Source organism: Urocampus carinirostris, chromosome 2 (genome assembly GCF_059441175.1).
Source record: "Urocampus carinirostris isolate Australia breed hairy pipefish chromosome 2, RoL_Ucar_1.0, whole genome shotgun sequence".
Taxonomy (NCBI): Eukaryota; Metazoa; Chordata; class Actinopteri; order Syngnathiformes; family Syngnathidae; genus Urocampus; species Urocampus carinirostris.
In genome coordinates this window covers 4,916,648-4,968,525 of record NC_142350.1, presented here as the reverse complement: position 1 = coordinate 4,968,525, position 51,878 = coordinate 4,916,648, and the positions used below count along the sequence as shown (strand labels likewise).

The window sequence follows — 51,878 nt, the reverse complement described above, 5'->3', positions numbered from 1 at the left end:
GAAAGGACTTGCACCCACAATCCAGTGATCGTCAGTCACGGGTAGCAAATCGCTGGGAATGTGGAAGTGGCACTTCCGTGTCGATCGGAGGCAATGTCTAAAACGAGAAAAACAGGTCGATGTCCAGGGCGGAGGACCAAAAACGTAAACGGGTTCAGAAAAGAGGTCGGCAATGGGAATCAGGCGGAAAACAGGGCAGGATAGAGTCAGGAGTCAAAAGAGCTTGCCTTAAGGTTCTCTGACGATTGTTGACAGGAAGGGGGGATTTAAAAAGAGTACAACAGCCAATCAGGGTCCGCGGCTGTTGGCGCCACGGAGCAGACTCAGGTGCCCCGCATCAGTAATCATGACATATTCAGGTAAATTGATTTTATTCCAGATCTGAACCAGTTTTGAATTTAGTTACTTCAGTCTTGGAACATGTTGCACATGTGCCAGTTAAAACATATTAATTTTTGACGTTGATTGAATCCAAATTATACCGTGTCTCTGCTGTGATCCTATTTTATTCTAGATCTGAACCAGTTTTTAACTATGAGACAGTATTGAACATGTTTCAGAATTTGCATGTCACGTGCCAAATAAAACATGCTCTATTCGTTGCTCACCTGGTTTTGATCCCAAAAAATGCGGCACATGTCTCCAATTTTAATTCAAATCAGAACCAGATTTGAATTAAGGCTACTTCAGACATGCGCCAAATAAAAGGTAGTTTATTCATTGCTGACCTAGTTTTAATCCAAATTACAGTGTGTATGTCGACTTCAGTTTCAATCCAGATCTGAACAAAATATGAACTGAGGCTGCTTCAATCTTGAACATATCACGCATGTGCCAAATAAAATAGTTTGTTCACTCCTGATCTTTGAATCCATTATACCCTGTGTATGTCCACTGCAATTTAATTTCAATCCATATCTGAACCAGTTTTAAAAGAACTTTGCCACGTAAATACGTGCCGTAAATTTGAATTTTTACATACAAGCAATAACAGGCTAACTGAAATTCGAAACACGCTTTTTAAAATCTAATCAAAACCCAACTTAAATTCACACTGTGATCAAGTTCGACAGTAGTAATGTTATATGTAGACGGTCTGCAAAAGTGAGGCATCAAACCATAGTGAACCTGAATTTGATCTTGTTTGATTTAAATTAACACCTAAAAGAGTTTATCTTTTTTTGAATAAACAGTCTGATTTTAATTTATGTTGGTAATAGGATGAGAATTCAAATAAATTATCCTGTTTTTCCTGCCTGGATAGTTCTTGTTTGAAATTAATTTGTTAATAATTGGGTTTTGTTTTGTGTCTTCATTTTTGTTTCGCTTTATTTCTAATTTGATTTTTACATTGTTTCTGCTTTTGTCTGATTTATCTCCTCTCCACATCATTTAAGTTTAACCTTCATTGTTTTTGAATAGTAACGATGGTGTCTGAAACTTCAAATTATTCTACTTGCTGACGCCATCTTCTGGCTAAAATTATCATTGCAGCTCCTGTGGTTGCACTTGCAAGTATGTGAAATTCTTAGTTGCGCTCGGATAAACTCTTCCTTTTTCATCTTTCTCGGGGTTTGGTTTGGCGTTTGGACTGAATTTTAAACGGTCCTTTTCTTACTTTTCACCATTTTCTTCCTAGAATTAAAAACGGATCACTCTCCTCCCCCCTCAAACCGCCGCCTCCTAGGACAAGTAGGATAAAAGCAGTTGGGCATTGTTAACACATACTTAATATAGAAAATGTAAAATTTTAAACTTTTCAAGGACAGCTCAAACTCCGCACCCCACCTTTAAATAAAAGGTAGTTGTCTGATTTTGAATTTTGTATGACTTGACCCTTGTATTGTCCTAATTTTAAGGACTATCTTTGTACTTTTTATACAGCTTACACCGAGATGTGAATAAAAACAACATTTCTCTTTTTTTACTGTTAGAATCAATCAAGGAAAAGTCATAACTTCCATCCATCCATTTTCTGGGCCTCACTAGCGTGGTGAGGGGTGTTGGAACCCATCCCAGCTGTCCTCGGGCTGTGGGCAGGGGACACCCTGAACTGGTTGCCAGCCAGTCGCAAAAAGTCATAAGATTTAAAGTTAAGGGCAACGTTCCTTCTATGCTGTGGGCGTGCGCAATTACGCACTGCCCAGAACAAATGTGAAAAAGCTTGCAAAAAAGGAATAAAAAAGAAAGGAAAAAGAAAAGAAGTAAGAAAAAAGACACATTTTGGGGGGTCTCTTTGATTGCTCTTGTGTTACATTCAAATGATTTGTAAATGTATTAAGTCTATCTTTTTTCCAACGTTGTACTACCAATAAAAAGTGTGATTAAATACAGTTCTGTATTGCGCAATCAACAAATTAAATCCACAAAATGTTAGTACTACGCAAGGAAACATACTCTTTTTAAAAACGTACCAGCTGCAGGCTCTTGATTTTGGACTTCGGGAGACCGGATAGTAGTCCATTACAGTAATTGAGATGGGAGGTAACAAACGCATGAATTATAATCTCCAAATCCGACTGAGACAGCATAGGGCGAATTTTAGCAATGTTGCGAAGATGGAAAAAAGCTGTTCTAGTGATATTCTTAACGTGTGTTTGAAAGGACAGGTTGGGTCAAATATGACACCTAAATTTTTGACTGAGTCACTCTGGGTGATATTGCATTTGTCAATGTTCAGAGCAGTTTTTGAGAACAAGTCACGGCATTTAGATGGACCAATAATTAACATTTCGTTTTTTTCAGACTTGAGGCGCAAGAAGTTGAGTGACATCCATCTTTTTATCTCAGTGAGGCAACCCTCCAAATTTCCCCAGTTTAGTGGGGCAGATTCCTCCATCAGAGGATATAGATAGTTGTGTGTCATCCGCGTAGCAATGAAAATTGATATACTTGCGGATAATATCACCTAATGGAATCATGTAAATGCTGAAAAGAAGGGGGCCAAGTACTGCACCCTGCGGAACACCATAGAATGCTAAAAAGGCAAGCTAAATGGGAGCTCCAATGTTGCAACGCTGATAGCCAATCACTGCAAACCTTTCACCCATGCAAGGTGAATTTATTAAAGACTGTTAAAAGAATGCTAGGCTGAATAGTCGTCTCTCACACATTTTTAGCTTACCAAATCGGGTCTGCCTTCTGAAAAGATTGGACACCGCTCGTTTAAGGAATAATTTCTGGGTGTTAGACACAGCGATGGTTCAGTCTGAACCAAAGACAACAGGATGATTAAACCTGTTAACTGAGTGTAGAAATTATTTGAATCCAGATAGAAATATCCATATACGATGTGAAACACAAGGACACCCCACGCAGCACAAATTAGACGTGTAAAAGACTTTAATCCGGATCAATTTCAAAGCAGTGTAGATGCACTTTGGGGGATTTTAGCTTCTTCTTTTAACATCTACCACTCTGGTGTTCTTTTTTTGATTTCTCCTCCCCTTTTGTTTCTCCTGCTTTCTGCCCCGTTGCAAGATCCACTCAGCTCCTCCTGGAGGGGGGTCGCCACCACAGCCAACCCCCAATAAAGGTCTCCCCCCGCCCGCCCTCCTCCGCCTCCTCGCTCCCGCCCGCCCGCTCGCCTTCTCAGTCCTCCGGCTCTTCTTGCGTACGCCCCGGCACCGATTGTTGACAAAAGACGGCGGAGAAAACGAAACAAAGGCGACCCGGCTTGGTTCCATTTTTCCCTTTCTTGATCCGGAATCTCCAAACCGAATTGATCCGGATTCGTCGGAGCGTGACCAGAGCAGCGCGCGTCGGATCCTCGGAGGGGGGGCCCTCGATTGTTGTTCATCCGAACGTGGTGAGCTAGTCACAACGGGCTGCTTTGTCGGAACCGGAGGAGACTTGCAGAGCAAGGCAACCCCCCCGCCACGACGTCCCCGTGTGATCCCGCTATCATATGATGCTCATTTCTGTCTGCAGCCTTGAGCGCATCATAACTCTTTTTTTCTCTTTCTCTTTGTGCCTTTGTGTGTGTGTGTGTGTGTGTGTTTGACCCCCCGCCCCCCTCCAGAACCCTCCGAAAGGTGTGGCCGAGGTGATCCGACTGCCGCTGGTGGTGGTCTCACCGCAGAGAATCCCCCCATCCCCGCCACCCTCACCTTATCCCAACGAAAATCATTCCGACGTTTGATTGTAAAATGGGTCACCCGCTGTGAGGGAGGGGGCTAACAGTCGAGCGCCCCCAAGCAACCAGCCCGGAATGGTGTGAGCTTGCTTGCAAGTCTGGATCTGAGCGGGGAGCCGTCCTTCCCCCGGAGCCTCCGCGGCCCCAAGCCGCGTGCCGAGACCTCCAAGATGGGGAAGTGCGACGGCAGATGCACGCTGATGGTGGTGTGCTGCTTACAGCTGGTGAGTGCCCGTTTCAGATTCAATCCAGAGTCGATTCGGTTTTTTTGGCATTCAATTTAATGCTTGGACTGCATACCTGCCGATACTACTTGCTTCAGAGGCGGTTTTCGGTTCATAGCTTTGGGGGTGCTGAGCTATGGGTTTTGCCATGTAAAAGAAATACAAATGTCTTTGGTTCACGTGTTTGTGCCTATTATTCAAATCAATGTTTTTTAACTGTATGAAGGGTTTTTGTTCCACTAGGAGGCACTAAATATGAGACACGGTCCCTTTAAATTGAAGTAGGATCACTCAGCTCTATTCAGGAGTGTGACGTCCAATTTTTGAACATGACATTACACTTTGTTGTTATTAAAAACACCATTACTACACCACGCCCAGTTTTTACTCATATATTTCTGATGCACGACACATACACATTCAGGAGGAGGTGGCGGGGGCGAGAACGGTGTTAGAAATCGCATGGACTGAACCATTTCAAGGCAATAGAGTATTCGGACTCTGCGTTGTACATATTTATGTTTTGTTCCACTTTTTGAAATTTGTTATCCAGCATTTTTCATCATATTTAAGCCCATCTGTCATTTGTTAAAGAGAACACAGTTTGAAAAATGAACATCATCCGTTTGCTGTTATTCTTCTTGTGTAAAGCGTCATCCCACTCTTCAGTGATGAGCTGGAACTTAGCATTGAAGTCTGCGGCGTGTGACAACACTAATACTAGATCCTAAATCACAGAGGAAAAATTATTTTGAGGGAGGGTTTAGGAATGGAAATAAAACTTGAAAATTGTTTTATTATCCATCCATCCATTATGTGCACCGCTTATTCTCAGTAGGGTCGCGGGGGTGCTGGAGCCCATCCCAGAATTCTTCGGGCAGTTGGTAGGAGACACCCTGAACTGGTTCCCAGCCAGTCGCAGGGCACACAGAGACACTCGCTCATTCACACCTAGGGACAATTTGGACAGGCTAATTAAACTGACATGCATGTTTTGGCACGGGGAGAAAATGCAAACTCCACACAGGAAGGTTCAATCTCATGACCTCAGAACTGTGCCACACACGTGCTAACCACTGCCCTGCCGTGCTGCCTGGTTTTATTACGTCCCCATTTAATTTGAGACAATATAGCACTGGATATATTTCCGTGGTGCAGTGGTTGGCACGTTTGCCTATTGCACTAAAGGTCTCCTAGTTCCAGACCAGCTGAAAACATATGATGGCCGGAGACGTATTGATGCCACCACAGAAAATTGTGCCAATTTTAAGGGATCCAACCAACCATAGCAACAGATATAAAAGAGGATTTTTTTTCTTCCAACGAGGGGCGTGAATGAAAATAATTGAGAAGCACTGATTTATCCATTCATTATCTACACCGCTTATCCTCAGTAGGATCGCGGGGGAGCAGGAGCCCATCCCAGCTATCTTCGGGCATTGGGCAGGGGACACCCTGAACTGGTTGCCAGCCAGTCGCAGGGCACACAGAAACAGATAACTTATTCACTTATTCACACCTAGGGACAATTTGGACCGGCCAATTAACCTGACATGCAGGTTTTTGGGATGTGGGAGGAAACTGGAGTGCCTGGAGGAAACCCATGCAAGCGCGGGGAAAACATGCAAACTCCACACAGGAGGTTCGATCTCATGACCTCAGAACTGTGCCGCACATGCGCTAACCACTGCGCCGCCATGCTGCCCTGAGAAGCACTGATTTATTTGTATGCAAACAGAGGTGCAACCAGAACTAATCTATCAATCCATTATCTGCACCGCTTATCCTCAGTAGGGTCACGGGTTGCTGGAGCCCATCCCAGCAGTCTTCGGGCAGTGGGCAGGGGACACCCTGAACTGGTTGCCAGCCAGTCCCAGGGCACACAAGGACAGACAATTTGCTCGCTCATTCACACCCAGGGACAATTTGGACCGGCCAATTAACTTGACATGCATCTTTTTGGGATGTGGGAGGAAACCGGGGTGCTAGGAGGAAACCCATGCAAGCACGGGGAAAACATGCAAACTCCACACGGGAGGTTCCATCTCATGACCTCAGAACTGTGCCGCTCACGCGCTAACCACTGCACCGCCGTGCTGCCCTGAGAAGCACTGATTTATTTGTATGTAAACAGAGGCGCAACCAGAACTAATCTATTTTTTTAGATGAATAAATAGTAAGAAAATATGTGGTTTAATATGGATTTTAAAAAGATTATTATGTCAAAATCCAGATCTGATCTATTGGCTTTGTGCTTGGACCTTTGAAGCACTTAACTAGAAAAAACTTGGATCTGATTCAAATGAAAATTTGTTCTGGTAAGTATATTTTAAAACCAAATTCAACCTTGATTTGATCTAGTTTTTGCAAAACAAATTGACATCCATTTTATGAAGAGAGAGAAAAGTTTTCATTAATATTTCTTAAACAATATGTGGATTCAATCTGGATTAAAGGGTAATCTGTTTGTTACCTGTTGATAAGGCGAACATTGAATCCACATCTCATCTAATTGCTTTGTGTCGGGTTTACTCTATTGGAATGAAATCAGTGTTCAATAAGCAGCTAGTACCCAGGCGGAGGAAAATCCCAGGTTCCTTGAACGCCTCGTGTGCATGCTAGGGGGTATAATTAAAGCAACGTGCGGGTTAATCAGACATTTTTTCCAGTACAGTCATTGCTTTGAGTTGGAGCTGCTTTGGGAGGAGAAGGGGGTATTTCCGACTTGGGGGGCGAGGGTGGGCAATTTTTGTTATGGTCTCACACGTGTTACAAAAAAATGTAAGATGTGTGGTACTGGGAATAACATTTCCAATCCAGATCTGAACCAGTTTTAGTCAGGGCTACTTCAGTCTTGAACGTGTTGCATGTGTGCCGGATAAAATGTAGTTCATCTATCGCAAATCTAGTTTGAATCCAAAATAAACTGCGTTTGGCCCCTGTAATGCAATTTTTAATCCATATCTGAGCCTGTTATGAAATGATTGCTTCTCCACTCTTGAACATGTTGCACGTCTACCAATCGTACTTTATTAATTGATAATCTGGTTGGTATCCCAAGTACACCGTATATGCCCACTGCAGTTCAGTTTTAATCAAGATCTTAACAAGTTTTGAATAAAGACTACTCCTGTCTTGAACCTAATGCATATGTACCAAATAAACTGTAGTCTTTTTTTTTCATTGTTGATCTGGATTGATTCAAAAGTATGCTGTGTGTGACCAATATGCAATTATAACCCAGATCTCAACCAGTTTTGAATTGAAGCCACTTAGGTTTGAAAAAAATGCTTGTGTACCAGATTAAATTTTGTTTGTTTATTGCTGATTTGGTTTGAGTTCAAATGAAACTGCGTATGTCCACTGTCATTAAATCTTAATCCACATCTGAACCAGTTTCCAATTAATGCTACCGAAGCTTTGAACATGTTGCACATGTGTCTGATAGTGTTCTTTATTAATTGCTGACCTGGTGTGAATCCAAATTATACAGTGTATATCCATTGTAATTTAATTTTAAATCAGATCTACTCCAGATCTTCATTCGTCTGAACATGTTGTACATGTGTCAGATAAAATGTATCAAATAAAATGTACTTTATTCATCACAATCACAAATTGTTGTGTAGGTACACTGTAATTCAATTTGCATCCAATCTGAACCTGTTTTGAACTAACACCACTTTAGTCTTTTTCCCTCCCAGATAAAATGTAGTTTATACATTGCTCATCTGGTTTGAATCCTAATTATACTGCATTTGTCCACAGTAATTCAATTTTAATCCAGATCTACTTCAGTCTGAACATGTTGCGCATGTCCTAAATAGATTATGCTCATTGCTGATCTGGTTCCGGATCCAAAATTACACTGTGTATGCCAATAGTAACTTAATTGTAATCCAGATTTACTTGATCTACTCTAAACGTGTTGCACATGTACCAAATAGAGTTTATTCATTACTGATCTAGATTGAATCCAAATCATACTGCGTATGTCCATTGTCATTTGCTTTTTCGCCAAAACGCCTCCTATTCACCATCTGGTCTTCATTCGAGAGTTAAACTTAGAATCTCCTTGCGTCTAAAAATAGATTCTTTCTTCTTGGTCCAAATGTAATAACTGTGTAATACGAGCTCATTGTTGGTATTGCAGCCTGTACATCCTCATTAGTCATAGAGGGAGGTGTCACTGGCAGTTACCATGGCAACAGTAGCAGCTATTAACAGGACCCCCTTCTGCCTCTCCTGGTTTCGATTCCCAGGTGGCCGCCCTCCAGAGGCAGGTGTTCGACTTTCTGGGCTACCAATGGGCGCCCATCCTGGCCAACTTCTTGCACATAATGGCCGTCATCCTGGGCATGTTCGGCACAGTCCAGTTCCGGTTCCGATACCTCATCTTTGTGAGTACGGACGAGACCAAATGGGTTTCTAAAAATAGACTGAAGGGAGCGTCTTGTTTGTTTGTAGTATGCAGTGTGGCTGGTGCTGTGGGTGGGCTGGAACTCTTTTATCATTTGCTTCTACCTGGAGGTGGGCAACCTGTCTCAGGTAAGTGATCCCACCACTAATTTCCCTTTGATTAAAAAAAGTCAATTGTGAAGCTCGAACTGAATGATCTTGAACTGTTTTCTTCCCAACAAGTTGCGACATTCACATTGAACTGCAAACTGAATCAAATCCGAATCAAAACCGTTTGGTAACGAAATGACCATCTGTTACCTTCACAGTGAATTGCAAACGAAATTAAATCCAGGTCCAAACCGTTTAAGAATCAAATACCTTCATGTTGCCTTGAAATAAATTTTCTGTTAGGGTCTGGCGCGCCTCTGTCCACCAGAGGGCGCCTAATCGGTTTGTGACTGGGACCGGTGTGTCCCATCACCGCACACCAGTCCCTAATTAGGCTGACCCTTCATAAGGACATTTCTTGAGGTATAGTTTTTTGTTTTTGGTTCGGGCAGTTTTACTGCTGTTTTTGGCTATTTGTTTGCTGCTTTGTTGATTATTTTTTTATTAAATGCCATCTGCAGCCACTCCAGCAGCTCCCGTGTTATTTTCGATTGTTCTCGATTGTTCTCAGCTCAGGGATGCTGCTGGAAATGTGAATTTCCCTTCGGGGATGAACAAAGTATCTATCTATCTATCTATCTATCTATCTATCTATCTATCTATCTATCTATCTATCTATCTATCTATCTATCTATCTATCTATCTATCTATCTATCTATCTATCTATCTATCTATCTGTTTTTGAACACCTTGCCCCTTGTGCTTCCTGCGTTTGGTTCCACCATAAACAATAACATAATGATCAGACAATGGGTGCTGTCCAAAATGTGCTTATGAAGGGTCAGGCTTATTAAAGATAGGTGTGGGGTGATCTGTCCCAATTACCGTACAAATCAAGTAGGCACCCTCTTAGTAGACAGAGGCGCGCAAGACTGATTCAATGCAATTAATATTAAATTTTACTAAAACAAAAAAAATATTTCTTATTATATTTTCCATTATGATCGCAGCAAGGCTTTAGGGCTAGGACCTTAACTTGGCCTTTTGGCTGAGAGTAAGTGTCCCGGCTCCTAGGCTTTGTAGCGTATTGTGAACTGACCGCTAACGGATAATGGATAATGAATAACGAAGATAGAACAATAACCCTTAAAAACCCCATCTAAAAAATGTGAAGTAAAATTTAAACTGGATCAAGAGTGAAGGGCTAATAAATTGAAAACTGGATTAATAGATCAAATGGAATGTGCTGTGTTGAACTACATTAAACTAGGTTTAATAAGGAACAGCTCTCGTTACAATCTGCATGCAAAATTTAAGAAAAAAATAATAAACAAATCATTTTAAAACTGTATTTGATCAGGATTTTTTGCAATGTGTTAACAATGTGATACATATTAAGAATTATTGTGATTAAGGGCTATACAAAAAATATATATGTTCATATTAGGTTAGACCACAGCATGAAACCAAATTGATTACTAATTGGGTTTTTTAATCATCTAAAATTGTAATGTAAAGCCAATACAATTTGCAGTGCAAACTTGGAATAAAAATAGATAGATCAAATCCACATCAGATTTTATTTGGATGTGAATGATATATATTAATACTATAAAAACTATAAAGTAAAGCAATGTTTAATCCAGATAAAGTTTGATTAGATAATACATCATACCGTAATTCAACCATACAGTAAGAATAAAACATGCTGTGTCAAACTCATTTTAAACTATGTTAAATCCCCATCAGATCAGGTTCGAATGTGCATACACTAAAACTAGAGAAACAATCCACTTTAAATATGGATTTGACTGTGATACATATTTAATCCAGTTACAATGGAGTTTACAAATGAATTTTGACCAAAACATAAAACCAAATTGGTCCCAACAGATTTTCAATTATCTAAAACTGTAACGCAAAGAAAAACAACAACACGGGTTCCCTCTGTGTGTTTTAAACGTGGTATTTTGAAGTCGATATAAACACGAGATTGAGTAAACAAAAGGAAGCGTGCATGAAAAGTGAATTTCCCTTCGGGGATGAATAAAGTATCTATCTATCTATCTATCTATCTATCTATCTATCTATCTATCTATCTATCTATCTATCTATCTATCTATCTATCTATCTATGTGAGCTGGAGGGTGGGGGTACTGAAGAGGTGGGAGCGGGGCCAATGGAGGAGATCGTCCCCGCTGTTGAACTGGTTCCCTGTACGTAACTTTCAGTAAGTTTCTGCATATGCGCGGACATGCTTCTTTGTGCTTGACCATAGTTATAAAATAAATTGAGGTTTTTTTGCTTCTGTTGTGTTGTCAAACATCACAGGTATCTGACTGTGCACATTAACATGAAAAAAGTATTCTTCTAGGGTTGTAGTTTGCTGAAAAATCTTGTGTAACATTCAAATAATTTGCAAATATATCAAATCAATATTTCTGCCCACACTACTTCCACTAAAAAGTGTGATTAAATACAATTTTGTATAGTGCAACCAACTAAGTAAATCCACAAAATGTTAGTATTGTTTATGTAACGAAATACACTTTTAAAATAAATGGAAATCTCCTAAAAAAGGTGTTGTAAAAGCAATTGACGTTTGTGGCCTGTCCAGTAAGTAGGCTAATTAATTCATTTGTGAAAAAATAACCAATGCCAAAACTCAGCAAAATGTAATTTAATTTGATCTCAGGTTTCGGACATGTTTGGTAATGATTTGGTTGCAACACTTGGGATTGATATTGCTCGCCGTTGTTTAAAGCGATAGTCGCATAATTTCTGTGATTGCTCAGACCCGTTAAAGCTTAGTAGAACATTGCCGGTGACCCACTGAAAACGGTCCTGTGACCCACTTCTGGGTCCGGACCAGTGTTAGGAATTACGCCGTTACGTAATGGCGTTATAGTTTCATTGAAGGGGTAATCTGACTAATCTTTTTTTCCACCGTTACCGTTACTGACCGTCAAAAACATTGTGTTACTTAGAATAAAGCGGTTTTCCGCTCTCCTCCGAGTTGTTTATGTCACGTTTTGGGATCATGTCACCATTCAAAATAGACTACCATATACTTAGATATAGATTGCGGATTTATACTTTTTACCAATGCGCGGAAAAGGCGAAGGACGGCTGATTCGCAAAAGATATTAGCCTGATTATTTGACAGCAGCCCGACTTGAGCCATTGGCAGAAGAAACATCTCTATTAGCTGGTTCTTGAAAGTGAACGAAGGGAGCTGGCTCCCAACCAATCAATAGCTGGTTCGATCTGATCCGAGATGCCTTTTTCTCCAGCAATTGGTCAATGTGAATTTTTCGGGGGGGATTCTGTGTTGTTGACTTGAAATTAGTTGAGAATAAAAAAGGTTAAAATGTTTTTGTATTTCATCTCTTTTTGTAGATTTATACATTTTTGATTCTTTCTTTCTTTAACTTTTGTATTGTCATTTTTTGTTTGTTCCTTTTTTCCATTTCTTTTTTTCTCCCTTTTTAAGTCATACTGTGAATAATGTTACAAAATAATTAGTAATGTAGGGATTAAAGGAGCAAAAACAACCTGAAGAGCCGTTTGGGACCCAAAAGAGCCGTTTCTTTTTAGTGAGCTGAGCCGAAAAAAATGTTCTCTAAAAATTGTCGAAATTCCCATCCCTCCAAAGTAAACTCCGGTCAAAGACGTCACCGCTGTGTTTCGTATTTGGTCAAAAAATATTAAATTCGTTGACCTACAACTTCTTTTTAAAGTAATAGAAATTGTTACTTTCCATGGTAACTAGTTACTTTGACTATAGAGTAATTCAGTAACTAAATTACTTTTTGGAAGAAACAGTGAGTAACTATAATCACTTGTTTTTTTAAAGTTAGGTGCCAAACACTGTTTCTGACCCACCAGTTCAGAAACACTGCTTTATCATACTAGAATTAACTCTAAGATTAGAGTTGCAATCCAGTTCCAATACAGTTTGCTATGTATCCGCCCAATCTGGCGTCTGCAAAAACACTCTGAGTTTTTACCCATATTAAACACCCCTCCCCCAAACTTAAAATGCACTCAAGAGGAAAGTTGATGACGGAATCGGATCTCTCTTGAATAGAAAAAAAACCTAAGCAGTATAGCTTCAATGTCTCCTGAGAGGAAAGAAGATGAGGATGGGGGAAGGGGAAAAAATAAGCAGAGGAAAGCCCCCCCCCTTTTTTTTTTCCCCCAGCGGTCTTAAAAGAAGCGGACTTTATTCCAGCAGCCGCAAAGTCGCCCTGCCTCCCTATACCCTCAGGGCACATCCCTCACTTTTTTTCCTCCCCCATGTGTTATTTTGGAGCTCACCGCAAAAGTGAAGGGAGGGATTTTTAAGGGTTATTGTTCTATCTTCGTTATTCATTATCCATTATCCGTTATCGGTCAGTTCATAATACGCTACAAAGCCTAGGAGCCGGGACTCTTACTCTCAGCCAAAAGGCCAAGCTAAGGTCCTAGCCTTAAAGCCTTGCTGCGATCATTTGCTTCTTATTATGATGCCTTTGCAATTAGTACACAAGATCAGAACCAAAGTTGACCGCAAAAGTGAAGTCCTTCCTCATTAGTGGAGAATGTAACAATTAGAGCGCTTCTTTTTGCCCGCCATTACGTCAGAAAAGTTCCGTCGTCAACAAAGTTGTCCCTGTGATGTTTCCAGTAACAAAATGACGACAAGAGACTGCAAGAGAATTAGCTTGAAGGCAAAAAAATATTTTAGGGCTTTGATAAATACCACTGGGCAGCGCGGCGGCACAGTGGTTAGCGCATGTGCGGCACAGTTCTAAGGTCTTGGGAACCTCCGGTGTGGGTTCAAATTCAGCTACCGGACTTGCTGTGCGGAGTTTGTATGTTCTCCCCGTGCTTGCGTGGGTTTCCTCCGAGAACTCCAGTTTCCTCCCACATTCCAAAGACATGCATTTCAGGTGGATTGGCCGGTCCAAATTGTCCCTAGATGTTAATGAGCGAGTTATCTGTCCCTGTGTGCCCTGCGATTGGCTGGCAACCAGTTCAGGGTGTCCCCTGCCCGCTGCCCGATGATTGCTGGGATGGGCTCCAGCACCCCCGCGACCCTACTGAAGATAAGCGGTGCAGCTAATGAGATGAGATGAGATAAATACCACTTGTTTTTCCCCTCCTGCAAAAATATTCATTTTCTTGACATTTTACTGTAATTATGTTGAATAAATGACAAAAGAATCTGCAGTTCCGCTTTTGGCCAGAGGTGGTCTTCGAGATAGAAAAAAAGACGACGTCGGAAATGCACATAAGGCCCCAGTGTGTATTTAGCGACCCCTATTGGTGGAAAAATAAATCTCTTATTTCCAGTGTTGGGCGTGTTAGTTTAAAAATTTGGTTATAGATACGCACTAAATACCTGTCAACCTGTACGTTTTTGCCATACAAAGTACGTTTATTATGCATTTTAAGACGTGTACGACGTACAAGAAAATCTGTACGGAAAAATGCAAATTTGTTAATTATGGGTTCCATCCGGTATACACTGACTATCACGGAACGGCAAATCAATCAAGTCAAACGAGTTTGCTGCGGTAGCCTCTATCTTGGTATCGTTTTTTTTCGTTGGAAACAAAGTGAGCGGTTTAATGCTACTGTGCGCATGTGTCATGTAGTTGTGTAGTGAAAGGAAGTCCATCTCTTTTTAGAGAACCGGCTTTTTCGGCTCAACTCATTAAAGAGAGACGGATCTCATTCGCCTCACTTGCTTTGATGCATTATATTACGAATTATTATGTTGTATAAAGAAGTTAAGAAAAAAAGGAAGTATAAAAGGAGAAAATGAAAAAAGACAGGTTTGTGGTCATCCCTTTAATCAGTATATTACCAACAATAATTTAATACAGAAAACGAATTAATAACTTTGATAAGAAAATGTATTATTCTACTTGATATTTGCATGTATTTTTTCCTTCTACAGTGAACGTCCAGGCTACTTAATTTTTGAGCTTTTTTTAACAATAAACCTCATTCATGTCGACCAACTCAGTATCTCACAACAAAATGTTAATTACCAAAATATACGATATAACACATGTACAATATGACATGTTAAACTACATGAATAAACACGTTTGAAAAAAAAAATGGTGTAAGATTATTTTGTATTTTGTAAGGTAAATTACGACAGTTTGTAAGGGCATGGAGCCTTGGAGGTTGACAGGTATGGCACTACTTTTCCAAAAAGTAACTGAGTTAGTGACTGAATTACTGTATAGTAAAAGTAACTAGTTCCCGGGGGAAGTAACTATTTCTGTTATTTTATCCTACACTTAAAGAGCAACATAAATAAACAGTAAACAATATCATAAAATTACAATCAGCAAATACATAAGTGCACAAAGCGCATGTAAAACTTAACTTAAAAATTATTAGATCACCCTGTTACTGAAATAAAGAACGCCGTTACGTAACGGCGTTATATGTAATGGCATTATTCCCAACACTGCTCATTTCAATAAAACAAATGCGGTTGAAATCACAAACAAAAACACATTTACTCTCTCATAAACATCATCTTGGGTTTAGAAATTCATAACTATATTACACAACTTGGAGAAGTCAACATGTTTGGCAGACAACTTATGACTACGGAAGCCCAAATAAGGAGTTTGCCAAGCAAGCTTGTCCTGGTTGTACTTTTAGCACTTAACGGGAACTTACCGTACACAGCCAAGCCATGCATGTGATGGTCACCTGGTCCTGTCATTCAAGCATGTTACATTAACACCCCCCCCTCCCCTATTTCCTTTTCTAGTGACTTATGACAGCCCTTTGGCTGCAAGCTACCACTCGCTGATGGATTAATCCAAGCGAACACCGCTGAGTTTTTGATTTCGGCAACTTCCACTTCTTTCCTACTGTTTCCTTCTCTTGTCACTCATGTTAGCCACATAGATGCAGGCTATGGATCACAACTATTATTAATGTTAGTTGCTCCTTCTTTGTACTTCAGTGTCACTCCCTTTTCACACTGAGTCCTGTGATTTAGGAGTCTTCCATTTTTTCCCAATGTTTCCTTCTCGAGCCACTCATGGTAGCCACTTTGGCTGGAGGCTATTAACCGCTTCTAGGCATTTTTGTTATTCTTAGCTGCTTCTCACACGCCTTTCATAGATGCTCATGCAAGCAAACGACCCGAGTTCTTTGATTCGGGCTGCTTCAACTTTTTTTCCACTGTTTTATTCTCTAGGTATTTATCTTAGCATTTTGGCTGGTGGCTATGGCTTGCCACTGGCTCCCATTGTTCTTGTTAGCTGCTCCTGCTTTGTCCTTCAGTGTCACTAACCTTCCACAACTGGTAATGCAAACAAACCACGCTGAGTCTCATGAGTCAGCCAACTGTGGCTTTTTACCACTGTTTTTTCTCATGTTAGCCACTCATGCTAGCCACTTTGGCTCAAGGCTATGGCTTGCCACAAAATCCTATTATTATTGTTAGCTGCTCCGTGTAAATAAATCTTGCTCTTGCAATCTTTTACTGGCATTTTTAGTACCTTCTCCTGCTAGCTGCTTAAATTAGCTGCTTACACTAGCTGACAAACTCCAGCTATGGGCTCTTTTCAGACGCTCAGGTTCTATCCAGCTGGCTAGTTCTTTTCGTTACTGTCGGGTATTAACAGTGATCATCAAGTGCGGTCGCAGAACTAAAAATCCGGATGTAAGTTTCCGAATTTTTGCAAGCAGTATCCTTCAGGCTTCTTCTTCTGATGCTCATGCTTCAGCTCCATTCTAAGCTTCAACAACCTCTAGTGGTGAATTGTTACACATTGTCTTTTTTATGAAATCCGTCACCATGTCTCCCTAGCCACTAGATGGCACTGAAGCGTAGAATGTGTTCAGGACAGGGATTTCCTGATGACATTCAACACATCGCTGCACCGGTCCTGGTGGATGGAGCACGGTCCCAGTTGCCTGGTAACGCCGGTTCTGGACTCGTCATTGGCCCCCGACGACCACCACGTCATCACCGTCTCCGGATGCCTTTTGGACTATCAGTACATCGAAGTACTTAGCTCGGCCGTTCAAGTCCTGTTGGCGGTAAATTTCATACAAACACCTCACTTTTTTTTTTACTTTTTAAATATGAATTAATAAATTTTTCCCTGTCTTTTTCTAGCTCTTCGGTTTTGTATACGCCTGCTACGTGAGCAAAGTCTTTCAGGATGACGAGGACAGTTGTGAGTTATTTCATCTTCATCCATCGTGCCAAAAAGACAGAAAGAACTGTATTATTCCATGATTTTAAAGCAGGAGTAGGCAACTCTTTGGAGCCGAAGGCCGCATTCGGTTAAAAATTTGGCCATGGGTCCGTTCCTGGAGACCAATCAATTTTTGAAAATTTATAAATAAATATACATGTCTTTTATTGTTTGAATATTGCTGATAATAACCCTATAAGTATGCTAGTAGGCTGTAAGCCATCATCGGCAATATTAAAATAAGTTTGCAATATTTTAGTGACTTTTTACCCCTTAACGTTCAGACGGCAGGCTGTCGACTGTTGGTAAACAAATATATGTCTTTACAATGTCAACAGTCACAGATGCACATCATGCCACGTATAATGGCAAAGCTTAAACTCTTGGGATTCAAGATATGAGGACCATTTCAAAATGTACACATCACAGAAACATCACGGTCTGTCTAAAACAAGACACCCGAAAACTTTAAGGCCGTCATAACACCCCTCAACGTCTCTTAGGAGTCAGCTGATTATGGGATTCCATGCAAATATGGACATGTTACATCCAGGACTGTCCAGTGAATCCAACCATGTAAAATGTTTACTACAAAACACACGATAATGCTTACAGGTATAAAAAAATGTGCCTAAAAGCATTTCTGCATCGTAGGACGTTCCTTGTTGCAATCTGTCTGTTTTGCCACATAATTCCTGTTTGAAAATAAAAAGACTCGTAAAATTATTTCCAATTGCCATTTCCATTTTGGCCAATTGCAAGTTTTTTTTCACTGTCCACAGCCCGCATGAGTCTATAAGGGCCTGAATTGATCATACCGCGATCGCCACCTCTAGTGTCAAATATGTTAAGCCAGTAGTAACCAAAAGAAATGATGATTAACACATTGATTGGCCAATACAATTCTCAAACGAACAATATGCAGATGTCTGAAGTGTATTCAATAGACCCCAAAATAAACGTGCGTAATGGCACTCGTGATTCCTTTTTTTTTCTATCTATCTATCTATCTATCTATCTATCTATCTATCTATCTATCTATCTATCTATCTATCTATCTATCTATCTATCTATCTACCTTGGTCATATCCCTCAAGCGGGGTGACCGACAGCAAGACACACACATACAATAACAAAGAAAATAAAAGGGAGATAAATAGCAGAAAAAAAACACACACATTTTTGGACCATGGCCAACCCAATTGAACAAACACCCAAACAAGTTAGGCAACTCGGCACCCAAGTTGGTCATGCTTTCGTCCCTCCAGATGAAATGAGACACCAGAAAGCGGCCATGTCACTCGGGTGATTCATTTTAACGCACCATTATCACGCCCGAGTGTGCATAACAGTGATTGGGACGCGGAAAAAGAAATCAAACATTTACAACTCTTTCAAAATGTCTAAAAAATTGGCCAAAGTAAAATACACAGTTGTAAAAGTTTTATTGCTGTAATCTAGTCGTCTCCAAATGGCTGGCTTTGGAAAGGTTTAGACCTAACCCTTGAAAAATGTGTAAAATAAAATGTTTAGTTTTTCAGATTGTGCTACAATTTGACAATGCACCAGGTAAGGCTTCAAGCTATTGTCTCACCTTTTTTCCAGCCAAGATATCAATGCTACACTCAATTGTGGCATTCAAGGCATTCAATTGTGAAATATAATTCAGACGAGAATTAAAACCTTGTATTCATGTGTGTTTCAACTCGGATTATTGAATGTTAGTATTACTTGCAGTATTTATTTCTGTTTGGGACAAAACTTCAGTGTGTTACCTTTCAAAAGAGACCAAAACTATTCTCATTTCATCTCATTAGCTGCACCGCGTATCTTTAGTAGGGTCGCGGGGATGCTGGAGCCCATCCCAGCAATCATCGGGCAGTGGGCGGGGACACCCTGAACTAGTTGCCAGCCAATCGCAGGGCACACAGGGACAGACAACTCGCTCGCTCATTCACACCTAGGGACAATTTGGACCGGCCAATCCACCTGAAATGCATGTCTTTGGAATGTGGGAGGAAACCGGAGTGCCCGGAGGAAACCCACGCAAGCACGGGGAGCACATTCAAACTCCGCACAGGAAATCCGGTAGCTGGATTTGAACCCACACAGGAACTTCCCAAGACCTTAGAACTGTGCCGCACACGCGCTAACCACTGCGCAGCCGTGCTGCCCACCAAAACTATTCATTTCCTCCAAATGGTTCAAGAACAACATTCAATTTACTTTGTGTACAGGCATTTTGGGTAAATTTTACAGGAACGTTGAGGGGTTTATTAATTCTTAATGAATGACTTTTTTTTCTCTTTTTCTAAATTTTCTTATAAAGGATAAAGAACTTTATCACAATATTATCATTTTCTAAGACAGTTTTCAGGGATATCCTCGTGATTTCAATATTGACATCTGTAGCTATCTGCGTATTTGTGGCCGCTCGAAAAAATTTCCGTGTAAAAAGCATGACAGAAAGTGTATCACACGCCTTGCAGTGTGACACACAGCTGGCTGTTACGCCAGATTGTTGGTACCCCATGATTTTTGGTACTTGATTGCCCTTGCTTAATTTGGCCATTTTATACTGGTTTTGAAAAAAAGATTTATTTCTTAATTGTTGGAAAAATTATGACCTACTAACTCATACAAAGATACCATTCAATCAATAAATACATAATTAGGTACCATTGTTTATATTACAAAAGTACATTAAAAAGGACCAATGTATTATTAATATTATTACTACTAACAATGCAACCACTATGCCTATTTTTTGCACACCTTAAATCAATTTACCAAGAAAAACTGAAGCAAGTTGAGAGTTAAACCTTGGCATATTTACACGTTCCTGATTACATTTACGAATTCCTTAATTACATGAGTTGTAGGGGCACCTCTTCCTGTGGTGTTTCTTGGGCAGTGTTGGGCACGTTACTTGAAAAAAGTAATTAGTTATATATACTCACTATTTGTTCCGAAAAGTAACTGAGTTAGTAACGGAATTAGTCTATAGTAAAAGTAGTTACCAGATAGTAACAATTTCCGTTATTTTAAAAATAAGTTGTTATATTTATTGCATCTCACAAGCTACAGATTTATCCCACACTTGAAGTCCATCAAAAATACACAGTAAACAATATCATAAAATTAAGCAGTAAACAATATAAAATGAGTTTTATACATAATATCTAACTCTCATAACCTGGGACAACTGGTCAAGTAGACATAGCCTACTCTACTTGTGTACAAAACAAGTCAATTGTAAAACGATATAAAGTAATTTTCACTCTATAGGTTGAATCACAATCTATAGTTAAACAACTCCGCAGGTAGATATATGCTACTGTACTTCATGTACTTTTCACACAACAAAAATAAACAGTTCACACTGCAGTGTGAAATAAAAAAAATAAAAAATCAAACTCTCGCAACCTGAGACACTGATCAAGTAGAAAAAGGCAACGGCACTTCAAATATTTTGTTCACAACAAAAGTCAACAATAAAACTATATAAAGTGACTATCCAACCCTTCTGTCTATGGGATGCAATGTACATTATCAATAACATAAGAAATACATTACACATAATGCCACATTGTTATACTTGTATGCCATGGTTTACTTGCGACTGAAACTAAAGTAAACACCCGTCCACGCCAACACGCCACGTCTCATTTTATTCAAAGTAACGCACAGCTTTTGGCTGCCTGTAATGGTAACGGCGTTGTAACGGCGAAAAAGGGAGTTAGATGATCCCATTACTGAAAAAAAAACATGCCGTTGTGTACGGTTTTCCATGGTTAACTCTAGCAGGAGGACCCTCCTGATCTGACTCAGATACAGCACCTTCATCATCTGGTCACCGTTGTTCTCTGGAGTAAAGTGTCAACTCGCGCTTCAAAGATGAGCAGACCTTAGCATTGACATACAGCGAGCGGCATGTGACAATACTGATACTAGGGAAAATTATTCTGTTCTGAAATAACGATTATCACATCATACTACAGTATACACGTTGCATCACTTTTGGCTTTCATATATTCATTAAAAAACAAATGTCGTGACGATGACATTAAGTCCTTTGCTTTAGTCACATATCAAAAGCCCTTTGTCCTGAAGAGGACTTTGCATTTTGTATATTTTTGTATCTGTCCACTCCACGCATCGGCCCGGTATTGCAGTACCTCCGGGAACGGTGCATTCGCAATGATCGCAGCAAGGCTTTAGGGCTAGGACCTTAGCTTGGCCTTTTGGCTGAGAGTAAGTGTCCCGGCTCCTTGGCTTTGTAGCGTATTATGAACTGACCGATAATGGATAATGAATAACGAAGATAGAACAATAACCCTTAAAAACCCCTATATTCAAAATATGTATGCATTTAAATGAATAAATAACTTAAATAAATAAATTGGTTCCTCAAAAAAATAATGATTTGAAACAAGTGGCATGAATACATAAATGAATAATTCAGGTTAAACAAATTAACCTATGTAAAGCGTAGATCCCCTCCTGACTCAGACTTGTTTCTCTTTTTTTGCCCTAATATTTTTGAGAGTATACTTTTAAAATAAATGTCTCACATTCAATATTCCTGACATGTTATACAGTATTGCATCAACATTTTTTTTTTACCAGTTTGGCTTACTGTGTACATTGACAAGCTTACTGGACTGCAAAAGAGCCTGTAACTGATCGTAAATATAATTATCTTCATGACTGTACCAAACTTGGACAAAATCTGTTAAAGTACATCTAGAGTCGGACAATAAATTTAAAAATATTTATTAAAATAACACGTAATAAGTCACATATTGCACATAAAAATACATTTTGACGCATGCACATTGTTTTAATGATATTAATAACGGCGTCCCTATTTTTTGAACTTTGTTTGGTAATGAGCATTGAAAATAAAACTTCGGGATTGAATATGCTTTTATTTTGTGTGGATTTCTGGTTTAGCATACTTGAACGACTGTTGCAGGGTGATTTACAGTCAAAAGTGAAGATTTACAATCAAACAAAGTGAATGTGATATCTACGATTTTTTTTTACACGTAGATCGTTTGTTTTATTTGTTATTACTGTAAATAATGTTTTTTCCCAGAGCCAAGGTTTACTTTGTTTTGGAAAGAGTACTGAAAAATATTACTTGCTGGCTTGATAAATCTATCTTGTGCGCACTTCTTTATAGTTGGTTGGTTGGATCCCTTAACCACTAGTGTCGTAGGGGCACCTTTTTTTTGTGGTGTGTCTTGGGCAAATACAGCCGGGGGGCACCCATCCCTCTGCAGGCCAAAATATGTTTCCACCTGGTCTCAAACCAGAGACCTTTTATGTGTTAGGTGAATGTGCTAACAACTACACGACAGAAATACTTCTGATATATATTGTACAATAATTTACAGGCAAAATTTTTAGAACCAAATGGCTTTTCTATGTGGACTATTTTTCATCAAAATAAAAGACAAAACACTATTAAAAGCTCATCCTTTCAGGACTTTGAACTCTCCCAGCCTTACCACCCCTCTGCCGTCTGCAAATCAATGCAAAACTGCTCTATTTAAATTCCAGCTATACTTTGTACATTTTAAATTCTAAACCCTACATATTTTTTGCTGCCTACTTTTTTATTTTTTTTCAACTTGATGCTTTTTGTTTTTTGTGTTGTGTCCTATTAATTGCATCATTGCACGTGGGGAAGAATAATTAATTTAATCTGTACTGTATGTTGTGCATATACCAGTTAAAATGACAAATCAAGTTCTAAAATATTCGGTGATGTCAATTTTATGAACGTCATCTCTGTACTCCAACCATAACCTTTTTCACATCATATTCCTCATATTTTATGCATTAAAAAAACAAATCCCTCCTTTTTTCTCATAGTCGACTTCATTGGCGGTTTCGACTCCTACGGCTACCAACCACCACAGAAGTCCTCACACCTCCAACTGCAGCCTCTCTACACGTAAATCAAATTGTTATATTTATTTACCTATGTATGCATTCTTCTTCTCAGTCCTAACCTGTTTTTTCTCTGCACTCCAGGCCTGGCTAACAAATGCTGGTGCCTCCTTCAGGCCGGACTTCGCCACTATGGATTGAACGAGGTGGTGACCCCCAAAAAGACTTGTTTAACCCCACTTTGGAGAAGAAGTGTTAGTGTTGTGTGCCTGAGGAAAAAGAGCATCCCTGATCGGAATAAGCTCGGGGATGTCGACTAGAAAGGAAACCGGAAAGGAAGAGGCGGAATGAGGACAGATCTCGATCCGCCGGAGACTTTACCAGCTAGCGACACAAATGTAGTTTGTGTATTTGTGTCACAGCATTAACTGGTGCTCTGAGTTTCCACTGTTGTTGTTGTGTGAAAGAAGGTCACATCATTAAAAAAAAAAAAGCGGCATGGGTCATTGTTGACGTTTACATGCGGGCACTTATCCAATTGGAAAAGGAATATTGGATTTCAAGAGCAATCTGAGTGAATCGTTGGTATGCCTATGCACAAACGAATAACCACATACCGAATACAAAGATGGAGTGACGCCAGTACAGAAATATACATTTTTTCCGCATTTAACTTTCGACGTTAAACAAAGGATGACTTTCACGTCACTCACCAAGTTCCGCGCGTGTTTGCTCCATTGATGCGTGTTTACAAGATGTGCTCATATGTGGCTAGACAGAGGATAGACTTACACTATAAATGACAATATATAACTGTCACATTCAGTATATATATATATATATATATATATATATATATATATATATATATATATATATATATATATATATAGGGTTACATCTGTAGCGTTTTCACTTTGGGGGCAGAAAATAAAACTGAATTATTTCAGAGTAAAATACACAAAGTTTTTTTTTTCCAGATGTACAGTAGTTAACATGAATAAAATAAGCATTCCATCCTCTCTGATTGATGTCAACAACAAACACGCTGATAGAAAACCATTAACAAAATGGCCACCAAGTTTGAGATAAGCAGTTTCTTCTGAGTTTTATTATAACAGGATATTACAGGCACAAATGAGCTACAGAACAATGGCTTGTAGGATTCACGACTGCGTTGTCAAAATGGCGGACACTTCCTTCAACAGTAGGAGGGCGGGCCATGACGAAAACATAACATTTTAAGTAGTGGAAAAATCCCTACTTTACACCACCAGCCTTTTGTGTGAATCAGTATGGAGCCGCAAAAAATGAAAGCTTTATATAAGCCTTATAAAGAAGGCAACACATACTTCATATACATATTCATTGGAAAACATTAGAGATGTTTGTATCATTTTCCATAATCAAACATATTTGAAACAGCGCCAGGGAGTCACTACGGAGTGCCAAAGAGACACTCGTTGCTAACCCCAGTGCTAATACACTGTAGAAGAAAAAACACCACTTGAAACAATGAAGAGATCGAATAAAAACTGAATTATCGGATACTGAAAAAATCAAGGAATTATATCACGACGTAAATGATCACGAAGCACATAAATTATGAGTAAATGGGTAAAATAAATGAATGTAAATAAGAAGCAACTCATACAATCTCAATTACAAATGCAGTGACACAATTCCTACAGTGGTTGGCCTGAAGCATAGACTTACACTATGCGTGGTTGGATGCAAACGTGACAACCACTATACATGAACTGATACAGCTTCTGCTTTTCTGCCATGGGGGCAGAAAATAAAATGGAAATCGTGAAAATATTCCCTTTACAGTCTGGATTGTAGCCTGCATGTGAACATACCCACTGTATTTTTAGAACAGAACGTGTTGATGTCAAAATAGAAAAATATCAAAATTTCTGCTTCCAATTTTTACATATAAATAACCTGCCAGTTACTGATTATGAATAGTTGAAAAATGGAGGGGGGAACCTTTTTGTGTTAGTTTCTTCACCTTCAAAGTCTCATCACATCGGACACTTTTCCTCATTCAAATAAGAAAGAGGGGGGCAGGTATGAAGTGAGCAGAAACATCTTGAAGCAAAGGTTTGAAATAATAAACACACTTTTTACGTAATAAAATTGGTCTTCAATTATTTTAATATTTCAATAGAAAATGACTGTGTTGTTCTAATGAAACTCAAGAGTGGCAAAATGTGATAGATAAACGTGTTTTTTATTGCTATCATTTTATATCATGAAAAAGTAAAACTGTCATTCTGAAATAAAGACCTTTTGAAAAAAACCCAATCATTAATTACGTTTAAATATATGATCACAACAAGCATGATTCTCTTTAATGTAGAAATGTGGTATTTTTAACTGATAACATTATTTTTATACATGAAACATATTAGTACATAATTTCATGTGAAGTTTTGATTCAAAAAGGAAAAAAGAGAACACGTACTTAATGAACGCTGTTACCATGGTGACAGCGTGGCGGCATTATGTCACCGCCACGCGCTTTGCGGCAGCCCTCAAGTGGTTGGTTTTAGGCTTTGCTTTTCAGAGGCCCGAATGACATTGAAGGCAGCGCGTTGCCATGGCTGCCAGGTACCTGGTTACCTTGGCGACAACCCTCCACCCAAAAAAAAATTTTTTATTGCGAAGTGTGTCTTTTTCGGAAGGAAAAGAAATCACGAATATCAGTTGAACGAGGCTCTCAAATGCAGCAGGTGACCAAACAAAGAAAGCGCTTGGCGCAATGAAGCGCACGCTCTCTTTCCCTTCCCATCATGCACCGCGCACTCATACTCCTCCACCGAGCCGCCATGTTGTCGGACTGAAATCCTGGGGCGTCGCAGAGAAACTGGGGCCCCAATCCGCTTCCATCAACCCCCTCCGCCGGTGAGTCATACCCGGCGGGTGTTCGCGGTGCCTCGGCAAATCTCTCTGCCACGCAACGACGTGGATATTGTCGCCATGACGCGGATAAATGAGCGTCTTTTGTGAGCCAAAGCTGATTCTTCCTCCTCCCCCACTACCGCCGTTCTCCTCCCGTTGTTTCGGTCTTCCGGTCCAGACAGCGCGCGGGGGCCTTTGTTAGCACTCGCCGGCAAAGAGAAACCGGTTCGTTGGTAAGATAACGCGCCGGCGTTTATGTTTGGTAGATGAGGAGGAGGGGGCGTGAGAAGGGGTGGGGGAAGACCGTGTTATTGTTGCTAGACACCGACGACAATTCTTTATCTCAAACCGGTCATCGATTTTCGGTGCCGCTTTTGTTGTGTCATGTTCCGGGGGCGGGGTGGCGTGGGGGTTGATGAGGTGGTCTTAAGTGAGGGGTGGTTGGGGCTAACCTGTTTTGTCACACCCCGGTGGTGAATTCATGATATGGACTCGCTGCCCCCTTGCTTGTTTCCGGGTGTAGAGAGCATGTTATGTGTTGGATTTCCGGGTGTCCCCGTCACAAAAAACTTGACTTTGTGTCGTGGTTTTGTTCGTTTGGGTAATGATCAATCTGGTGTTGTTTTTGGTGAAGAGTGGGTGTGTATTGTTTATATGCTATAATTTTAATAAGATGTCGTAGTGCACTAAAGGCACTGAAATTAACCCTATTTAACACACAAAAAATGAACAGATTAAAGGGGAAAAGGTAAAGAGAGGAGGGGGGGGTCTAACAGCCAGGTTGACCCTTGCATGATGGGGGGGGGGGGGGTTGACCTGACCTGCATCCATCTGCCGGACTGCAAGAATTGCAAGAGAATTATCATTGTGACAGACATTTTGTTTTTGAGCTAATCAGCTTGTGTAGGTGATGGAGTAAGTGCTCATAAAAAGCTAAGAATGTCATTGTAGTGAAGAGTAGATGCAGACATATTTTATCCAAAAACCTTCACATAAGGTGACATTCATTATTTTTGCCTTATTTAAGTTATTGTATAGAGATTTGGGGGAAATTCTTAAAGAGCAATAAAAAAAGGCTTTTTTTTGGTTACAGAATAAGTTAATAAGATAATGCTGAGTATAAAGAACATACCCACAATCTGTTTATAAAATCCAACATGAAGATAAAGTGAAATTACATCCATATTATACGTATATAAAGCAAGTGGGCACCAATATTCCAACAAAACACCCAATGTAATTATCTTCTGCCTCTACATGCCCACACTTTCTTGTGTAAATATTGTGTAAATTATCTTTTGTCAGTTTTTTTTAATTCTCTCAGTAAAATATGAACTGGAGTGCCACGTCCAATTTCATTGTCACAATATATTCAACCCATTTTGTAACACTGATAATAAAAGTATATTCTATTCTATTCCATATACTCAACAGTTTCTCTACAAAGGAGACATTCATCATATCAGTGAAATCTATAACTTCCAGTTTCAGTATTTTCACATAACATTGAAAAGCCATTGTGCCACCTGAAAAGTTATTTATGGAACAATTATATATCAAGAGTTTCTTAGAGTATTGTGTTATAGGAGTCACTAGCTATACTATTGTATGTTTGAAATGTCAATACTTTGTTTTATAATTTATCCTCTGGTTCTGTAGTTTTGATTTTCAATGCTTTCCCTGAAAGGGGAAAAACTCGTAGGCATGTAAAAGCTTCGGCTATGTTCAGCCTACTCCCTTTGGGCACATATTAAGGATTGTATTATTATATTGCACAGATGTTTTATTCAAATAGTTTGTTTCCTTTTGTTAGTGATTGATGGATTTATTGTGCTGTGCCTAAATAAAAAGTCACAAACTAAAGTAAAAAAAAATCTTTCAGAAAGACTTCAGGGTGATGATTATAAAAAAAGTCTCAGTATGTGAGTTGATTATTAACTAAGGGTCAGAGGTATATTTTTAAATGGCATTTCTTTCAAATGAGCAGATACGGATTCTAAATTGGGGGTGAAAAACTTTTTTGGAGCGTAATTGAGTAGAGCAAGTGCTACCTGCTTCATGTGCGTTTTTAAAATAACTTGTTATCACTAAGCTGTTACTAAGTTAGTATGTTATTACTGGTTTTTACGTATTAGAAGTGGGATTAAAATAGCCTGTGAAAAATTTGCTCTGTGTGAGGACACTGAGTGATATACCATATTTATTTGTGTATAACGCGCCCCCCTAATTTTGATTAAAAAATGGGTACAACATTTTGTTCTACTTTTTTAGAGATCAGACTAAGCTCTGAAAGTGACAAACGTTGATGAATTCTTACAGCCATTATTAAAATAACATATTGACAACGTAAACTATTAACACAATATCAACATAAAATGCACATTGTATTTAATGTGTTTCAAAGTTCGATTTATCATCAGCTACACCAAAGATTTGTCTTCTCCTGTCTAACATTGGTCTCTGCTACTGTGAATAAAAGTATTGTGAACATGAGATAAAATACAATTTGTTTCTGAATTTCATCTATATCATCGGTGATCTACGACTCTGTTTCGATTCCCATTGCATCCAGTGTTTTGCAATGTAGTCAGTGATAGCTTTCCACTGATCAATAATTGCACAAATACAGTAATTTACGACTGTAAAACCTCATATCTAACGTGCACGGGAACTTTGAGTTATTGTTTTTTGGTAATCAAAAACTGCGTGTTACATACATGCGGTAACCTTATTATTGCCTGGAGAGGGATGGGCGCCACCAGGCTGTACTTGCCCAAGACACGCCACAGGAAATGGTGCCCCTACGACCCTAGTAGTTAAGGAATTCGTCACAGATAATGATCAGTAAGTGTTTTAAAATTGTAAGGGAAATGTTCAGTGACTTATGGCAGGAAGGCTACCTTGGAATGACATGAATAAAGCAGCAGGTAAAAACTGTATATTAAAAGGAGGGCAATGAATAAATATTCAGCATGACATCCGTGATATTAAAAAATGACTAACTCTCAATCGTTTGGAAGAATGGGTCATAAATTTGAAGACACTAATTATGTTAATGATTTATCCTGCCAGGTAAAAAAAATTCTGGGCGGCAGTAGCTCAGGAGGTAGAGCGCTCGTCTTGGGATCAAGGGATCCCAGTTCGAATCCCGGCTTGCCCGTGTTACATGTCGAAGTGTCCTTGGGTAAGACACTGAACCCCTAATACCCCCAATAAGCAGGTTAGCGTCTTACATGGCTGCAATACAGGGCCGCTATTGGGAAATGTGAAGCACACTGTAAAGCGCTTTGGGAAGTCATTGACTTGAAAAGCGCTATATAAATGCAGATCATTTCATAGAAAAGCTTTTTATAACCAGTCTGCTGGCTACCTGGGTGTTCCTAGGAGCTTACATGGTCCCCACAGGAACCGTGTTGTTGACCCCTGCACTAAATCTTTAATGCATATGTAAATGTTTCGATCCATTTTTTTTTTAAATACAAATTCGTGTCATTTGTCCAGAAAAAAATGTTTGCATACTGTACGCAGGTGCTTGGACTTCTAAAGGGTGAGAGCTTCTTACACAACTACCAAGTCAAAAAAAGGTCAGATAGTGAACTATCTTGATAGATTTTTCCATGTCTTTGGGATTAATTCAGATTACAGGTGTTGTGTTTGTTTAAAAAAAATTAGATGAGTAGGACAGTCCTGAATTTTCTTTTGTTGGTATTTTTCTTTACTCCGTAAACACCAATTCTATAATCCAACCTCGCTCTGTAATGAACAGAGCATACATTATACATTGCTTGTTTTTATCTATTTGATGCTATTGTCGTAATTTGTATTAACATTTTCTTTCGGATGTCATTAATTATTTTATTTTAAAATTGCAACAGTTACACCCCCACCCCCCCACCCCCCCATGCCCATGTGATAACCAATTACTACCTGCTCCAATGTAAGAATTATCAAACCCTTATTTCTTCATCGTGTAGTTGCGGTTTTCATATACACTTAAACGTTCGCACTACCATTACCAAATGTCTCGCTCATTTCTCTTTGTAATAGAGTCTGACTGTAATCATTTTACTCATTCTGTTTGTGAAATGAGAAGTTCATAACATTCTCTATGTCAGTGCTAAAAACAAACAAACAAACCTTGATATTAATGTTTGGACCATGTGTCTCCAATGTTATTACCTGTTTTAAAGCTTTCAATGATAAGCGTAGCAATGCCAATCTATGTATGTGCTTCTTAGTATTCTCGTGGTAATGTCACGGTGTAATGCTGATTTTGTTTCTCCCCTGTTCAGGCTGTGGTGGAATGAGCAGTGCGTGCTGAAGAGGAAAGCAGTACTCTGGCAGGATTCCTTCAGCCCTCACCATAGAACTACTTTTCCCAGCAGCATGCCTGTGGTGCTGAGCAGCGGAGGACATGTCCCTCCTGCCGGGCAGAGCCCCCAGGCTGCACCTCCCAGTCAGCAGGTAAAATTAATTGGAGCAAACGTCTGTTTAATTGTGTATTCTTTTATGGTGTGGATTCTCACAGAGATAAACCTGAGATTTTATTATGTCAAACTCAGGGAGTAGCAAGTGCCGGCCGTTCCCAGGATGATGCCATGGTAGACTACTTTTTTCAGCGGCAGCATGGCGAGCAGCCTGGAAAACACCGCTGGCCCACTGGGGACAACATCCACGACAGTCAGGTTTGTGGTTTCAGAATAAGAATGCATAAAGTCATCAATTTCATATGTAGTTCATTCATATCGGACCCATTTCTCTAACTACGTTCCTGATATTCTTTTTCAGGTGCGCTCCATGGACGAGTTGAACCACGACTTCCAGGCCCTGGCATTAGAGGGTCGTGCCATGGGAGAGGTGAGACCAGATGACTTTTTTTTTTTTGCAAAAGTTGAAAAGCTTCGAGAAAAGCCAAACAAATTCATACGCTGAATGTAATAGGTTGTTTTAAATGATGGCCTTGGCACCTCGGCCAAACTCTGGTTAACCGCAGACTTGACTAACAGGAAATCCACAGCTAATGGAAATGGGTGGAAAGTTTAGAAGGGATGTGTGGAGCTGGCCTTTGTCTTTCCAGAATAACAAGATCCGGGGAAAGAATAAAAGCGGGCTGGCAGTTTTAAGATGGTTATATTGAAGCTTGTCTACTTTCAAATGAATTCTCAACTTGAGTAAACGATATATAATCTAACCAAAGACTTTTATCGTTCTTTGTAATATATACGTATTGCAAATAAAATATTCTTTTGGACACTTTTCGGTAGAATGTTACAAACAGATGAAATATACAGATTTCATTTCAAAATGTCACTTTATAAATGTTTTTATTTTTGAGGTGACAATGCGATGCGTGTATTGAATTAACGGCGCTCTTAATTTAACCCTATAAGATATATCCAGCAGGTTCTTGTATTGTCACAAAGATATAACTTAGTCTTTTTCTTCCACCTGCAGCAACTGCTTACCGGCAAGAAGTTCTGGGAGACGGATGACTCTGGGAAGGATGGGCCAAAGGGGATATTCCTGGATCAGTGGCAGAACAGCGCTTGGGGGGCTACAGGTGGAGATATCTTTGCATCCCATTTTCATCAAAATAATTTGGTGTTCACTTTTTGGGAAGTGTATTTACTTATGTAATGTGAGGTTAAGTAAAAAGGGCGAAGACAATGGCAACATATTAAGGCGGCTTTTAGTAACTATTCCTTCTTATCACGCCATATTTTATTCTTGTATTTTGTAATGCGTTCGTTGTAAACCCCTTACCGTTTCTGTAAAACTCGCCTAAAATCCATTCCAAGACGTACCCAAAGTGATTTGAATGCTGTTCTTGAACGGTTAAAAGAATATGGACGGTTTTGTTTTCTTTGTCTAAATTGAAAAAAAAATCACTGCAAGTGCTACTAACATTGAGTTGAAACACAGAAATAGAAAGGTCTTTGTTCTCGCTTGATTGTTTTTAATTTTTTATTTTATTTATTTATTTATTTATCTATTTATGCAATCAAATACCTGCAAAAGAGTGTGGCATGAGGATCTCTGCTGTAAAATAGGTGAGACAATATCTTGAAGCTTAAATTAGCAAATTTGATCACAATCTGAAAAACTAAAAATGGTATTTTACTAATTTTCTTCATGGTAGGTCTAGGCATTTCTAAAAGTGGCCGTTTGGAGACAACCAGTTCACAGTCCTTAAAACCCTACATTTGTGTATTTTACCTTGGCCAATTTTTAGACATTGTGAAAGAGTTGTAAATGTTTAACTTCTCTTTCTAGAAGCGAATCCATAATTTTGCAAACTTTCGCGTCGCGACCAATCCCTTTGGATTAGCGCATGTTTACTTTCGGCTCTGATTTGAATACACACAATAAATGTGTACATATTTACGCTGGAACTTGTATTGGCTAACAAATGTGTCAATCCGTTTGTGTCTGTCAATATTGGCTAAATATTTTTTAGGCTGAATCGGTCATGTTTTTTTTTTTTTTGTCAAAACAGGACCTCATACGTTGTCACAGCCTAAGGACTGTAAAAAAAGGTTGTAATTGGTCAAATGTGGTGTCAATCAAAATGTCAGAGGATAGCGGAATTATTAAAGATAATCTGACGGGTCCATTTTTTTTAAAGGGGAGTTTTGGAGTCAAACAAACTAATTACAAAAAGAAGCTTTGAAAGAAGCAGACTTGCTTTTAGGCGTATTTCTTGTTTTAATTTGTCAGCATTATTGTGTGTATTGGAGTAAATATTTTACACGGTTGGATTCACTAGACTCTCGTGAATGTGACCAGACTATATTTTCGGGGAATCGTGTCATGAGTAGAAGTTCCCAGAGCTTTTAGGTGAGATATCCCATCCGGGTATCTTGTTTCAGGCTGATAGTGATGTTTTTCTGATGAGTATATCTTGAATCCCAAGAGTATTAGCTGTCCAATGATAAATGGCATGGCACATTTCAGTGACTGGGGACATTATAAAGACACGGCTTTGTTTATCAACGTTCCAACGGGGTTAAACAGATTAAGTGCTCTAATTTCATACCAATACTGTCTAAACTGGAAATTCAGATTTGAAATGGAAGTTGTTAACTGATCATCTGCCCTTGATTCACTGTCATGGTACTGCAATGTTTTATTTAGCCATTTAATCTTGCCTTCTCCTTTTCACAGACCACTCAGTGTCTCAGCCAATCATGGTGTCGCGTCGACCCGGTCAGGGCTTTCACGGCGGCAGCGAAGTGGGCGTGGGCTCCGTCATGTCGCCGCGATCAGAGAGCGGCGGCCTCGGCGTTAGCATGGTGGAGTACGTGTTATCCTCCTCGCCTGCTGAAAAGCTGGACCCCTGTCTACGGAAAGGACCTTATGTGAGTCGCAGGGATTTTATCTTGTTTTTAAAAGTATTCCCAAGCAGAATTTTTCAATTAGGCACAGAACGTGTAGTGGTCATCCCTACATTTATGGAACTATGTTGCAAAAGATTTCACACGCCGGGGATTTGGGAAATTGGGTTCAAAGTTGACCCATCTTGCTTGTTTCCTGTAGAGCTGTGACGTCATTGAAGTAACACTACACTTTCAAAATGGCAAAATCCTTTACCACAACGTGTAAGACAAGCTCAGAAACGGACAGCGATTATAATGAACAAAATTTCTCTGACCCTGATTTTATGGACGATTATGAGGAAAGAATGTCCGTGACAGGTCTACAGACAAAAACTGTTTTCGAACCAGAGAAATAGATGTACAGCCGTATCAATTCAAACCATTGGTTGAGGCGAGTGATGAGGGCAAACTTGAAAAGTTTGTGTTCAAGACCCATTTTCTAAGATAATGTTCCATTTATTTACTAGTTTTAATCCCTTTTTCATGAAGGTAATTTTGCAAGTTTTTGTTATTAAGCGCAATTTGCTCGTCTGTCAGGAATACACAGTTGGGAATGGGCCATACCAAAGCCAGATTACTGTTGTTAATTGTAGCTGTTGCACTGCAAATATATAAATCTTGTTTATTCCCTGTTGAACTGCATTTTTTAGTTTTTAGTGTATTTGCAATTAGTTTTAAAAGACCATTCAGATTCAGATTTACTTTATTGTTATTCGTGTACACGTGTATACAGAACGAAATGTCGATACATCTGACCCGCACAGTTTCTTTGAACGTCAGCCGGGATAGATAAGATTAACCATGTCTTCGTCAGAATTTTAGCGCAGCAGTTCGCCATCTCGCGGTTCGATGCCACTTCCAGTTGTTAAATGGTCCAGTTTATTGTTTTTAGAGCGAACGTTGGAGAGGAAAATGGATGGGAGAGGCGCTTTGCAGGGTTTAGCCTTTAGCCTAGCTGTTAGCCCGGCCCGACAACCTCGCTTCCTCGTCCGGCGGTCACGCCGCTGTCTTGCCACTCTGCTTCGCTGCTTTGTAGGCCGCTGGGTCTTGTTGACATAGCAGTCCGTGGCTAATAAACACTCCCGAGTGGTCGTGGCACCGAGCGCTTGATGTCTGGATGATCGCATATCCATGACCGTTATTATTGCATGCATTTGCGACACAACTCTTAAGCATTCTCCACCAAAACTACCAAAACTGCTTGAAACACTCACAACCTCTTCGACTAATTAACACGTAAATAATTACGGTGACTAATTTGCAAGCTTGCTGGTTTTACTATGATGACGTCACAGTTCAGAATGCCTATGCCGAGACACGTCATCGCTAAGATGCATTATCCCGGAAATAGTTGTGATATACTGATGAAATACTTCGTTCTGCAAAAATATATACTATTTCCTCTTTTTTTGCATGTTTAAGAATTTGAGATTACTTTTAATATTTGTCTCCTGCAAGTGAAAACATTGATTAACTCCGGCAATACAAAAAAGTGTCTAGTACACTACTTCTCAATTGTTTTCTGTCACGCCCCGCCTATTAAAATAATTAAGTTGTATCTAAAATTTAAAAAAACATAAACTCAAACTATAAACATTTTTGACTTTTTTCAAACCATATGTTACTGAAAAATGAAATTATATATCCATCCATTATCTGAACCGCTTATCCTCAGTAGGGTTGCGGGGGTGCTGGAGCCCATCCCAGCTATCTTCGGGCAGTGGGGTGGGGACACCCTGATCTGGTTGCCAGTCAGTCGCAGGGCACACAGGGACAGACAATTCACTCGCTCATTCACACCTAGGGACAATTTGGACCGGCCAATTAACCTGACATGCATGTTTTTGGAATGTGAGAGGAAACCGGAGTGCCTGGAGGAAACCCACGCAAGCACGGGGAGAACATGCAAACTCTACACAGGAGGTTAAATCTCATGACCTCAGAACTGTGCTGCACACGCGCTAACCACTGCTCCGCCGTGCTGCCTGAAATGATATAAAATCACAAAAATATAATTCATTCAAACTGATCAGCAACATTAACTCAAGAGTACAAAATTAAAAAAAAATGCATTGAATGAGCAGATTTTGCAATGGACAGCTTTTTAAAGCAGTAACAAGCTAATCTCTGCTCCTGCTCAATTATACGATGCCAACAGTGCTTGCACTAAGCGGTATATTTGTTGGCACCAAGAACATCATGTTTGGGTTTGGCATTAGTGAGAACCAAATCATATCAAAGCAAAAGTCTCGCGTGAAATGAGGGAAAGGCATTGCCAATACATTTGTCCAATGCGACCAAGCTTCAAGAAAGAATGTGATTTAACCCTTTCTGCGCTTTTTTGATCAAATTTTTTTTTAAGTGATCACATAATATTTGTGAGGACAAAACCTTCATTGTTCGATTATGGCAGGAGCATGTCACCCACGTTCATTTCAAATCTTCGCCCTTTTTTTGGCACACAGATTTTTTTTTTCAGCGGGATTGTGGCGTGTCTTTGCCTGACAGCTTGATTTATTCGGCTTCAGGCTGTGTGCTGCCAACATTTTTAACGTGGGAAGCACATAGAGCCACCGTGCTAGCAGTGAAGCTAAGTGCTACATCTGCTTTGTCAAATTTCCTGGTCCTGGTTTTTGGGAGGAGACGTTTGTTTGTCTCTTGAGTCAGTCTCTCTTCGCCTGTCTCCTCACCTGTGTTAGATATATTTTCACTGGGTCACTTGAAGGTCTGCTCCACTTTGTGTCTTCATTATGCACTGCATGTAGGCAAAATCTAAACAAAACACTGTGCAAACAAGAGTGCTCTGCCTCCTTAGCGTAGTAGAGGTACAATTGTACTAGATTTTTTTTGGGTGTGGTCAAACAAGCACCACTCCCTCTCCAGACTAAGTCCTGCACCCCCCCCATTTTTAGCAGGATTTCTCAATCCTTCCTCATGTTTGGCACAGGGCCAGCGGGATGTCGAGGTGGTGGAGGACAAGCGAGAAAAGCCAAATTCCACATTTGAGGCGGAAAAGTTGAAGGAGCTGGCAGAGGTGGAGGCCGATGTCATCAATGATGTCATCAACCCCAACGGGCTGCCGGTGCAGAACGGCCTGGACGTCGATGTCAAAGAGTTTGGGTACATCTTGCTCGCATCCTTTTTTTTCCAGGAAACTGTTTTGACCATCGCTCATTTACGGCCTTTTTCTTCAGTCGCCCACCTGGCAACATGCAACCTCCTGGCCCGGAAGGAGATCTTCTGGGCGGTCCAGTGGGAGTGGACGGGTTGACGCCCCTGGGTGCTGGCGGAGGCCCCAAACCGCCTGAGGATTTCCCGGGTGTGGACCAGGGCGGCGTGGCCATGGACCCGATGGAGTCTGTGATGGAGCCGCTGCAGTTTGACTACAACTCACAGATGCCCATGGACTCAGCGCCCACCGTGGGACTCTTCGATTACGCCAACCAGCAGCAGGTAGGGCTTTGAGAGTCAGCTGATATATATTTTTTTCTTATTTCTTATATTGGTGTTTTTTACTTATGTTCCTTGATTTGTATTGTAACAAATTATTTTTCTGCACTGCAAGTTATTCATTTTTTCTTAATTCACTTGCAATATTTATTGAAAAAAATAAATAAATGGGGAAAGATAATTGGTAATAATGAGCAAAATTGTTTGCCTGATAAACAACAAACTTATACTTGGAAATTATTTTAATGTTATGATTTATCAGTTGATAAAAAAGTTGTTAGGAAAATTATGTCGTCACTGGTTTGGTCGGTAATTATTTTTTTAACCATACTATATTAACTTTGCATTTTGAACCTCAGCTAACATTAACATAATGCTGCCACGCAGGCCTTAATGTTGCTGTAATCAGGGATTAAATGTTATGTCAGAAAAAAATCTTGAAATCAAAGTGTTGTGCTACATTCAGCATTCCTAGTTTTTTTTGTGTCATAAAATCAATTTAGCCATTTTTTTTCTTCTCTGTAGCTCTTTCAGAGAAACAATGCTCTGGCCGTGCAGCAGCTCACAGCTGCCCAGCAACAGCAGTACGCCTTGGCGGCAGCGCAGCAGCCTCACATTGGTGGGGAAATTAAAACTTTTCCTTCTGTTATTGTGCAAGAAAATAAGACGTGGTCCTTATGTTGCACCTGTTACCAACAGGTCTGGCCCCCGCTTTTGTCCCCAATCCGTACATCATCAGTGCTGCCCCACCAGGTACCGACCCCTATGCGGCGGGGCTAGCAGCAGCAGCGACTCTCGGTCAGTTTATTTTTATTTTTTATTTTTTTTACACTTTTTTTAGGGCTCCGTAGACATTTAAAAAGTAAGACCTCTCTAAACTTGTGTTTGCAGGTCCAGCAGTGATGCCTCCTCAATACTACGGCGTCACTCCTTGGGGCGTTTACCCCGCCAATCTATTTCAGCAGCAAGCAGCTGCTGCCAACAACTCAGCCAATCAGCAGGCGGCGAACCAGGGCCAGCAGAACCAGCAGCAGGTCAGTCCTGATATTCTTTCAGGGTCCTTGCAAAGTAATTTATGTATTTTTGTTGTCCTTTAAGGTGATGCGTGCAGGAGGTAATCAACGTCCGTTGACACCCAGCCAAGGGCAACAAGGACAGCAGAACGAGCAGCTGGTTGCTACGGCAGCTGTCAACTCTGCCCTTGCCTTCGGGCAGGGGCTTGCGGCTGGAGTGCCTGGTAAGTTCAGTGAACTGATTGTTGAGTATTTTTGCAGTGATGGAATTGGTCCTTAATCTGTGTTTTTTCCTCCCCCTACCAGGTTATCCGGTCTTGGCCCCTGCAGCCTACTACGACCAGACGGGCGCCCTGGTGGTCAACACTGGAGCTCGCAGCGGCCCCGTCCGCCTCATGGCCCCCGCATCTGTCATACTCTCGCCGTCTGCAGCGCAAGCAGGTAAGTTGCTGTCAATTAGGCACAATTTTTCTTGTCAGTTTTATGGACCGAGAGAAATAATTACACCTGTACTACTTTTCAGTTGCTGCTGCAGCAGCTTCAGCGGGAGGTGCCAACGGCGGCCTGGGCGGCAGTGCCAATGGCGCCTTTCGTGCCATGACGTCCCAGCAGCCCCAGCAGCAAGGAGGCGGGGGCCCCTTAGGCGGAAGCTCTTTTTACGGCTCCTCGTCACTCAGTTCATCTTCGCAAAGCTCTTCGCTCTTCTCGCAGGGCTCCGGCCAGCCCGGCCCGGGGTCTGCTTCCCTGGGCTTCAGCCAGCAAGGCTCCTCCTCACTCGGCGCCACTCTGGGGGCCACGTTGGGAGGCTTTGGTACTGCAGGTTGGAGCAGTTTTGCTTCTTGTCGTGCTTTTTTGTGTTTATTCATATTTTTCAGAATGACTTTCTGTTTTGTTCAATCTAACATTCTTCTCTGGCTTCGTGAGTAAAAATATTGTGATAATAAAATAAAATAAAATGTTTTTTAGTATGTCATCTGTATCACTAGTGGTCTAGTGCTTACGTTTCAGCATGCTCACTGCTAAGATCCGGATTTGATTCCCGTTGTATACAATGTTTTGCAATTTTGGTCGGTGACATTCATCGACCAATTAATCATTGCACTCGTATGTTTAAATGCGGTTGCTCTCATTGTAGTTTTCATTCCATTTGCCTAATAGTCCATTGCGAAAAGTATACGACCAGTGTTCTCGTTTGCCTGCGTCCCTGCGTCCTAGACGCATCATTTTTGCTGGGGACGCATAGTCTCAAATCAGCGTGCGTCCCCGGGACGCAACTTTGACACAAAATTGTCATTATTACCTGATTAAATTTTTTGTAAACAAAGATTTACCGCACTCCAAACTTTTCGTCAGGCAGTACCGGCAGATGTTGTTTTGGTCTTGCGGTTCGAGTTTTCGTCTGCACGCCGATCTCGAGTTGTGTAGTGAAAAGTCCATCTTTTTTTAGAAAACTGGCTTTTTCGGCTCAACTCATTAAAGAGAGCCGGCTCTCAAATGGCTCACTTGATTTGATGCATTATATTACGAATTATGATTTTGTATGAATAAGTTAAGAAAAAAATGAAGTATAAAAGGAGAAAATGAAAAAAGACAGGTTTGTGGTTGTCCCTTTAAGCGGTATATTACCAACAATAATTTGATGCAGAAAATGAATTAATAATTTGATGATTAAAACTGAATGAATAAATAGATTTTTATTATATATTTGTCACCGATTTACAATTTCAACCCCGATAACACTAAATTTTGGAGACCCATAGGTATCTGTTGGGACCCATAGATTTTTGAGCATGCGAGTCCCCGGGACCCATCACTTTTCAGAGGTAAAATGAACACTGTATGACAAAAGACTTTTTTGGGGGAGGGTTGCGCCTTATAATCCGGAAAACACGGTAATTTTAACACCTGAATTTTGTCTGTTGTGACACCGGGAACCTTTGAGTTTACCTCCCCTAGATGACAGATAATAACATTTACATACAAACTGGAAACGTTGAAAATTCTGAAATGTCATAAAACAATCTTTGAACATCCAATATGTATTCTAACAAAAGCTCTTTGGTCTCTGCCTCCCTTTAGTGGCCAATTCAAGTGGCGGGAGCGGTTCGCGGCGCGACTCCCTGACAGGGAATAGCGAGCTTTACAAGCGCAACCCCTCCAGTCTCACGCCAATTGGCCACAGCGGTTTTTACAATGGCACACTGGGCTTCAGCCCCTCTCCTGGTCCGGTTGGCATGCCGCTGCCCAATCAGGGACCCTCCCACTCGCTCACGCCACCTCCCTCACTCTCCAACCACAGCTCCTCGTCTAACCTCAATTTGGGTGGGTAGCAGATATTAAATGATCTCTTTGCAGGCCAATTTAAACCTGTACTGGAAATGCTTCCGCCAGGGGGCCTGACCAACGGCAGCGGGCGCTTCATCTCTGCCGCTCCGGGCGCTGAGGCCAAGTACCGCAGCGCTGCCAGTTCGGGCTCGTCACTTTTCTCTCCCAGCAGCCAACTGTTCCCGTCGTCGCGGCTACGCTACGGCATGTCGGACGTGATGCCGTCGGGTCGCAGCCGCTTGCTGGAAGACTTCCGCAACAACCGCTACCCAAACCTGCAGCTGCGAGATATTGCCGGGCACATCATGGAGTTCAGTCAGGACCAGCACGGTAGCAGGTTAGGATTTTGCGACAGTAGAACGTTTTTAATTCATGTTGTCCTATTTGAAGATTTTATTTTTTTCCCCTGTTTTATTACCTTGACTTGTTTTCTGCCATGTGTTTCAATTTTGTGCTCTTCCATCATGTTCCATCTGTTCGTTCCAGACATTTTTTGGTCATCCATCATTAGCCTCCCCTTCACTTATCTGACATTAGGTTCAGCAAAGATTTGAGACCACTCTTCCCCTCTAGCTGTAATGTTAGCAGCATGCTAAGCTAAGTTATGATCAGGGTTCGTACTGGGCCTGCAAAATTTAGGAAAAAAACCTCTTGCATTTCTGTTTTTGTTTTTTGGGAGAACTTAAACATAGTGAAATGCAAACTTACCTTGAGATGACATTACCAAATGAGAGTATTCAACTGTAATAGATAATAGTAAATTTGTTTCCATGTTTCACAAGTCTGCTTAAAAATGACGCAGACGCTGCTCTCTGGAGGCTTCCCTTGACTTTGCATTTCCCCCCCTTGTGCTTTTTGTAGCTGTCCTTAGTTTGTAGTGCATTGTCCTATGAAGAGCCGATGACAGGTGCATGGTACACCTAAACAGGGCACCGTTAAATGTGTATTGGTTAAATGATTGCGCATCAATTATAGACATTTATTATGGGTCACGCAAAGAATAAGGTAGTGTTTCTTAGTGGTAAATTGTAACGAGAACAACTTCCTGCAATCGAAAATGTAAGCTGCATAATATCGTCGTTTTACCAAACACCTTTATAGAAAGAGATTTGCATCAAAACTATTTACACACTGTATCGTGCAGATCTTTAAATATATTCGCAATTTACCCAAGATCTAAAAAAAAGATATATTTTGATAAATTCACACTCAAGATAAAGAAATCACATATGTAAATGGCAGATATAATTGTGAATCTGAAAAATACATTCACACTGGATATTTTCTTTGTAATGATGTTGGAGGAATTAGAAAATTGGCTTAGAAAGTCCTTGAATGTGCTTGAATGGGCCATGAAAAAGGTGTATGAACCCTGTATGATCATGTGACTTAGGTTCATCCAGCTGAAGTTGGAGAGAGCCAGCCCGGCCGAACGTCAGCTGGTCTTCAGTGAAATCCTACAGGCTGCCTACCAGCTCATGGTGGACGTCTTTGGAAATTACGTCATCCAGAAGTTCTTTGAAGTATGCACCAGAGTTTGTGGTCTTGTTTTGGAATTTATATCTTTGGGGGATTATAAACCTTTATTTTGTGTGCAGTTCGGCAGTCTGGATCAGAAGCTGGCGCTGGCCGAGCGTATCCGGGGTCACGTCCTGTCACTGGCACTGCAGATGTACGGATGCAGAGTCATCCAGAAGGCACTGGAGTTCATCCCGTCTGATCAGCAGGTCATTGTGAGTACCATGCTTGGTAATTATACACACAATACATAAAATTATTGATTCAGGCTTTTAAGAATCTTGTTATATATCCAGAAAAAATATCTGACCACAAACCAGGGAAGTTGAGTAACAGCCAAGGACTTTATTGTGTTCTACTTGGCTTGCAAATCTACCGTATGATGCGCACTATTAGGTGCACCGGAAATACCACTCTGTTTCTCAAAGGCAAAACAGTTACCGTATGCAGTATTATTTAGTTTTTACTATGCATTTCCAATTCCATTCACCATATTTTCCGGTGTCTATAATGTGCACCGGGTTATAGACACCGGAAAAAAAACAAAAAACAATACTTTTTCCCTTTTTTTTAATTGTATTTATTTTTGTATGTGTTTGTCTTGCTGTCGGTCACCCCACTCGAGGGATATGACCAGGGTAGATAGATAGATAGAATGGCTCACAAGAAAGTGATAACAAAAAGGGAAAGTAGAAAATGTTGCCGAACGAGTCGAACAATGAAATTGTTGCAAAAGACGAAAATGGTGTACGTGTGTATGCCATTGATGTGCTGCTGGAGTGTTCAGTAAATGGTTTTAAAATGTTATACTTTTAGCTTTTTACCAGATTATTAACTCAATGATTAAATTATTTTCGCTGTCTATTTACAGGCTTTATCAATACTTGATGTTTCTTTTTGTACGTGGCAATTTTAAAGCAGTTTTAAAGGGGTGCTTATATGCAATGCAGGCTTATGCGGGTATATACGGTACTAAAAGTCACTTTTGGTTTTGTTGTAAGACCCACCATGTATCTGTCTATTCTCTAAGGGAAGCCCATACGTTGCTTTTTTCCAAGCGGCTGTTCGGTTCGGCCACATTTCAACTCTAGCTCGGAATGACCGTTTCATTTCTCACCAATGACATGTCTTTTTTTTCCCTGGTAGAGCGAGATGGTGCGCGAGCTGGACGGCCACGTGCTCAAGTGCGTCAAGGACCAGAACGGCAACCACGTTGTGCAAAAGTGCATCGAGTGTGTGCAGCCGCACGCGCTGCACTTCATCATTGACGCCTTCAAGGGACAGGTAGTTGTCTCACTGCAAGTTTGTGCGTTGTGTTGCCATAGTGACCTAAGCCACAGGAATAAGTAGTAACGTTAGCTTTGCCTGCTAATAACGAAAACTGAGAGACAAAGGGACTGTGTTTGAGTGCTGTAATTAATATTTCTGACTCTTGTTCCTGCATGTGTCATTTTTGTTCTTTCTGTATATCAGATTCAGATATACTTTATTGTCATTCTAGTACACGTGTATACAGAATGAAATGTCGATATATCTGACCTGCACAGTTTCCTTGAATGTACAGATATAAATAAAATGTTGTATTGAGTTGGAGTATTGAAGTATGAATAATATACTAATTAATTATGGCTATGTATAGTATTATACAATAGTGCAGAGTGCAAGAGTAGGAGCTAACCAGATGTGCAAAATGGGCAGTCAGGTAAACAAGTCACTATACAGTAACAGTAACACTGTAGTACGATAGTGCAGAGGAGAACAGATGTGCAAAGGAGTGGCTAGGTATAAAGAACTAGTAGTGCAAAAAAAAAAGAAAACAGACAAACAGATGTACAGATTAGCAGCAGTGTAGACTTACTACAGTCTAATGGCCAGGGGGACAAAACTATTGCAGAACCTGGTGGTCCTGCACCGCACACTGCAGTACCTCTTCCCAGAGGCTAGCAGAGTGAACAGTCCATGATGGGGGTGAGAGGGGTCCCTAATGATGTTCTTGGCTCGGGATAGGCAGCGCTTCTGGCCAATGTCCTGAATGGAGGGGAGAGAAGTCCCGATGATTTTCTCTGCTGTCCTCACCACCCTCCTCACACTACCCCAGTCCGAGGCACTGCAGCCTCCACACCACACAGAGATACAGCTGGTCAGGATGCTCTCTATGGTGCCCCTGTAAAATGTGATGAGGGTGGGTGGGGGCAGGTGGGCTCTCCTCATCCTCCGCAGGAAGTACAGGCGCTGCTGTGCCCTCTCCACCAGTGATGCAGTGTTCACGGTCCAGGTGAGTTTGTTTGTGATGTGCACCCCTAAGAACTTGGTGCTGCTGACAACCTCCACAGCCTTATTGTTGATGAGAAGTGGGGCATGGTTGGGCTGTTTTTTCCTGAAGTCGATTAGGATCGCTTTGGTCTTGTCAACATTCAGGACCAGGCTGTTGTCTCTGCACCAGCCCACCAACTGCTCCACCTCCTCTCTGTAGGCCAGGTCGTCGTCGCCCCTGATGAGGCCCACTGGACCACTGTTGTGTCGTCCGCAAACTTCCCGATGTGGTTTGTGGCTGACCTGGGGACGCAGTCGTGTGTCATCAGGGTGAACAGCAGGGGGCTTAGGACACAGCCTTGGGGGGGAGCCCGTGCTGAGGGTGATGACATCGGAGATGTTCTGACCAATCCGCACTGACTGGGGTCTGTCAGTGAGGAAGTCCAGCAGCCAGTTCCGCAGGGGGGTGTTGAAGCCCAGGAGTCTCAGTTTGTCTACCAGGTGTTGTGGGATGATGGTGTTGAATGCTGAATTGAAGTCCAGGAACAGCATCCGCACATGGGTGTTCTTCTCCTCTAGGTATGTCAGGCTCAGGTGAAGCGCAGAGGACATGGCATCCCCGGAGGAGCGGTTTGTCCGGTAGGCAAACTGAAAGGGGTCGAGTGAGGAGGGGAGACTGGATGTGATGTGCTCTTTAACCAGTCTCTCAAAGCACTTCATTATGATTGGAGTCAGTGCAACGGGCCGGTAATCGTTCACTGACGAGATCCGGGGATGATGATGGCAATCTTGAAGCATGATGGTACTGTGGCTTGGTCTAGCGAGGGGTTGAAAATGTCTGTTAGGACACAAGCCAGCTGATCGGCGCACTCCCTAAGGACCCGCCCTGGAATGTTGTCAGGGCCTGGAGCCTTCCGTGTGTTGACCCTTCTTAGGGTCCTCCTCACCTCAGTTGAGTCCAGGAGGAGTGCTCCCTCGTCCTGATGTGGAACCGCTTTCGCTGCAGGGGTGCCATTTTATATGTGTATATGGTATACAGTGGGACCTCGCTACTTTGCGGTTCGACGTTAGCGGATTTAGAGCTTCGCGGTCTGTAATGTTTTTTTTTTGTTTGTTTTTTTTGAAGAGGCGTCGCTACTTTGCAGATTTTCGCTTTTTGCGGGAATCCCCCTCGGCCGACGACCCTAGTCTTTAAAATGGAGGCACTTCACACACTGGTCCGGACCCGTTCTCGTTTCCCGGTGTTGTGCCCAAATCCGACTCCCGTACAGAATCCTCCCCCCCCCCCTCATGCGGGGGGATTCTGCGCTGCCGACAGGCTGGCCTCCGCGCGGAGCGCCCGACCCGCTCGGCTTGTCGCGGTGTCGTGCGTATCACGCCCGAAAGTACCCGCGCCGTGGGTTAGGGGCTCGCTCGCGAATAATAAGGATAAGCGGTGCAGATGAGATGAGATTTTTTTTTTTTTTTTGAAGAGGCTTCGCTACTTAGCAGATTTTCAGTTTTTGCGGGTGGTTTTGCTCCCCATTAAACGGGTCTAAAAAATAATAATAAAAAAATAAATAAAATATATATATATATATTTTTTTTTTTTTAAGGTGCGCCTCTACTTCGCGGATTTTCACTTATCGCAGGTGGTTTTGGTCCCCATTAACCGCGATAACCGAGGTCTTACTGTATGTGTGCACATGTTTGTTTTGGTAGAGTGAGAAATGACATTAAACATTAATTCCGAAAGAGGATTCTCAATGTTTGTCAGCCCTGCATTCCCATTTTTGTGGAGTTATTCTTTTGTACTGAAGTAAACATTAACATAAACATTTCCTAGCCAAATGTTGACGTGCAAACATTTGGACCAGAGCATTACTAATTTAAACATGTGAAAAGATCGTTGGAAAATTGCAAAAAATATATACATTTTTTCATCCCCACCTTATTTTTAGTGTGCTAAAATATAAATGTATGTCTTTTTTCTTCCAGTTTGAGCTCTACAAATTGTACAATAGATAATGAGCACTTGTAAATGGAACTGTGCTTTCTGCTCAGGTTTTCGCCTTGTCCACTCACCCGTACGGCTGCAGAGTTATCCAGCGTATCCTGGAGCACTGCTTGCCTGAGCAGACACTGCCCATCCTGGAGGAGCTGCACCAGCACACAGAGCAACTAGTGCAGGTTGGTCACACTGTTGGATTGTTTTGCATGTCTGAGTGTTTCTTTACATTTTCCGGCGTTCTTGTACAGGACCAGTATGGCAACTACGTCATCCAGCACGTGCTGGAGCACGGCCGAGCCGAAGACAAGAGCAAGATCGTGGCGGAGATTCGAGGAAACGTGTTGGGGCTCAGCCAGCATAAGTTTGCCAGGTAGCGGACAAAGAAAACTCAAATTATTTTTAAAATAAGGAGGGACTTGTACAGTAATCCCTCTGTTAATTGCAGTTCATGGGGACCAGAACCCTCCGCAAAAAGTGAAAATCCGTCAAGTAACGCTGTACCTTTATTACATTTCCTAATTGCCAAACTTACCTTGAGATAATGTTGTCCCTCAGACTCAGATTTAATTAAAAATGTCTTCTTACTGTAACAAGCCACTAAAATACTAGCTGAGCTTTAGCCGTGCTCAGCGGCTTGTTTTAGGGGGGGGTGGACTTGTTGACCCGTGCGCCCGCTCAACTGGGTGTTTGACTGACAACCTACACTAGCTTAGCACAGTCGCACACAGTCACATCCTCCTAACACACAAAGCCCTCCCTGACCTGCCACTGTGATAGCATTTGCTGTGTGCCGTCTGCTTAGAACACAATGCACAAGACGTGACTGCACAGCTTATCCTTAGTAGGGTCGGGGGGCGTTGGAGGCAATCCCAGCTATATTTGAGTAGTGGGCATGGGACACCTTTAACTGGTTGCCAGCCAGTCGCAGGACACACAGGGACAGACACTTCGCTCGCTCATTCACACCTAGGGACAATTCAGAACAGCCAACTAATCTGACATGGATGTTTTTGGAATGTGGGAGGAAACCGGAGCGCCTGGAAGAAACCAATGCAAACACGGGGAGAACATGCAAACTCCACAAAGGAAGGTTCCATCTCATGACCTCAGAACTGTGCCACACACGCGCTGATTGCTGCGCTGCCGTGCTGCGATACGTGAAATGAATGACAATTTAAAATCTGTGAAGCGGTGAACCAGCGATAACCAAAGTGCGAAATAGCAAAGGGTCTTTGTAATCTGTTGTGATTTTTGTCAGCAACGTGGTGGAAAAGTGTGTGACGCACGCATCCCGGGCGGAGCGAGCAGTGCTGATCGACGAGGTGTGCAGCCTGACGGAGGGCCCCCACAGTGCCTTATACACCATGATGAAGGACCAGTACGCCAACTACGTGGTGCAGAAGATGATCGACGTGGCCGAGCCCACCCAGAGAAAGATCGTCATGCACAAGGTGAGCGAGCGGCTTCAGTAGACATATCACAATTAAATGGAAGTTTCTCAGAAATTACTAGTGATTTTATTAACAACACCCCCCCCTCCCCCCTCCCCACTCCCCCAGATTCGACCACACATCTCCACGCTGCGCAAATACACATACGGCAAACACATCCTGGCCAAGCTGGAGAAGTACTACATGAAGAACGGCGTGGACTTGGGGCCCCTTTGTGGCCCCCCCAACGGCATCATGTAAAACCCCTCATCACCCTTGAAGAAATCCCCCCACCTCCTAACTCTTCTGTTTCCATGGAAACTCCTCCAGTAACCCCCTCCTTCCTTGGCCTGCTGAATAGGGGGTGTTCCCCTCTCCCTATTTTTTCTTATTTAACTTCCCGACCACTATTTAATTTCTCCGCTAACCAGCCACAGCGTGATTTCGCATGGGAGGTTTTTTTTTTTTTCTCATGGTCTTGCTTCTATAAATATCAACATGTATACTTGGTGTAGAATCTTTTGCATATACAGTACATATGAATATATATAAATATCTATAAATATATACATATTAAAAACTTTGTAGGGTTTTTTGGATGTCAACCTTGTATCTATAATGTATCCTAGTAGTGACCACGCTTCCTTCTGATTGTATACTTGTACATTTGTAAACCCTTCTAATGTAAAAGTGCTTTACCGACCCTTTCTTTTTTTGGTATAATGGAAAAAAACCTGTGCATTTCAGTGTATATTTTCACGTTTTGTTTTTTGTTCGTGTTGTATATTGTAAATTGTAATAACTTCCTGTTTTCGCCCTCTATACAGCATATTTGTACACAAACAAAAATTGTACCATGCTTTTATCTGCTTAACTTAAAAAAAACTCCCACTGGCTTCATTTGTCCTTTTACTTTTTTTTTATAGAAATGGCTTTTGATGGGAGTTAACACAGCTTGTACAGATGAATTTATTTGGTGTTTCTTTAGTGATGTATCATAATTGTCCATTTTTGGGGGGGTCACTTTTTTGGGGGTGAAGTTAAACAAAAAAGGAAAAAAAAAAGGCCGCTTTGTGTAAATTTACTACTCACGTGCACACCTTGTAACCATATGTGTATAGTTAACAGAAAACCTGTGTATGCTTACTTGCCTGGGCAACTATTTTTTGTAACTCCTGTTGTAGATTGTCTCCCAACGATTGTGTGATCTTTATTTTGGAACCAAACGGAGAAAAAAGACAAAATGCTGAAAAAAAAAATGTTGAAAATTGAACCCGACTTGTGTGTGCATTTTTTGTTCTCATTTGATGTCAAAAACAGGTTACAAATATAGTCAGATCTAAAATAATAGCAAAAATAAACCAAAATTGATAACCTGTATCATCTGAGCCGTGATGACCACAGATAGTTCTTGAAAAAAACTCGATCAATTTAGAAACAGTACCGAAAACATGGATTTAATCAAACATTTTCGATGTATGGCATGCCTTAGGATTGTGTGCCTTGGCTCCAAAAAGGTTGGGAAAAACTGGCTTATGTGTCACGTAGCTGAGCTGGCCGTCTATTTTATTCTTCTTGGTGCCTTTTAGCACTCATTTTTGGTTGCAAAACACACCACAGCAATATCTATTGGTCAAATAATACACATGCTCCCTTTAATGATAGCCCCAATCTTTGATTAGAAATGTGTGCGCCTCTGCCGTATTTCCATCGAAATCCATCGACCAATAACACATGGTAAAAATTCCATTAACAGGTATGGAACATCTTATTCCATACCGTAAAGTGAAAACGTCGTAAGGCGGGTGTCTACTGTACTATAATGCATAAGTTAGCAATCACGGATGCTGCAGAGACTCAGAAGCTTTATTTGGAGTAAAAGAGCAAAACAAAGAAGCCTGTTTACATCACAAATCCATATGCTCAAGGTATATATTTTTATTTGGTTTATTTACAAAGGAAACAAAACTAAGACATTTTAACTGTGGCATAAAGATCATTCGAAGCATCAACACACAAAAGTTCTATTTGTACTTTTTTACTAGAAAAGAGCAACATGAGGTCACAGAAGCGAATTTGAATAAAATGAATGAAACGACCCAATGAATAATGGACAAGGGCAAGTTAAGTGCGATATCCACTGGATTAAAATTCAATGTTGGGCTATTTTTAAAACCTTCTCTTTCGCCTGTGTGTCGGCTGAAAAGGAGCACCTGCCTGGTTTCTAGGCAACCGGGAAAAAGTATGAGGTAATGGATGCTTTGTTTTATACACCTGAATGACCGCTAAAGACACAATGCGTAGTATTTGACCACTAGATGTCGCTGTGTGGTGTATTGGAACTGAAAATGTGCTAAAAAGCACAACGTAGAATACAAACTACAAAGACCCAAATTAATCAAAATGCACCATTTATCTTCTTACTTTTTTGCCAATCCTTTTTGAGGTTTTCGAGAACCCGTAGATGGATGAGACGTTCCCAATGTGGAAGTGATATATATATTATACTTAAGATACCCCCACCTCCTCCATTGTGCTGACTTAAACGTGTCATCATCCATCCATTGTCTTCCGCTCATCAGGGGTTGGGTCGCGGGCGCAGCAGCCTTCACAGGGAAGCCCAGAGGTCCCTATCCCCAACCACTTCCTCCAGCTCATCTGACGGGATCCCCAGGCGTTCCCAGGCCAGCCTAGAGACATGGTCTCTTCAGCGTGTCCTGGGTCGCCCCCGGGGCCTCCTGCCTCTGGCACATGCCCGGAACACCTCCCGTGCGAGGCGTCCAGTAGATAGATAGATAGATAGATAGATAGATAGATAGATAGATAGATAGATAGATAGATAGATACTTTGTTCATCCCCGAAGGGAAATTCACATTTCCAGCAGCATCCCTGAGCTGAGAACAATCAAGGCATCCTTTTTAGAATCCTGAGCCACCTCAATTGGCTCCTCTCAATGTGAAGGAGCAGTGGCTCTACACAGAGTCCCTCCGGGATGACTGAGCTTCTCACCTTATCTCTAAGGGAGAACCCAGACAGATTGAATGCAGGATTTAAACAGGGGACCCGAATGCTTAACGCTCACACAACACTTTATTAAGAAATTGGGGGGGATCAGGAAACCCTTGCGGCTGGTGACAGGTGGCAAGGCGGACAACCGGGGGTGGAGAGCAGAGCCTGATCGTGGACCAAAACAAGTCGGAGAGCCGGGACAGGAGAACGAAGCGTGGTCGTGGATCGGAACAAGTCGATTGCCGGTATAGGAGAACGAAGTGTGGTCGTGGAACGGAAGCGAGTCAGGGAACCGGAGACGATCGGTAAACCAGGAGTAGGGGATTGATAGCAGGAATCAGTGGAAGGAATCAGGCAGGAAGACAAGGTGGGCAGGCAGGTCGCAGGATGCAGGAACAGATCCGAATCGAAACGGGAGCCAGAGTCAAAAATACTTGCCTTGCATGTGCTGAGGTTCGCTGACAGACTGACAAAGAGTGAGAGGAAAGGAAGCGCTTAAATGGGGAGAGGGATAATTAGGAAACGAGTGGCAGCAGGGGCTGAAGGAGTGAGCGCAGGTGACCGCAATCAGCAGGCAACTGACAGCATCGTGACAACGATCAATATTAAAGCAATTGGGTTCCTGTTTTAAGCACTAAACTTGATATTTAGTTACATAGTATTACTGTAGTTGTATTTTTTTTTGTATTTCTGTAGTCTGATTTTAGTTGAAGTTCAATAGTTTTTTGTAGTATTACTCTAGTTTTATTTTTGTACTATTTCCGCAGTAGTTTAAGTTTTTCCATTGAAGTAAATTCTTAGTATTTCTGTAGCATTTTTTTTTGTATCACAATATATGTTTGTTGTTGTATGGCTGTGGTATTGTTGTAGTATTACAGTAGTTTAATGAAAGAAAAATACTCTATTATTATTATTTGGTATTTTTGTTCCATTTCTTTTTTATTTTGTAGTATTTCCACAGTAGAATTGGTGATGTACATCTGTAGTAAAGTATTACTATAGTTTTGTTTTTGTAGTATTTTTGTCATATTTCTATGGTAGAATTTTTGTAGTATCGTTCTAGTTGTATTTTTGCAGTATTTCTGTTGTAATACTTCTGTAGTAGTATTTCTGTTGTCATATTTTTCGGTGGTGTTTTGTACTTTGCTCTGAAAACGGTGGTCTACTAGTGATCCCAAGAGCCAAGAAGAGATCCGCAGGTTCGAGAGCGTTCTCCATCCGGGGCCCCGGTGCTGTGAAATGCACTTCCCCTGAGATTCGATCTGCAACCTCAGTGGAAATGTTTAAAACTAAGCTTAAAACACACTTCTATTCTATATTACCTTTATTTTATGTTGACAATATCAGTGGATGGTGTCATAATAGTCTGAAATAATAGTTTGCAATAATCTGTGGTCTGTGCAGCCCTTTGAGATTCTTTGTGATTAAGGGCTATATAAATACACATGACTTGACTATTATAGTATTATGAAGTGGTATTTTTTGTTATTGTAGACACACGAAAGGGACAATAGGGACAAAGTGTACACCCAAAAGATAACCGCTCTTTAGGGTCCCCTAGTGCTCACGAAGCCCTACGTAGCCGCTAAGTTCGCTTATGCCTTGGGCT

General features: G+C 41.1%; 2 protein-coding genes across 4 annotated transcripts; both read left to right on the top strand.

Annotated features, from left to right (window-relative positions):
* Positions 1 to 3,551: 3,551 nt before the first annotated feature.
* On the top strand, positions 3,552 to 25,296 carry nkain1 (sodium/potassium transporting ATPase interacting 1). Its single transcript, XM_088328510.1, has 8 exons — positions 3,552 to 3,808; positions 4,022 to 4,359; positions 8,622 to 8,759; positions 8,827 to 8,907; positions 16,738 to 16,935; positions 17,015 to 17,075; positions 22,980 to 23,061; positions 23,142 to 25,296. Exons 2-8 carry the CDS (start codon positions 4,306 to 4,308, stop codon positions 23,149 to 23,151), a joined length of 624 nt encoding a protein of 207 aa, XP_088184636.1. The 5' UTR covers positions 3,552 to 3,808; positions 4,022 to 4,305; the 3' UTR covers positions 23,152 to 25,296.
* A 453-nt stretch (positions 25,297 to 25,749) lies between these two features.
* On the top strand, positions 25,750 to 48,532 carry pum1 (pumilio RNA-binding family member 1). Of its 3 annotated transcripts, XM_088328508.1 has the most exons (23): positions 25,750 to 25,907; positions 30,197 to 30,368; positions 30,467 to 30,589; positions 30,693 to 30,761; positions 31,359 to 31,464; positions 33,069 to 33,262; positions 36,228 to 36,400; positions 36,475 to 36,733; positions 37,256 to 37,349; positions 37,430 to 37,528; positions 37,622 to 37,764; positions 37,829 to 37,967; positions 38,050 to 38,184; positions 38,267 to 38,563; positions 39,823 to 40,065; positions 40,135 to 40,405; positions 41,462 to 41,591; positions 41,667 to 41,801; positions 42,733 to 42,870; positions 45,883 to 46,008; positions 46,078 to 46,199; positions 47,088 to 47,280; positions 47,389 to 48,532. In XM_088328508.1, exons 1-23 carry the CDS (start codon positions 25,765 to 25,767, stop codon positions 47,518 to 47,520), a joined length of 3,636 nt encoding a protein of 1,211 aa, XP_088184634.1. In that variant the 5' UTR covers positions 25,750 to 25,764; the 3' UTR covers positions 47,521 to 48,532. The 3 variants fall into 3 exon arrangements, with proteins under 3 accessions (XP_088184634.1, XP_088184633.1, XP_088184635.1); XM_088328507.1 differs by having other exon boundaries at positions 45,883 to 46,199; XM_088328509.1 differs by lacking the exon at positions 25,750 to 25,907 and adding an exon at positions 25,942 to 26,137 and having other exon boundaries at positions 45,883 to 46,199.
* The last annotated feature ends 3,346 nt before the right edge of the window (positions 48,533 to 51,878 follow it).

Excerpts from the sequence above, each read along its gene's own strand:
- nkain1 (XM_088328510.1), top strand. The coding sequence starts at position 4,306 with ATGGGGAAGTGCGACGGCAGATGCACGCTGATGGTGGTGTGCTGCTTA. Across the intron at positions 16,936-17,014 it reads CCGTTCAAGTCCTGTTGGCG|CTCTTCGGTTTTGTATACGC; the intron begins GTAAATTTCATA and ends GTCTTTTTCTAG. Across the intron at positions 17,076-22,979 it reads TCAGGATGACGAGGACAGTT|TCGACTTCATTGGCGGTTTC; the intron begins GTGAGTTATTTC and ends TTTTTCTCATAG.
- pum1 (XM_088328507.1), top strand. The coding sequence starts at position 25,765 with ATGAAGCGCACGCTCTCTTTCCCTTCCCATCATGCACCGCGCACTCAT. Across the intron at positions 37,529-37,621 it reads AGCAGCAGCAGCGACTCTCG|GTCCAGCAGTGATGCCTCCT; the intron begins GTCAGTTTATTT and ends TTGTGTTTGCAG. Across the intron at positions 46,200-47,087 it reads AGCCAGCATAAGTTTGCCAG|CAACGTGGTGGAAAAGTGTG; the intron begins GTAGCGGACAAA and ends GATTTTTGTCAG.